We start from the raw sequence: 72,089 nt of genomic DNA, 5'->3' as shown, positions 1-72,089 counted from the left end.
CTGCAATTGAAATATCACCGGGCAGATGTGATTGGCAGGGAGTCAGATCTACTCCAGTACTTGTGCATCGAAGTTGGTGGACAAACATGTAAGTATACATAATGTTCCTGCTCTCTTATGTTTCCCATGTACCCATTGATGCTTTTTTGAACCATTAAGTAAGGCTCACAAGAATGTTTCTCTCTAAGTAGTCATATCCCCATGCAAAAGGGACAATTCCCATGCCTATAGTGCTGGCACAATATGTGCATCAGTGCCATTTGTGACACAGTGTGGCCCACACTATTGTCACTATTACCGTAGGTGACAGCGATGAGTCCCAGGGAAGCATGGAGTTGATGTTGGCATTGCCATTGCCCATCCAGACAACTCATGTGCTGACATGGCAGGTAGTGCAGATGTGCTCCAAAGCTGCTAGATTTGCAGCAGGCATTTGTCTTGTGCAGTTGAGATAGTGCTTCACAGAAGATATGTCATACATAAAGGCCCTTGCCCTGCTGGCATTTCACTTCTAACAACTTTAAAATATAGGCAGTGGCCGCGCTAGCACCTTGTAAAGAAGCCCCCATAGTGATGTGTCAATGATATTCCTTGGCATACCTCCCCTGAGTTGTCTGTCATCCATGAGGCCTGCCATGGCTTACACTACTTAGCTCACCTCTGAATGTAAAATGTTGTAATCTGCAGAGAGATGCATGGAACCTAAGTGTACAACAACACACACTTAGCAGCACTGCCAGGTACAGTACTAAAGTTACTTAGTGGACCAGTATGCTTGAATCGAGATGTATGTAGCTTACACTCATGTTTGCTTTTCATAGGGACTCCAGATATCATTACCTTACTGAGTATGGAATGTAAATTGTGTAGGTGCACTGCAGCTACTATTGTGTAATTAGGTAGTGATGCGGCTCAGCACATGATTCTGCTAAATGGCCAACAGGTGCATGGTGTAAGGCATTCACATGTATGTATGACTCAGCTAGCCTTAACAATGTGTATCATCTGGGCATGGCAACTGTGTCATCTGAACACTTACAACCTGAAGGGCTATGGCCAATAGCCTTGCATTATGTACTGTGCTGTTGTTGCTTATCAAATATGTGTAGTTGGTTAATTGATGTGCTTTACTTGATATGTCTTGTAGCGGGACTCCCCATATACACGGAACCTGAGATAGCCAACTTCTGGAACCCCAACTTTACCCAGAGAGTGCCTTCATCTGTGCTATTTGCATACTGCAAGGAATGAGTGTGATGTCAGATTATGAGGGAATTGTAGAGAAGGTGAGAAATATGCCATGAAAAGTTGTGGTGATGTGTTGCATGTCTATAAGCTTCTGACTAATGTCAAGGAGAACTTGTTGCCTATCTGGGAAGGTCAACATGAAAGCTGATTGAGCGGTGTAACCATGATCCCAGTGTCAGACAATGCTATTGTATGCGGGAGTGGATGAACATTACAAATTGATGTGGCTATTAATGCTACTGTATGCATGTCAATTGCACATGCCTTGATATTGGGAGCATGTATTCAGCGGTGGCATGGTCCACCGTTAAGTTGCTACAGGTCAAATATGAGAAGGTTCTTATTCATCTGTATGATGTGGGCAACTTCTCCTGCATACATTGTTACATGTTGTCAGAAATGGGATTTCTGGTTGGCTAGGGCAAGCGTCTAAGCCAGGCAGAAACCCCCACTCTAGTCAGGGCAAGAAAGTTACATGCTGAAGATAACCCCTGCTCACCCCCTTGGTAGCTTGGCACAAGCAGTCAGAATTATCCCAGAGGCAATGTGTAAAGCGTTTGCGCAACACACACACACAGCAGCGACACACTAGGCACACCACAAAGGGAACTCCACACAAGGTTATGTAAAAATAGCCTTTGTATTACTCATAAAACACAATAGAACGTAATCAGATATATACATTGTGCCACCTGGCAATAGATATGACTTTACAGAGGATTATATACATTACAGGGCCAATCGGGGCACTGTTATAAACACCAGAACTCACAGGTAGTGAAAATAAAACAACCAGTAACTACTGGCAAGAGGAGATAGCATAAACGCATTATGCACAAGTCATGAGGTATGAACATCATCGCACTTTCTAGTAAAGCATGTTGTGTAAAACATAATCCGCAGTAGTGCAGTACCTCAGGCCCATCTTAGGCCTACACCTCATCAGCACCAGTGCACCTTAATCATTGATAGGGTGCCCACATCACCCAAGGGCCGCATGCCCAATTCCACAAAGGGGCGGGGGTGCAACTCACCCTTGTCCCCCCCAAACAGGAGTGCCCCCACGTTGCAGCTGCCCCCGATCTGGTAGTGCAGCTGTGACACTGATCAGTCACCAATAGAGTGCCTTGCAAGCCCCACTCACCGGGGCTTCTCCTCTTCTCACGTTAGTCGTGGGAGACAGGCGGTAGGTGGCAGAAGGGAGCCCGTGAGGCTCCAGTCCTCCTTCTGGGTGTCCCGTGAGCCTGCAAGGCTCCTACCCAATCTCGCTGCCACGACCGCCTTGACAACACACGGGGCTCTCCTCATTACTACGGGCGCCCGGCCTCCAAACAGGCACAGACCTTGTCTGACTTCCGGCCGTCTGCTCTGCTTCGTGATTGGCTTCTCCTCACTAGTCAGCCTCGCCCGCAATCATGCAATGGGCGCCTGACTTCCTGTTCATGTTGGCGGCTGCTTTCGCCGCATTTGAAGCAAGAGCCCACTTCTTGGGCTCAGCAGATGAAAAATGGAAAACTGCTCACAACGCGCTTCGGGGGCAGACACCACACTTTTCCCCCTCGGTGCACCTCAGGCGGCTGGGGATGCAATGGTCTCACCACAAGTTTTCCCCCAGCCCCTGATAAAGGTGATCCAGTGCTTCTATAGTGCTTCTATTCAGCGAGGAGCTCTCCTCACGCTATGGCAACATGAGCCAACACCAGGGGCTCACGTACACAGGGACAGGACTCCTGCAGCGTTCCCAGCCCAGTTCCAAGGCAATCAAGGTTGAGCGCTCGACCCAAAATCACACAGGGCAGAGCTGGGCACAGGCAGGCCAGCACGCAGGGCCTCCCAGCAGAGGGCAGCCCCTAGAGTGCCCTCAGTCAGCAGCTGGGTCCCACGGCGGTTCCTCCTGGCGCCCAGCTGTCCTTCCTTCAGATCCAAGTAAGCACAAAATACATGGGGTCACAGCCCCAATATTTATACTGCCAATGTCTTTGTTCTCCCCCTGGCACATGGCTCTGTGCCGGGTCTAAACCAGTTCTGGGGGGCACTTGAAAACATATTTACAGTGCACAACAACCTCCTTTGTTAGTGTAGGCTCTGGCCCCAGACATACCACAGGGGAGCGGAGACAGAATTGTGTAAATCATGCACAGTCGTATTCAGGTCCAGGTGCTACTCCTCCCACTACTCCAAATGCAGATCAGGCCTATTCAGCCTAGCGCTGACTCACCCAGCCCCTCTGGAGCCACTGCACCTCCCCAGCCCCTGTCATCCAGAGCCAGATATGCAATACACAACAGGCAGCACAACAAAGGCGCATAGCACACTGAAATGCCCACTTCTAAAAGTGGCATTTCTAAAATAGTGATAATAAATCTGCGAACACCATTACACAGCATTTATTACCACTATTCCAAACATGCCAAACTTGATCACACTACTCCTCTCCTATCAGGAATTACCACTGAAACACATATCAGGGAATCCCCAATGCATTCCTATGAGAGGGCAGCCTCACAGTAGTTTGAAACCAAAATGGCTGTTTGTCACTACCAGGACATGCCACACAGTTGAGGCACATGCAGCACACCCTGCCCACAGGGCTAGCTAGGTCCTACCTTAGGGTTGACTGATATGTACTAAAAGGGGAGTCACAGACGTGGCACTCACTTTATGGGCCATGTCACAGTGGCAGTAAACTGCGCGCATCAGCCCTGCAATGGCAGAGGCCCGAGACAGGTTTGAAAGGCTACTTTGGTGGATGACGCATTCAGCGCTGCAAGCCCACGACTAGTATTTAATTTACTGGCCTTGGGAATATAGGATACCACTTTACAAGGGACTGATAGGTAAATTAAATACGCCAAACAGGTGTAGACCAATCTTTCCATGTTTACTATAGAGAACACATGCACTTTAACGCTGGACAGCAGTGATAAAGTGCCCAGAGTCCTAAAATCACCAACACCAGGTCAGAAAAAATGCCAAGAGGAAGGCAAAAAGTTCAGGGATGACCGTGCAAAAAGGGCAAAGTCTAAAACATGTCATACCTACCAAATTATCTTTTTGGGTAGTAATGTTCCCTGATACGGTTCCTTACCTTATCAATTACTGAACGTTGTGAGACAAGACATGTGCTGTCAAGACATGACACTTCTGAATGTGTGAAATACGCAAGGCCATTGCAGAATGCCCATGGTTCACTAATGCACAGTGAAGGTGAAAATGTGTACCATTCAATGGGTACCTGAAATGTATGTTTCCAAACATTCTTTGTACTGAAATGGTCAAATTTGATCTGCCAATGGTGTTTCTATTGCACAGTCTAACAAGTGGCTTTCCTTTGCAATTAGGGCTGATGACATCTGATATGCTCTGTATAGGTATTTCTATAGTCACTCAACGCTGCAAGTTGAATGTAGGGTGTAGTGGCTACCACCATAGGCTTAATGTTAATGATGAGATTTCATCATGTTGATACCTGTTTATAGTCCGCCTTTGAGTGACATATATCTTTTTTGTTTCAACAGACAACATGACCCCTGATGAGCAGCGCCAATTCAACAAACATAAGGTGTGCTACCACCACATTAAAATGGTAGCCAAAGCATACAGGGCTATGAAGTGGCGTTACCAGGCAGAAAAGGCCCTAGGGTAGAGTCAGTCTTGTAGATGGACCCACCAACCACCACCACTGGAAGCTCTGCACGCCATGAACAATCGACTTCAGGGGCCTCTCAAACAGCTGTCTCCAGTACCTCCACCAGCTAGCCTTCTCAAATACCAGCACCCACACCTCAGCCCATAGAAGGGCCTCCACGATTTGAGATTAACATGAGGAAGGACATGTTGGACATGAAACTTTGAGTGGTAGTCTTTGAAAACAAGGTGGTCCGGGCCTTGTTCCTGCTACAGGACATAAAGCAGGCAGTTGGGCAGGCCAAGAGATAACAGCCATAGGGACCCCTTCTGCCGTTTACCCTGCTTGACATGCAGACCTTTTTATGGGTTTTTATAGGTTAGTGTAGGGTAGAGTAGTTTTAATGATAGTGTAGTGATAGTGGTTTTAGGGGAGGGTTGGGTTTTTGTTGGGTAGGGCTACTTTGGGTTAGTTAGGGGGTGGGGGTTGATGTGTTTTATATGTGTATAAAAAAATTGAAATTTAAATATAACAAAACAAATATATGATTGTTTAGGTTTCATGTGTAGTTAGTTGCTGTTTAGGTGTAGGTCCTGTTGTCCTCTCTAAAAATGTGACTTGAGGGGGGTGGGGTTAATGTTTAATATGTCATACTTATTATGTAGGTTAAGCTAAGGCAGTTTAAATGGTAGATGGTGCTTCACAGAAAATATGTCATGTTAGTGTAGGTTAGGTTAGGACAGGTGATTAGCATAGGGTAGATAGTAATAGCTATTTAAACTTTTATATTTCCATTAAATCTAATAGTTTGCTACATACAGGTGTACGTCATGATTTACTGTGTGGAAATGAGCATGTGTGCTCAGGTATAATGTTCGACTCGCATTATTCTTTGCTTGCAGTGCCTGGCAACATGTGTGAGTGGGTTTCTTAGCTATGGACAGAGATCTGTCAGGCTGTCCATGACTTTACATGATCTTACGATCAGTCATTGTTTAGCAGTGTACGTTGCATTCATGAATGAATGACAGTGCTCATCTTGTGTTCACATACAAGATCAATGTGTGTGTTGCTAATGCAACATGCCTTGGAGGGATGTTGTGCCTCATGACTTTTGCACATTTAGTAGGTATTTGGACTCATACACTAATGACTTCCCCATAAGCTCTCACACTTGCAGCGTGTTCTTGTCAACCCAATATTGTATGCTTACTAGTAACCATGGATGGACCCAACACTGGTGCGGTGACTGATCTCACCATTCACATTGACTGCATGGCACCAGTTGGACTAAATACTTGCAACCCTGAGTATGCACCTACTAGTCATCACACAAATGGTGCTTCCAATACATGTTAAACTCTCACTGCCTATCATTGTCCCAGACTCCGCAAACAGAAGGTGTCACTTTGGATAGTAGATGTTGTAGTAGCCTCACTGAATAGCCAATGGTAAACCTTGCCCTAACTCATACAGACACACAACGCCACACAGATTGTACTTACTGATGCATTTATTTACAAGTACCAATTTTGTAGGAGATTACAGCTAACGTTGATTGGACAACAATCCCAAAGGATGTTTAGTGTCAGTGGATGTCCAGAGTTCATATGGGGAACATGTCATGGGACTTGTTGAGGTGAGGAGTGCTTCAGTCAGGAGGATGACTGCAGTGTCATTAGGGAGGATTGGCCACATTGTTAGTCCACAACAGGTCAAGGTGAACAATGAGAAATCAAAATGAGGACAGTGACAGCAGATGTTCCCTGGCATGTTGATCAGCACAGTGCTAAGGAGGAACTGCTTATGTGACACAGATGAATGCTACGTAGCACTTCTTTTTTGGTACCATCATATCTTCCTCCCGTGAGGGTGGTGTTGCAGCTGGGGCAGCTATGGGAGGCACACACACATCAGGGGCAGAAGATATGGATGTCATGCCTGTACCAGCATTCATCTGTGCCAATCATGAGGCATCACTGCAGTGGGGAGGATCTGATGGTTTTGTAACACAGCAGCAATGTTGCGGTGCTAGGCAGCCATGGCAGCCATATGGGAGTTCCTGTTTCCGCTACATGGTCTCCAAGATGGTTTGGATAGCCCCTAGCTCTCTGGCCACATCACTGGTGCCACCGGCAGGGCAGTTGTTGATGCCTCTTCCTCATGCCACTAGCGATGTCAGCCAGGGAGGCCATGGAGCGGAGAGTAGGTGCCTCTGTTGGCGGCAGTGTTATCCCTATTGGAACTGAGGTACCCATGGACCCCCTTTAGGGTGGCCGCCATAATTTCCAACCCCGTCCGCACCTGTTCATCCAACTCTCACTGGACTACTACGACAGTCTATTGGAAGCTGATAGTTAGGTCCTAGGAGTCCTGAGGCATGGATGTGGTGGGAGGTGGTGCCTGTTGGTTGTTAAGCGGGGTATGTTAAAACGTCGTGACACTGCTGACCCTCCCCATGTCCAGAGATGGTGTCCCAATGAATTCCAGGCACTCTTGGAGGGTGTCATGGTCAATGGTTGCTAGGTTGTCATCATCACCATCATCGGTGATGTCCAGGGCAGGGCGCTGGCCAGGAGGTAAGGGTTCATCCTCTGCAATGAGATGGGAGAATGCTATTGGTGATGTCTTCTATATGACTTCAAAGCTGTTGACAAAGTGCAGGACATGACACTCAGTCCATCATTGATGCGTAGTGCAGCTGTTACGCTAGGGTGTGGATGGCAGACCGCACTGTATTTAATTTCAGATGATAGGACCTCAGCTTTGTCATCAGTACCACTGTGTGCCTACTTTGAGTGGATGGGCCCTATCTGTGTAGTCCAAATCTAAACACTGATATTTATGCCATTTCTTCATGACCAGAGTTGGTAATCTGCAGGGTTTCGGACATCTCTTTGATCAGATCCATGCACTTGTATATGCCCATTGATCTGGCTGTTTAACATTTGGCTCTGGCAGACGATTTACTGCCACAAAGTGATGGGACCCTGATCATACAATGACTCTGCAGTGACTACACCACCTAATCATGCTTGGCCATCGCCAATGGGCTGACATGGGAGGCTGTTATAGAGTGACGTGTCAGGCATCACCCCAGATGGTAGTGTTGCTGGGAATGGTCATGTGTACCTACCAAAGGGCATGTTCACATTGTAATTGCACAACACAGCACAGCAAGTACTTTATCTACACAACCCTGCATGATTCCACATACACAAGACAGCACCGTATACACAAACATGTGTTTTCCCTTGCACTGGCACCGATGATGACAGTCAAGCACCAACACAGACAACTTGGTGCCATGGTGCAAGGGTGCCTGCATTGGTGCACAGCTGTTCTTTTTGCAGCAGCGCAGGGGTGTGCACAGTGATGGGACATGATCCAGTGATTATGACCCATCCATGCTTTCCATGCATTTGTGAAATGATGCATGTTGACACTGCCAATAGGCATGCATGGACACCCTGCGCCTTTCACTTTAACTATGGCCCATGTTCCACTGGTGTACATAGGCTGCATTCACTGCCACACCCTGTCATATTTGTGTATATGATAGGAGTTCAGGTGGTCCCTACCAAGGCAGCTGATACATGTGTGGTCTGAGCCTGCATGCCGGGACAGCTGCGTGCCTTGTAGTCTGCTCTAGGCGAGTATGGAAGTGACAATATACATACCCCTATGTGCAGGTACTAGCCATGGCCCACAGATCCCCAATCCCTCTGGTGTGTTGTTCAACCTGTGATATACCAAATGTGTGCTAGGAATTTGTGGCCTAGATTAATGTGCATGGGCCCAGGTGTGATAGAGGGGCATATTTCATAGGCATGTGCTTCAGCGCAGGTCAAGTAATCATCTTGCTGCCCCAAACTGTGTGAATAGGAAAGTGCAGGGTTGCGCTGTGTTTAGGACAGTACAAAGCATCCCTGCGCTTTCCTTTCTTCTAGTGCACATTCAGCTGGGTATAACCAACGCAGGTACGCTTGAACTATGGCGCAGTGTTGCCTGCTTTGGTTAGGTCTGCTGTATGTGCCCCAGCGCATGCAGTTAATACTAGAATGCACCGTATCTTGTAGAAATTGCACATTGCTGCTCTTTCATTTTGAGTTAGGTAAGCCCAGATATAAAGCTTGAAAAGCTGCCCTATACCAACATGTGATCAAATTGCCCATGAGTATTCCATTAATCTCATATCTAAGTTGCCAGGTGGCTACGGTTTGACATACAGATAGTGCGGTAGAGTGCTGAGACATAGCTACCTGGACTACACAACATTATGTATTTCCCCTCACTGTTGATACTTACCCTGTGGAAGACGTAGATGGTCATAGTCAGCACTGTCCTGTCAGCAGACTCCTGCTCCTCCAAGGGATTGACTCCTCCTGGGACACTGGACTACCAATGCTGCCGGTAGATTGGTTGCCAGTTTCTCCTTAGTTTTGCAATTGGCATCATGCCAGCACTACTTACAGTCTGTCACTGTCCTCTTGATTTCAGCTACACAGTTCACCTTTTTCACTATAGACTGCCATATGGTCTTCTTCATCCCCAATGACACTTTGGAGCTGATGAAGAGCCCGTGTTTGTGCTCGTCATCTCCGCGATCAAGATCTCATCTGACTGAACTATCATTTCCTCTTCCTATTCTCCTTAGTTGTTGTCCTGTTCTGTAATCATTCCTAACTGCTCCATTATGCATTCAGGGAAGTTTAACTTTTTTTTCTCCTTAGCTGCATTTTTGTGGGGGGGGGGGGAGGGGTTTGCGGCTCAGCGCAGAAAAGTGACATTAGGCCAGCTAGCGTGGATTTTCTTGCTGCTAATTGGCCACACATATTTTTTTGTACCGTAGCGTGCATTTTTTTATGGACTTGATGCTCATGTTAGCGGCCTTATTTCCCACCACTACACCGTCATAAGGCCATGCAGTGGCATTTTGTAAATATGATGCTAACATGGCTTTAGGATTTATCATACAGCAGCAGTACATTTTTTGGTGCTCCGCTGTGAAAAAAGTGGAGCGCCATTGCTTATGCATATACCCCTGTGCGTCTTAGCAAAGAACACACATTAGTATAACAGTAATTTCTAGTGTGTATCTCATTGTTGAACACATTTTATGGTCTGATGAAGAATGCATGCTACGTATGTGGGAGCCATTATGTGGGGTGAGATCCACCCCATGCCAAACATGTGAAAATGCAACTTTGTATGAAGTATTAGATATTGCAAGCGGCATTGAGGGCTCTCGGAAAACAGCTAAGGAATTGAGTAAAGGTGTGGAGAATGATGTGTGAGTGGTAAAAAAGTACTGAACGCCTAACAAAGTTGGGCCACAGAACTCGTTAGCTCAGGAGAGGTATGTTATAGATGTGCAGCCACGTCTCACCATGCATCTACCAAGTTTTGCCTGCTCAAGGGAATGATTTTGTAGTTTTAGCCCTCTCAAAAAAAGGAGTGTATGAAATGCAGTGCCATTGGACACTACCCCAGCGGATGGCAGGTTGCATGTAATGATAGCAAAATGAATTTGGTTCAGGCGGTGTCTGTGCAGAATATTGCCTCCAGCCTGGCTTGTTGAAGGCAATTGATCCAACACCAGTGAATAGGGAGTGAATAATAGCAATCAAGGGAATGAGGGGCTTTTGCAACAAATGTGTTAAAGATGTTGCCGCAATCACTGACCCTTTGAGCAGGCTACTGAAGAAAAAAGTAAAATATGTATGGGAAAGAAAACAGGAGAAAGTGTTCCTCAAAGTGAAGGGCTATCGTGTTTACCAATTTTGACTTTTTTGTGCCTGGTTAAACACCTGCTGTGACTGTTGTTGCAAATTAATATAGATTAGGGGCAGTGCTGTTCCAGAATTGAAGTGGAGAGAATTGTACAAAATCCTCAACCCTGAGACGACCCGTGAACGGGGATTTCTGTTTGAAATTGGTTCCATAAGTCAGTGCTAGTGAAAGTTTATTGAAGTGGGTATGTGGGACATCTTGGGATAAAGTTGAATAAAATACAATTGAGAAAACATTACTGGTGGCTGGGTATGGACAGGAATGCTGAGAGGTGTGTAAAAAGATATTTCATTTTTAGCCACAGTGGTAAGGATTTGAAGTTCTGAGTTTGCAGATGGTGGAGGATAGTTGTGCCAATAATGTATGGGAAAAGGTTGCAATTGATTTTGTGGAATGTTATCATGTACTTCTGATGGCACAGAGATTTGCAATAGTTCTGAGATACTACAATTCCAAATTGGTGGAAGTGCATTTTGTAAGGGAATCTGAAACCAAAAATGCCATAGTGGCAGTCACTGACTGGCTTCTTTTTTCATACACCATGACTGTGAGAGGCCCAATAGACCCCTACACCAGCCCTTTCCATTATATCCCATGGTTAAATTCTGGACCTCCGATCTACTACAGGAGATTATATGTATACAACCTAACACCGTGTCACTTGCTCACATTTGTACGATGCACACCAATGGGGTAGATCTGCAAAAGTCTTGCTGTGTCCACCATGGTTGAACAAATTGAACATTAAGCAGTTGAAGAAGAGTAAAGTTGGGGTGAAGTTGTGTGCTTGAGAGAATAGGGTTAGAGATATTTAAGCCAAGAACAAAGAAAAGTATGATCGTTGGAGATGGGTGAACAAGAGTTTTTGTTTTTAAAAAATGGGGAGAACCTCTGAAAATGAAGTTGGACCTTTGTATGTATTATGGGTGACAGGAAGATTTTTAATAGTCCTGGTTTACTACTGTCTGAATGATTGGAAGTACATTTCATGAGGGAGCCTGATTACAGACATGTAACTGTATTCTTATCTGATTTGTTTTCAAAGGCAAGGTTCCCTGCTGAATTAATGTCGGTTAATGGGTGCAGTTTATCTTGGGTGCAGTTTATCTTGAGTAATTATTACTGCAGGCTGGTATTAGGCATAAGGGATGCAGTTTATTTAATTCACAAGTGAATGGTATGGTGGCAAGGACAAACAAGTTAGTGAATGACTCCTTTATGGCAGTATTGGCTGTTGGGCATGATTAAGGTGATGAAGTAAGATCTATGTTGTGGGCTTATCGAAATGTGTCCTACCGTTTTAAAACATCACATCTTTAATGGCTTTAAGGGATAGGTCTGTAAAATATTTGCTGTGTTCAGTGTGGTTGGACATATTTAATGTGAAGCAAGTAAAGGAATTTAGAGTTTAGTTGAAGTTGCAGGCTGCAGAGAGTAGGACTGGAGAATGTGAAGCCAGGCACTAAGGAGGATATGATCACTGTAGAAAGGTAAAAGAGTTTTTTTTTTAAGTAGGGAAGATTTTTTAAAGAGCTTAGTTACCTTGTGGGAAGATGATGAAAGAAAAAAGTACATTTGGAGAGGTTGTGGTAGTTGATGAAGTGAGGGGAAATGCAACAGGGTTGAAGAATGGGTAGTAGTGGAATGCTGAAAAGTGGTGAAGGTCAAGAAGGTTGTTCTGAGAGGAAAACAAGTTGGGCCAAAGGCTGAGACAGCTAAGATAAATTATATAAAATGCTCAGTCAAACTGCCCAAGAAACTCGAAGACCATGGGTGCCGATCACGATCCTGTAAAAACCGGGTACGAACTGTCGGTCGGAGAGTTTTCTCCGTCCGACGCGTACCCGGTCGTCAAAAACTCCCAACATGGAATTACGATTCGCACGGAAACACCATTTCCGTACGAATCGTACAAAAGCCCGACCGACGAAAAAAAATTTACGAATTCGATCCGGGAACGCGCCGACCTGACGTCGGGACGCTCGCAGCCTGCCATTCACGAACCAGGAATTACGATTCGCACCGACGTCATCCCGCACGGTGAATATTATCCGGCAGCCAAAAACTGCCGGGAAATCAGGACGACGCGAACAAGGAGTACCAGTACGCGACGGACAGACAGGACGACGCGAACAAGGAGTACCAGTACGCGACGGACAGACAGGACGACGCGAACAAGGAGTACCAGTACGCGACGGACACACAGGACGACGCGAACAAGGAGTAACCGTACGCGACGGACAGACATGGACCCGAACCTACGTGTCATCCCGGCCCTCATAGCAGTCGACCTCCTCTACAGGTTACGACGCAGACGCCGCAGAAGGTCAGAACAACAAAGGGAGGGGGGAAAGGGGGGGGGTGGCAGGACCAGGGCAGGCCACAAACCCCCCACCAAAGTCACACAGCACACATGCCCTGGACATACCTGACTCCCAGGCCCTGGTCACTACGAGGGGGTGGGGAAGTGTCCAGCCAAGCCAGCGACCGCCACAACGGAAGTCCTTCACGACGCGAACCGGCAACACAACCAGACAGGTACGTCCCGTACCCACGCCTTAAGAGCGTGGGTACGAGTCGTACCACGCCCACACCTACGTCACCCCAACAATGGCGGGACGGCTCGTACCCACGTGGCAAAGGCCTGGGTACGGCCCGCACAAGCATCACAAAGCGTGGGGACGGACATGTACGGACCGTACCCCCACCCCGTATGCATGGAGCGTACCCCCACCCCAACAGTGTAAGTACAACCCGTACCTTCACTTCGTATTCATGGAGCGTACCCCCATGCCAACAGTGTAAGTACGACACGTACCCCCACCCGCGTATGCAAGGAGCGTACCACCAACCCCAACAGTGTAATTACGACCCGTACCCTCACCTCGAATGCATGGAGCGTACCCCCACCCCAACAGTGTAAGTACGACCGTACCCTCACCTCGAATGCATGGAGCGTACCCCCACCCCAACAGTGTAAGTACGACCCGTACCCTCACCACGAATGCATGGAGCGTACCCCCACCCCAACAGTGTAAGTACGACCCGTACCCTCACCTCGTATTCATGGAGCGTACCCCCACCCCAACAGTGTAAGTACGACCCATACCCTCACCTCGAATGCATGGAGCGTACCCCCACCCCAACAGTGTAAGTACGACCCGTACCCTCACCTCGAATGCATGGAGCGTACCCCCACCCCAACAGTGTAAGTACGACCCGTACCCTCACCACGAATGCATGGAGCGTACCCCCACCCCAACAGTGTAAGTACGACCCGTACCCTCACCCGCGTACGTATGGAGCGTACCCCCCACCCCAACAGTGTAAGTACGACCCGTACCCTCACCTCGAATGCATGGAGCGTACCCCCTATGCAAACATTGTACGTACGACACGTACCCCCACCCGCGTGCGTATGGAGCGTACCCCCACCCCAACAGTGTAAGTACGACCCGTACCCTCACCACGAATGCATGGAGCGTACCCCCACCCCAACAGTGTAAGTACGACTCGTACCCTCACCTCTATTCATGGAGCGTACCCCACCCCAACAGTGTAAGTACGACCCGTACCCTCACCTCGTATTCATGGAGCGTACCCCCCATGCCAACAGTGTAAGTAGGACACGTACCCCCACCCGCGTATGCAAGGAGCGTACCACCAACCCCAACAGTGTAAGTACGACCCGTACCCTCACCTCGAATGCATGGAGCCTACCCACATCCGTGTATGTCATGAGCGTACATATTGTGAAATAGGAGGGGTGTGTGCAGAGTCCTCCCAGCAGTGCCCTGAGACAGGAGGGGTGTGTGCAGAGTCCTCCCAGCAGAGCCCAGAGACAGGAGGGGTGGGTGCAGAGTCCTCCCAGCAGTGCCCAGAGACAGGAGGGGTGTGTGCCTAACACTCCCAGCAGTGCCCTGAGACAGGAGGGGTGTGTGCAGAGTCCTCCCAGCAGTGCCCTGAGACAGGAGGGGTGGGTGCAGAGTCCTCCCAGCAGTGCCCTGAGACAGGAGGGGTGGGGGCCTATCACTCCCAGCAGTGCCCTGAGACAGGAGGGGTGGGGGCCTATCACTCCTAGCAGTGCCCTGAGACAGGAGGGGTGGGTGCAGAGTCCTCCCAGCAGTGCCCTGAGACAGGAGGGGTGGGTGCCATCAGAAGTACATGATAACATTCCACAAAATCAATTGCAACCTTTTCCCATACATTATTGGCACAACTATCCTCCACCATCTGCAAACTCAGAACTTCAAATCCTTACCACTGTGGCTAAAAATGAAATATCTTTTTACACACCTCTCAGCATTCCTGTCCATACCCAGCCACCAGTAATGTTTTCTCAATTGTATTTTATTCAACTTTATCCCAAGATGTCCCACATACCCACTTCAATAAACTATCACTAGCACTGACTTATGGAACCAATTTCAAACAGAAATCCCCGTTCACGGGTCGTCTCAGGGTTGAGGATTTTGTACAATTCTCTCCACTTCAATTCTGGAACAGCACTGCCCCTAATCTATATTAATTTGCAACAACAGTCACAGCAGGTGTTTAACCAGGCACAAAAAAGTCAAAATTGGTAAACACGATAGCCCTTCACTTTGAGGAACACTTTCTCCTGTTTTCTTTCCCATACATATTTTACTTTTTTCTTCAGTAGCCTGCTCAAAGGGTCAGTGATTGCGGCAACATCTTTAACACATTTGTTGCAAAAGCCCCTCATTCCCTTGATTGCTATTATTCACTCCCTATTCACTGGTGTTGGATCAATTGCCTTCAACAAGCCAGGCTGGAGGCAATATTCTGCACAGACACCGCCTGAACCAAATTCATTTTGCTATCATTACATGCAACCTGCCATCCGCTGGGGGAGTGTCCAATGGCACTGCATTTCATACACTCCTTTTTTTGAGAGGGCTAAAACTACAAAATCATTCCCTTGAGCAGGCAAAACTTGGTAGATGCATGGTGAGACGTGGCTGCACATCCCCTCCTGTCTCAGGGCACTGCTAGGAGTGATAGGCCCCCACCCCTCCTGTCTCAGGGCACTGCTGGGAGTGATAGGCCCCCACCCCTCCTGTCTCAGGGCACTGCTGGGAGGACTCTGCACCCACCCCTCCTGTCTCAGGGCACTGCTGGGAGGACTCTGCACACACCCCTCCTGTCTCAGGGCACTGCTAGGAGTGATAGGCCCCCACCCCTCCTGTCTCAGGGCACTGCTGGGAGGACTCTGCACCCACCCCTCCTGTCTCAGGGCACTGCTGGGAGGACTCTGCACACACCCCTCCTGTCTCAGGGCACTGCTAGGAGTCATAGGCCCCCACCCCTCCTGTCTCAGGGCACTGCTGGGAGGACTCTGCACACACCCCTCCTGTCCCTGGGCACTGCTGGGAGACATCAGGCATTCTTCCCCCTGGGACCCCCCCTACAGTACATAGCATGTGTGTCACACCTGGACACAATGGCAGAAGTCACAGTCACTAAAAAGGGACACAGTCTGTGCCAGTGGACACTGCACTCACCTGATAACCTGGTCGCCCGTACAGCATGGGGTACCGTGGGAGCATCACATCCACTAAAGCCATGTTCTCCTCCAGGGTGAATGGCTGTGACCTCTCCACAGCCCTTGACATGGTTCCAGGGAATCAGTAGCAGCAGCTGGGTCGTGGAATACAGAGATGTGCAGGCAAGTGCTCCCTCATGGGACCTGGCTGCCTTATATCTGCCTTGCTGGCCCATCTCATGCACAGGAGTACAGAGTGATTGGTCACTCACATTTGCATCCTATGTTTCCTCCAATCCCTTCAAACCTAGCAGTCTGTGGGTTCTCAATCTGTCCTGCATGATGTCAGCCCCACAAACACATTGCAACAAAGTAGATTTATTCCAACTGAATTCTGCCGTGCAGCTTCCTGAACAAATTCAAAATTTGAACTTGGTCTCCATGACAACCAGCATGCATGTAGGCCTTAATACTTGTCCCTCATGTGTCCCCTATGTAATTTGGAGCTTCACACACAGGTACGGTGCGTTCCGGGGCCCTAGGGCACCCCAAATGCATTGCAACGGCCCGTACACGCGTGCCTACGTTCACTATCACTCTGGGTGTCCACGCGTATGCGTACTCGTAGTGGTACGGGCCGTACGCGCGCCTGTATGCTCCCTATCACTACGTGTACGCATACGCGAGGACACCCAGAGTGATATGGAGCGTACAGGCGTGTGTACGGTCCGTACCACTACGAGTACGCATACGCGAGAACACCCATAGTGAAGGTGAGCGTACGCACGCGTGTACGGTCCGTATAACTATGGGTGTTCTCGCGTATGCGTACTCATAGTGAAAGTGAGCGTACGCACGCGTGTACGGTCCGTACCACTACGAGTACGCATACGCAAGAACACCCATAGTGGTAGGGCCGTACACGCGCCTGTACGCTCCCTATCAGTATGGGTGTCCTCGCGTATGCGTACTCATAGTGGTACGGACCATACACGCGTGCGTACGCTCACTTTCACTATGAGTACGCATACGCGAGAACACCCATAGTTATACGGACCGTACACACGTGCGTACGCTCACCTTCACTATGGGTGTTCTCGCGTATGCGTACTCATAGTGAAAGTGAGCGTACGCACGCGTGTACGGTCCGTACCACTATGGGTGTTCTCGCGTATGCGTACTCATAGTGATACGGACTGTACACGTGTGCGTACGCTCACTATCACTATGGGTACACATACGGCAGCACTCCCATAGTGATAATGGAACGTACACAGGCCCTCTTAGCAGCAGTACGGCGGCTTTCACACATCACTGTGGTGACAGGCAGCACACAGGAAGGAATAGGGCTGACATACTTGTCCATGGATGGACATCAAGGCATTGTCTGGGCAGTACTACATGTGTGGGGCACAGGTGTGACAGGCTGTGATGTGGAACATTACTCCTGAGTGGAGAAGGCACCAGATGTATGATGAGATGTGTACAGATGTAATGTGTGATGGTGCAATGTGTGCCAGGCATACCCTTGACTCCTTTGACATGTGTGCATGTCGTACTGCACACTGGGGATGAGCGTCACTGGCATGGCACGGACACCAACACACGCAAATGTCCCCTGATGGCCGGAACAGGGGTTACCACACCTGACTTGTCACTACCCATGGTGCACAATGTGACTATGTCATGTATGTGTGGGGGGTTCCCATTAGGTTGATGTTGGAGCACCCTCAAAAGCTGCAGCTGTTGCAGCAACCAACATGTGTATGTGTGTAGATTGACATGGCACACTGTTCCGCACACCATGCCACATGTGGTATCGGATGTGAGGTGCGTATGTATGCATGGGACACGGATTAGCGTGACAAGGACATGTCTACCTCCTCTCTATGAATGTGTGGTGAGTCATTACATGTGCACCTTCATGGCAAGGTGTGTGGGCTGTCCTAGTGTAATGTCATGTGACCTGTGTCTCTAGTGTTCCGCTACCAGTCTCTGCAATCGGCATCCTACTTCTGCTGATGTGTGGGTGTATGTCACTCCTGTGTTGCGTCTGGCTGTTCTCTTGCACTGGGACACAGCTAATCCCATGGCATGGCATGTGGAGGTTCTCAATCTCCGTGTGTAGCTGGGTCTTGGTAGGAGTGTCACCTGCCAGCCATACGTGTCCAGGGCATGTAGCACATACCTGACTCCGTATGTAGCATATGTGTATTGACAGATTAACATGTGCTCAGTACATATAAATTGTTGTTGTAGTGCACTCACTCTTCCTTGTCACTTCCACATTCCTGCAGAGCGCCGCCTCTTCCACGAGCAATTCCGGACTTGGCTGCCATGCGGGAGAATGATCGTATCCGGTTCTACCGCTTCCCCCGACGGTTGATTCTGGAGTTGACGGCGAGACTGGCACCACACCTGGAACCGCTGCACAGGTATCCTACGGCACTGACACCCAAGCTGAAGGTAATGGCAGCCCTACATTTTCTAGCCACGGGTACCTTTCAAAATACCATAGCTCATGTTGGTGGCATGTCCCAGAGCATGTTCTGCCATGTGCTTCATGATTTCTTAGGTTCCATGTTGATTCACCTGGATGACTTCATCAAGTTCCCAACCCCTGAAATGTTGACTGGTGTCAAGCGTGAGTTCTATGCCCTGGGAGGGATGCCCCATGTCATTGGGTCCATAGATGGTACACATGTAGCTTTGGTACCACCACACGCACGGAGAGGTAGCGTACCGCAATCGCAAGCACTACCACTCCATCAATGCCCTTGTGGTGTGTCTGTCCAACATGGTGATTTCACATGTCTAAGCTTGTTTTCCAGGATCAGCACACGATGCCTACATCATGAGGCGTAGCAGGATGCCTGAAATGATGATGCAGCTGCGCAACGAACGAGCATGTGTTGTTGGTGGGTACAGTCTGTCTGTCCTGTATTTTGCATAGCCTACCAGCACGACCGCTTCACCAGTTCTAACGATGTCCATGTGCTTCCCATGTAGGGGACGCTGGCTATCCCAACATGCCATGGCTGCTCACACCTCTCCGCAACCCCATGACACCGGCCCAGCTCCGCTACAACACCGCCCATGGCCGGACAAGGCGAGTGATAGAGAGGACGTTTGGCCTGCTGAAGAGCCGATTTCGGTGCCTCCACAAGACCGGCGGCGCGCTCCCATATGCCCCTGCGAAGGTCTGCAAAATCTTCATGGTCTGCTGCATGCTGCACAACATGGCAGTTGAGAAAGCTGTGCCACTCATCCTGGATCAAGATTATCAGGACCATCCACCCGTGGAGGACGAAGGGCTTGGCAATGGGGCTAGTGATGTGGAGGATGTGGAGCCGCAGGAGGACATCCGGACTCAGCTCATACGCGACTTCTTTGCTTAGTGGTGAGTACCAGTGTCTGAGTGTGCACACATCGCTCCACGTGTGGCATGTGTTGTGATGTGTGTCTCCACCTGCATGTATGGCACGTGAGTCAGAGGTGTGTGTGGGTGTGTCACTGGAGTGATGGTGGCAGTGATGGTTGTATTTCCCCAGTCATAATTGTGACCTAGCATGTTGTCATCCATACATGTGTCGAGTTCATGCACATGCAAGTGGCTGTGTTTTTTGTGGCTGACTTCTTGTGTGTCTCTCTTGCCCAGGTACTTGCGCATGGCGTCTGCTGGTTGCATTGTTGTGGCACTGCTATTCCTCATGGACACGTCATGGTGTGCTGACTCAGCGTTACACGCATGGACAAGCTTGGAAGTCTCCTTAGGGTAAGGGATGCATCAGGGGTGTGTTGGGTGTGGCAGGTGTTCACGATGTATGCACACTGCCCCTGTCGATGTTTGGTTCCTCTGCAGACATGTAGCATCACCATGGGACACGACATGCAGCTGTGTACACCTGAATAGATGGTCTGACTGGTTGACAGTCATCAGTGATGGGATAGTGGATTGTGATGATGGCATCAATGTGTGTAACACTGCCCTCGGACACATACGGTTTGCATTGGCTTGACATGGTGTGGGACTTCTACATCAGCGGATCAATGGTGTATGGCAGTCTCTCCGTGAGCAGCTGTGGGTGTTTAGCTGTTAGCCGACAATTGTGTGCCAGTTCCATGGCTAACACGCATTTGTGCTGCAGAAGGGGGGTGCCAGTGTTGGACCCACATGTTACTCCACAAGAAGTGTTCATGTGTAATTAAAGTTGACTCTGCAATCCCGAAAACATGACTAATAAAGGTGTCCGTATGCCTCCAAGGTGCCTCTTCTCAGTCAATGCTGGTGTGTTGCCACGGTGCATACGGCATGTCTGGCATGGTTCTCAGTGATAGTGGCTATGTGTCTATGTGTAGAGTAGCAAGATGCAAGCTGTTTGTCTGGGATTAGACTCTGTATTGTGCATGATGTCCATGACTGTGTGGGTATTGTGACATGTGCCATCCCCATGCATCCAACGTTGGCCAGGCCCCCATTCTCTGCATCCACCGGACTCAAGCTTGCAGGACATGGTTCTGCCACCTGTCTACACATACCTGGGTGCCCCCCCGGACACTGGACAGGATCCCTGACCTCTGCGCATGACTGTTGCTGTACTCAATGTGTCTGTCAGCACGGTTGTGCGGCCACCCCCTCAGCTGGTTGGGCCCATCACGGGTGTGTATGGTGCTCCATGTCTGTCTTGCCTAATACACTGTGACCCGTGTGTCCTGTGCCAGACTCAGGCCCCAGGGTGTGGATGGTTGAAGTCAAAAGAGAACTCAGGCATGTTTAGACTTTACAAGACACATGTAAGGTAATAATGCAACCAGCAGGCATCTTCTCTTCATGGTGTGATATTTTATTTTAGTGGGGGGGGGGTATAACGTGAGGGGCTTTCCGGGAGTTTGGAATCCAAAGTTCAGTAGGGGAGTTGGTGTCCTTGCCATTGGAAATCCTCAGAGTCCATGCCACAGTCTTTGTCATCATTGGTCAGAGAGTGACCAGCAGGGCCATGTGGCAGATAATGTCTCTTGATGCTGTGATGCTGTTGCTCCAGTGGGCCAGGTGCCAGGCCAGGTGTCCTGGGAGATGGTGATGTAGCGCCGACCCTCACGGTCCTTTCCGTGGACGACCCGGCCGCCTGCGGGGACCCTCAGAAGCAGGCCGTGACGACGTCTGGGATGCTCCGTCGGATGTCTCCTCCTCCTCCTGATCCCTCCCTGTGGGTGGTGATGTTCTCCGCCTTCTGGCACAGGGAGGGTTGCCCATGTTGTCGGCCATCCGACGGAGTGTATTGTGAATCCCCTGGAACACCGTCACTTGCTCAGCCTGTCTGTTCTCCATCCTCCGTTGGTGTTGCAGTAGACAGGCATGTTGCTGGGCCTGCTGGGTCTTTATCTCATCGAGGGTCCCCTTGATCTCATTGAGGGTGGACACAACCTGGGCCATGCCCATGGTGTCCTGCCGGTATGTGTCCAGGATGTTACGGACATGGGAATATACCGGTTCCCCAGCCAACTGGTCAGGCTCGCGCCTCCGCCGTCCTCCACTCCCACCACCCCTGCCCACTTGCACCTGGCCTGCCCTTGTGGGCACATCGGGTCTCCGGGACCCCTGAGGGGTGGCATTGGCGTTGTCGCCTGCCTCCTCCTGGGTGCCCGGGACACCGTGTCCCTCCTGGCCAGCCTGGCTGCATTGTGGTGTTGGGGCAGGGATCCTGGGTGTCTCCTGGGATGTGGCAGGAGTGGGGGTGGTGGTTGGCCCAGTTGTACCTGACGCAGGTGCTGCAGGTCGTTGGACACCAGAGGGGCCAGGTTGGTCTGGTTCGGGTTCGTCCATAGAGTGGTGAGAGGCGTCGCTGCCGGTGGCTCCGTCATCCTGCAGACCCGGGTCCTGTGAGTCTTCCCCCCAGTGTTGGGGGGTGATCCACGACGTTGACCTGTGTGTGAGAGAGACAATGTTAATTTTGGTCCATGCAACATCCATGTTTCATCAGTTTCAAAGTTGGCACATTTCCTCTTGGAATTAGGATCTGTCTTGCATTCCACTCACAGTGCACTTGTGCATGGGTGTGTCCCTTGGGCACCACTTTGGCCCCTTTAACTATGTGTGGCACAGTCTTACTTGCTGCGTCAAGTGTGACTGCAGTCAGCAGTGGAGTGGGCAGGTGTGGCGAGCCATGCATTGGCGCCTTCCGTGTAGCACTGTACATGTGCACATGGAGTGGATCCACACACTTATATGATGCAGGTAGCTGTCGTTGTGCTCGTGAACAGGTTGTGACATGGCCCTGTGTTTTGCCATGGAGAAGTGGGGGGGTTCTGGCACTGGCCACCCTTGGCTACATGCACGCAGTCTACCTGCTGACGAGCAGACATTCCCACACACCACACGGCTGATTTGCTCTCCCTGTGTCTCCCTCCCTCTCTGTCCCCCTCTCCCTCCCTCCGTGTGTCAGCCTCCTCCCTCAGTCCGTCTCCCTGTGTCTCCCTCCCTCTCTGTCCCCCTCTCCCTCCCTCTGTGTGTCAGCCTCCTCCCTCTGTCCGTCTCCCTGTGTCTCCCTCCCTCTCTGTCCCTCTCTCCCTCCCTCTGTGTGTCAGCCTCCTCCCTCTGTCCGTCTCCCTGTGTCTCCCTCCCTCTCTGTCCCCCTCTCCCTCCCTCTCTGTCCCCTCTCCCTCCCTCTGTGTGTCACCCTCTGTCACCTCAGCCCAGCTTCCTGGGCACACACTGTTAGCAGATCTTTGAGTGGCCCTTGGCTTGTTGATGTGAGTTTGTTTCTGATCTCCAGGCACCCATTGGGTGTAGTGTGTGTCTCTGCGCTGCTGCTGTGGTGGTGTGTGCTGCCACTCTTTCACAATGTTGGCTGTTCATTAGCTGCTGTCATGTGCAAAACAGTGCCTTCACCCCCATGTGTTGATGCAAGGCGTCCGCCATTTGCTGGCGAGTCTTTCCTGTGTGGGGACACACTGTTTGTCTGGCTGTGACCTAGGCCATATGGGCAGAGGGCATTGTTGTCTGCTTCTGAGTTGCACTATGTGATATTTTGGGGCCCACCCTCCCGCCATCCGGGTTACCGTGTCATGTGTTGGTGTCTTCTGTGGCTTGTGACTTGACATTGTCCAGCTGGGTGCATGGGGAATGGTGGCGGCAGTGGCATGTGCGTGTTAATGGAGTGTGGTTGAGTCATGCGATAGCTTGGGGTGGTTGCGTGCCTGTTAGTGATTTTGGTTGTGGATGACGTTCCCCCCATGTGAGGTGCGTTGTTTGTGTACTCACCCGGGTCTCGGAGTCCTCCTAATCCTTCAACTGCCTCCACTGGCTGTATGGCCATCACCATCTCCTCCCAGGGCTGGTAGTGTACGGGTCTGCGGGAGGGCCCTCCTCCAGTGGCGTTGGCCTGGTTGTGTTCCTCCAGCATCTTGGCTCGGACCCTCCTCCGCAGATCGTACCACCTGGCTTGGCATTCCTGCCTGGTCCTTCTGGTGTCCCCAACAGCATTCACAGCATCGATGATGGTCTGCCACATGGCTGTTTTTGCTGCCATGCTGGTCTGTCTGACCAATGTTCCAAAGAGCTGTGGCTCGACTCTGAGGATTTCATCGACAAGGACCTCCAACTCTCGGTTACTGAACTTTGGATTCTTGGTAGTGGGCATGGTGAGGGGTGTGGGTGTGGATGGTGGGGGGAATGTGTGGATGGTTGTGGGTGTGTGGGTGTGGTTGTGCAGGTGTGTGTTTGTGAATGTGATGAGGGGGTGTTTGTGAAGGTGGTTGTGTGAAGGTGTGCAAGTGTAAGGTGTGGTGAAGCTTGTAGTATGGTGCTGTAGGTTGTCTGTGGTGTCTGGCAGCAGTGAGTCTGTTGCAAAGGCTCATGGTTTGTGTGTGTGGGCCCTTTTTATTGGTCCATTGGTGGGTGTGGCTGTGTTTGAAGTTTGGGTGGGTGTGTTATAAGGAGTGGTGGTGTATTGGGCCTCTGTTTGTTTTTGGCAGTTGCAGGTCAGTGAATGTGTTATTTTAGTGGTTGTTGGACATGTTTAGTGGCTTTGTGCCATTCGAATGGTGTATTCTTGTGTTGTTTTGGTTTGTCCTGGTTGTGTACGTGCGTTTTTAGCGTGTGTACGGTGTGTACATGGGCCATTTGGTTGTACGGTGCTGTCCTTGTGTGTGGCTTGGTACGACTCGTACATGCGGTTGTGATGTTGGGGCATGGGGTGCGCTCCGTACTTAGGAGGTTGTGGTGGGGGTGCGACTCTGACGTACACGGGTGTACATACACGGCGGTACGACACGTACAGGGGTGGGGGTAGGACTCGAACGTACAGGGGTGTGGGTACACGGGGGTACGACACGTACAGGGGTGGGGGTAGGACTCGAACGTACACGGGTGTACATACACGGTGGTACGACACGTACAGGGGTGGGGGTAGGACTCGAACATACAGGGGTGTGGGTACACAGGGGTATGACACGTACAGGGGTGGGGGTAGGACTCGAACGTACAGGGGTGTGGGTACACGGTGGTACGACACGTACAGGGGTGGGGGTAGGACTCGAACGTACAGGGCTGTGGGTACACGGTGGTACGACACGTACAGGGGTGGGGTAGAACTCGAACGTACAGGGGTGTGGGTACACGATGGTACGACACGTACAGGGGTGGGGGTAGGACTCGAACGTACAGGGGTGTGGGTACACGGTGGTACGACACGTACAGGGGTGGGGGTACGGCTCGAACGTACAGGGGTGTGGGTACACGGGGGTATGACACGTACAGGGGTGGGGGTAGGACTCGAACGTACAGGGGTGTGGGTACACGGTGGTACGACACGTACAGGGGTGGGGGTAGGACTCGAACGTACAGGGGTGTGGGTACACGGTGGTACGACACGTACAGGGGTGGGGGTACGGCTCGAACGTACAGGGGTGTGGGTACACGGGGGTATGACACGTACAGGGGTGGGGGTAGGACGCGAACGTACAGGGGTGTGGGTACACGGTGGTACGACACGTACAGGGGTGGGGGTAGGACTCAAACGTACAGGGGTGTGGGTACACGGTGGTACAACACGTACAGGGGTGGGGGTAGAACTCGAACGTACAGGGGTGTGGGTACACGGTGGTACGACACGTACAGGGGTGGGGGTAGTACTCGAACGTACAGGGGTGTGGGTACACGGTGGTACGACACGTACAGGGGTGGGGGTACGGCTCGAACGTACAGGGGTGTGGGTACACGGGGGTATGACACGTACAGGGGTGGGGGTAGGACTCGAACGCACAGGGGTGTGGGTACACGGTGGTACGACACGTACAGGGGTGGGGGTAGGACTCGAACGTACAGGGGTGTGGGTACACGGTGGTACGACACGTACAGGGGTGGGGGTAGAACTCGAACGTACAGGGGTGTGGGTACACGGTGGTACGACACGTACAGGGGTGGGGGTAGGACTCGAACGTACAGGGGTGTGGGTACACGGTGGTACGACACGTACAGGGGTGGGGGTACGGTTCGAACGTACAGGGGTGTGGGTACACGGGGGTACGACACGTACAGGGGTGGGGGTAGGATTCGAACATACAGGGGTGTGGGTACACGGTGGTACGACACGTACAGGGGTGGGGGTAGGACTCGAACGTACAGGGGTGTGGGTACACGGTGGTACGACACGTACAGGGGTGGGGGTACGGCTCGAACGTACAGGGGTGTGGGTACACGGGGGTATGACACGTACAGGGGTGGGGGTAGGACTCGAACGTACAGGGGTGTGGGTACACTGTGGTACGACACGTACAGGGGTGGGGGTAGGACTCGAACGTACAGGGGTGTGGGTACACGGTGGTACGACACGTACAGGGGTGGGGGTAGAACTCGAACGTACAGGGGTGTGGGTACACGGTGGTACGACACGTACAAGGGTGGGGGTAGAACTCGAACGTACAGGGGTGTGGGTACACGGTGGTATGACATGTACAGGGGTGGGGGTAGAACTCGAACATACAGGGGTGTGGGTACACGGTGGTACGACACGTACAGGGGTGGGGGTAGGACTCGAACGTACAGGGGTGTGGGTACACGGTGGTACGACACGTACAGGGGTGGGGGTACGGCTCGAACATACAGGGGTGTGGGTACACAGGGGTATGACACGTACAGGGGTGGGGGTAGGACTCGAACGTACAGGGGTGTGGGTACACGGTGGTACGACACGTACAGGGGTGGGGGTAGGACTCGAACGTACAGGGGTGTGGGTACACGGTGGTACGACACGTACAGGGGTGGGGGTAGAACTCGAATGTACAGGGGTGTGGGTACACGGTGGTACGACACGTACAGGGGTGGGGGTAGGACTCGAACGTACAGGGGTGTGGGTACACGGGTGGGGGTTCGACACGTACACGGGTGTACATACGGGGGGGTGTACATTCACAGGGAGTACGACTCGAACGTATGGGTGCAGGGGGGAGTGTTGGGCGCGTATGCGGGCACATGTCTCCATGGTTGCAATGGGAGTTCGGTGCGGACGGTGTTTTTTCCATACGGTTGTGAGATCGGACGCACGGGTAGGATCGTGATTCCTCGGTCGGACTTCACTTTTCACGTTTGTACGGTAAATCGTCCGAGGACGTGTCGGACACATTTTCCGACCCGAGGACGTGTGGGGAATGATTCCCAATGCGGTTCGTATGGACTTTTTACCATGCGAATCGTGATTGCCAGTTTGTACGGCACTTGTACGATTCGTACGGTAAAAAGACCGGATACGAGTCGTACGGGGACATTTTTTACCGGAGCGTAATTGGCACCCATGTACTGTGATTTGTTAACAACATCTCTGGTGGTTCTTACAGGTTCTATTGATGCTGCTGTTGTAGTTTCATTTTCTTTTCTATTTCTAGTTTTCTTCTTTTTGGAAATTTAGGATGCAGAAAAAGGGAAAGATGTGTCATGTCCCATCTTTCCTATAATTTATGAGCTGATTATTATTGTGTCATTTCGAATGTATGGATATTCCATTGGAGTACTCCGCACAGTTGAACAGTTAGGAGTTGGCAGTTTAGAGATAGGAGATGGATCTATCCTGCTCGTGTGGTCTGAATAAGCACTTAACTCATTGAAAGCTTCACTCGTTTGTGACATAAACATATTTCAATCACATTGCGAAAAGGTAGATCACATTGATTCTTTGTCCACATAGAATTTTGCCTTCACCCTCCTATTTTCTGAACCCGTTTTTGTTGGCCGTTAAGACTCTGTGCACGTTACCACTGCTAACCAGTGCTAAAGTGCTTGCGCTCTGTCCTGTAAACATGGTAGAATTGGCATACACCCAATTGGCATATTTATTTATTTGGTAAGTCCCTAAAAAAAGAGGTTGTATATATACCCAGGGCCTGTAGATTAACCCGTTCGTTGTGCCCGTCGGCCAACGGCCGCCGCGAGCACTACCTCGGTAGTGCTGCGCACGTCCGTTGGCTGACGCGGCCCCGCCAACTCAATGGAACGCCCCGCACTGCGGCGGAATTACCGCCGCGGTAAACGTGTTAAATGCTTCTAGTGGACCTGCAACACTGATTGTGCCACCCACTTAAGTAGCCCTTTAAACATCTCTCATTGCAGCCTGTGTGTGCAGTTTTAGATTGCCATTTCGACTTGGCAAAATGAACCTTTTGCCAGGATTTCTTGCTTTTCTCTCCAGAGCACCTGGGCGAAACTTTCAAAATACCAGGGCATAATGTGAAAACTCTTTAAAATATGACTCTACACACTTTAGAATACCAAAATGCAATGTGAACAAAGTTCAACACTCATTTGCCAAGTAAAGAGGAATATTTATTGCAGCAAGTTCCCATATATCAAATGGCAATAGTACACAAGAATAAATGTACAGAAAAAGTTACTGTAGGTACACAAAAATGAGTAATTAGAAGTTGAAATAATTCACCGGTTGTCTGTTTAGCATCACCCTTGCCAACACAACTGGGGAACCCACTGACAGTCTCAGGCAGAAGGTCGGTCTTAACCGGGCACAAAAGCCCTGGGAAGCGCGACCTCGCCCAGGAGAGTTCATGTCAAAGCGCCAAGAGGTCTCCGTCTTCATACTCTTCAATAACATGGATTTCTAGAAGCTCCCCCACCCTTCACCTGCACTGTAGGTGCTGGCTACACTTTCTGTGTCGAGGTCACTCAATGGAGATGGCCAGGCTCTGATGAGAGCTGAGGCAGAATTTTTCACATTCCCCTCCTTGGACACTGTATGCAAGCGTCTGTTCTAACAGCTTATCTCTCTCGCTCGGTGAAGTGAAAATCATAAACAATCTGTGTGTGCAAAAATAACCTGGGCCTGCCAGCATTCTCAGCTGAAAGGCAGGGTCAGACAGACACAAGAGGAAACCATGCTCACAAAATGTAGTTAGAGTAAAATGGAGTCAATGGTCAATACACAATCTCATACACTGTATAACTGCCTGTAGCATTACACTTTACCCGTTGACTATTGACTAATAATTAGCTTAACTCATAGGTTTATAAGTTATAGCTCTAGGGCAAAACAAGGATATAAAGTTAGGCACACATTGCATGCACAATAAATAGTTATCAAAATACAAATTATAATTAAAATGGCACTTGAAATATAGTGCAGTTACCCAAAATCAGGCAACCATCCAAATAACCAATCCCACCACCCCTTTTCCACATCCTGCTTCACTCCCTTGACTAATTCATGCAATGCATTAGGATGCAAATGGATAGATGTGGAATGGTCAGACAAATTGAAACACAACAATCCTTCAAAATCTGCACAGCTATGGTTATGGTTTAACAGCAGATAGTCAATAGCAGCCCTATTTTGTAAAGCGACGTTTCTTGTTCCCTGAACATCCTATAGCAATTCAGCTAAAGCAATAGAAGTTTCATTTATATTTTTCACCATTAAACATGAAATGTTGTTTATTATCCTGGTGTTACACACAGTTAACCCAGGAACGTCTACTATGGATGTAGATAGACTTTCCAGTGGACTATGCTGTTTGGGGAGGAATTGGAGGACAAGGTGAACAAACTTTTCAAGGAAAATAAGCCCTCCTCTTCTTTGAAGCTGTCCTCAGCTGATAAAGGGTCTTCTAAGCCTAAATCCCCCTTTCGTCAGCCCTCTGGGAGGCAGTTTTCTAGGGGTCATGTGAGGTTTTCTTCTGTCCGGGGTTGGGACAGGAAGGCAAAGTCTCCCCAGTCTTCCCCCTCTCATGTGGGGAAGGCCTCTTCTTCTTCTATTGGCCGTTGGTTGAAGCAGGTCATTGAGTTGGCTTACTCCCTTTCTGATTCCCCTCCTCCAGCTGGTGTGCAGGGGTTTTCTATTTGTGGGATGGCTGTCTCCTGGGCTGAGGCTAAGGGGCTTTCCCTGTCTGAGATCTGTAGGGCTGCTACATGGGCATCCTTTAATACTTTTGTGCGCAATTATCTGATCCAGAATTTGCTGGGTAGTGATGCTAATTTTGGGTTGGGAGTCCTGCTGGCTGTGAGCTCCTGACTTCTTGCTTCTGTGTTCCAATAAATCCCTAGGTGTTGTCGCCTTCCTTGTGTTCTGGTGGTATGTTGTTGATGAATGCCGGTTAGTTGCTTGGTTATTCTCACTTGTATGAATTGGACGAGGTCAGGAGGGACCTGGGGGTAAGGCCCTATTTCTTACCAGTAATCTTCATTACTCCTGGTCCTGTTGATCTTGTCTCATTTATTACTCTCCTCCCTCCCTCCCGGACATGCCGGCCTTTATCTATGGGTTGGTAGTTCAGAGGGAATGCTGGGTAAATACGATTATGCACTCCCATTGGGCATGAGTAGGGTATGGTTCCAGCATTCCTTCATTCTGTTTTTTTGCTGTGATATAGGATTATTTCACTTGTATATGAATGGGGTGAGGACAACGGAACCAAGAGTAACGAATATTACCAGTAAGTAATAGGTCATTCCCATACATCTCCCCTTTAAAGTCACATTGAGAATGTTTGTTAGGAGAAGTGTTAGTAAGCCTTATTTCCCCAGGAGTTTCCTATATGAAATGCTGCATTGTCTCTTCAAAACAGTGTCATTCCTGAAACTGCAACCCATCCTTACAATGTGCTTTGCACAATAAACTGAGTTATATACTTGATTTGGAGAAATCAATGTAAGCAAAGGGAATACAATGATGTTTCAGTGCAAATAATATAATCACTGGGGACTGTGCCAGGAGCTGTAAGGTAGCCAGGGCCGGACTGGGAACTGGAACTGCTTGCCTGGCCCCCCTTGGGGGAGGAGGGTGGTGCGACGGAGCTGTTTGCTAGGGCCGGTTTTGGACGATTTTGTTACAGGGGGCTGATATTGCCGTCTCCCGGTAACAAAAACGGTCCCCCAGGGGCCCAAAACGGGCCCCCACCCTGGCAAACAACCAGGAAAATGCCCGGTGACTGCTATGGCCAGTCCGGCCCTGAAAGCAGCCACTCTACTGCTGAACTATGCACTGACCCCAAAATAACAATGGAAAAAGAAGGTTACATTCTACTCATACAATGCAGAGTTTTGAATTTAATTTCAGTGTATTTGTAGATTAATTAAATTATGTTCAGTTACATGAAATGAACCCAAAACTTTTCTCCTAATGAAACATAATAAACAGATTATTCTACTACCAACTAGCTAACTTGATTCATAGACCTTTCTTTCACATAATCCAAAAATGTGTCTGATCATTAACACCAGTTAGATTTTACATGTATAAAGTGTATTTCTAAATTTGAAGAGTCTAGTTCAGTTAATAACAGGTATATACATCTAATCAACCTAGCCACACTTGGAAACTGGAGCCCATTATGCATTGCTGGACTCCTTGTGCTACTGATCTGAACCCAAGCTTTCCAAATATGAGTCCCAAGAGCACTGTGTGATTATTTAGTAATGCGGGACAAATGCACAGTAGGTGCACTACTGGTTCTGTTTTTGCTTCACACTGTCAGCAACGTCGGCATTTGAATTTAGTCTGGTTCACCAAGCCAGACCTTATGCCGGCTCTCAAGATTAGTGATAAAAGAAAGTTCATGTGTCGTATGGATTTCCTGTCTCAAATGTCTGATCAATGATGACTGTTGAATTGAGGAGAGATGTGAAGCATGTAAATTGTGCTTTTCTAAGATTATTAGAGATGCAGAGATCCTCCTCAAAGGAACGCTCATACATTTTATCCTTCATCAGAGTCTTAAATTGATCTGGGAAGTCTGTTTTTGATAGATATGGACAATCCCTGCACGAGCGATGATCCTATCAAGGCTTTTGGACAGAAAAAACAGGTGGCTTTCTATATTGAATGCAGCTCTGCCAAGGGAATTGGCATGAGAGTACATTGTTGGGCCCTTTGTAATATAAAACGGTGTTTAATAAACTGGGGGGCATATTTACCAATATTTCATGCAACGCAGGACAGCAAGCAAAGTTGCTGCATTGTGTTGTGTGAAGCAGAGAGAGTGTGCACTGTTTCTACTAAGATATGATGCACTTCTGCTCCCTTTCACTGCTGGCACACGGTGTGCTTTCTAGCGCCATGCTGCAAGTGTGCCTGCATTATGGTCAGGATTGTTTTTGCACAGTAAGCAATATTTCTCCTCTTTATGGCATACTCTGAAGGTGTACCGATTTGACACAATTAGTTGTTTACAAACTTTTGTTAATCTGGAATTGTATCAAATCTATGAGTGAATGCATGGGAACACCCATGCTCCACCTATGGAACGCCTAACAGCTCAAAATGTAACCTAACACAGCAGAAGCCTCTGCATTGCGTTACATTTCTTTACAAAGCCATGCAAGGCAGCTTCCTTAGCGGCGGGAAGCTTGTTTTGGGTATCTGTTTGCGCTCTGTAAAAACCTAATAACAGGCAGCGCAAATCGTTCATTAGTGGCTTTATGAATCGGAATTAAGGAATTGCGCTGCCTTGCGCCACCTTGCGTGACTCAAGGACAACGCAACTCCTTGATAAATCTGCCCCATAGGGTTCAGGACATTAACCATTGAGTTAGGCAAAGCTCTAATCTTAATTGGATACCCAAACATGGAGTAGAGAAACAAAAAATATCAAACTTTTAATCAGATCAAATGTTTTTCAGACTTCTTACACATCTGATCGTCAAAACAAAGAGTTCCATAAGAGATTGCTAGGAAATCTTAGCTTTTATTACCAACAAGATCGAGTCACATTTAGACTCTTTGAATACAATTTTATTAGAAAGTATTGAAAAATGGTGATTTGTTTTTTTAGATCTGATGGTTTTTAGCCCCTGTTTGTGGTTTCTTGCCATACTCCCAAATAATTATTGGTGGGAACAGTATCTATATTAGCACCTCCCACCATCCAATTAAAAAAATCTTGGATTGAATCATTTTGGTTCTGTTTATGTTAAATTGTAGGTCGTTTGATTGATTATGTTCATCTACTTTCTTAGGACCTTTCTTGGCCTATTGGGTTTGTGTCAAGGATCACAGTGCATTATGTAGTGCATTGTGTGTTCTGTTTTTGAATCCATCTCAGGAGCAGGTTCCTAGAAAGAGAGCTTGTAAGTGTGTGGCAGATTTAACTCCATTGTAACGGAGTGATTTATTTGTAAGGTTGCGCCAAATACATAAATGTGCATCGAAAAAATAAATTGAAGGTGAAAGGAAAAAGTAGAGAAGTTAGACTCGAACACACAAAAGCAGATACAAAGCATAGGGGGTACATCTGAGCTGTTCCCTTTTGCAATGACAAAATGTACAAAGATGATGAAAAGCATTGAACTCCTTTGGCTGTCCTGCAAAGCAAACACAAGAATGTCGCTCACCACCCATTTTAATTGTAACTGTGGGCTGCAAATTAGGCAGATGCTAGTTCTTAATTTGAGCAGGTGGTTTCCGGTGCTCTGCACCAGCGCTTAATTGTCACCACCCACACTTATGACTGTCTGCCACATGGTGGTGGTGTTTGTCTAATTTAGATATGAGCACCACAACAGTTGTTTATTAATTCAATGCACATTAAAATGACTAAAACTTACCACCCAAGCCATTCTTATAGCTTTAGGGGCCCGGAATATCCTGAACTGTCACACTTCTAAAGTGTGATGATTAGTAGTTGTGTTGGTACTGTCATTGGCAGCGCTGGCAGGGGCCATGGGTACCTCAAGAGGCAGTGGCCCTCTGATGAGCGCCCGGACGACCCTCTGACAAGTGCCCAGCACTTTTTTTTTTTTACAAATTTAGCACCCGGCTGATCCTGAAAGAAAACACGGTGCAAGACCTGCTTAGCTTTTCATAAGAAAGAGTTACAAATACAGAGTTACTTGACGCCGGAGATCCATGAGTTTCAATTTAATATAAAAGTATGACACAAAGGCAAATTTTAGGCGAAGGGCCTATGGGAAGGGACACCGTGGTTGCTTTTTGTGTGTATGAGGGAGTGAGAAGGCACCAATGCATGTGCTGATGATAATTACCGGCTGCTGATAATGTGCTACAAGACGGAGGAGAGGGAACCAGAATAGATGACAACAGTGGAACTCCTTTTTTTAACTCAACTTCCTCATCAATGGAAGATGTAAATGGAGTTGTAAAGGTATTACCTCACCAATGGAAACTGTAATGGCATTATGTGCCATCAACAACATGCCATGGACTGATCTACCTCCTGATGAATAACACATTCCAGCAATGGCAAACAATTGCTAACAAGCCAATGGCTAGAGAGGGCTGATCTAAAGTCACTTTCTGAATGTTCCAGGTTGTATTGTGTGTTCTATAGTGTGAGTTGTGGGCTGTGTGCAAGTTTGGCAAAAGATCATCCTAGCAGTTCAATCTGTCTGGAGCCAGACCTGTTAAGGAGTGGGTGCTCTTCGGTTCACTTTCTTAAGGCTTTAAGTTGCTGTCACCGTCAAACAGAAAGGTACAGCAAGTAAGTGAATCTTGGGAAGAACTTTACCTCATTCCCTTCAATCCTGCTCTTCAAAAGCATGAAACATTACAAAACAGAGGTCCAGGGATGCTTTTGAGATAATGGAAACTAAAAACAACAGCAATCCTTATTTTACCACCAACAAGCTATTTTCAAATTATTTCCGATTAAAGCGTCACTTAGAGAGGGTTCTGTTATTTTTCGACCATTTGCTTTCCATCTAAAGTATTCAACTACAGTGCCTTCAAACAAATCCATTTAAGGTATTTACCTAGATCTGTAGGTACCTGGCTGTGCCGAACAGTTTTAGCATCTGTGCCATTGGACCAGATACCATTCTGTGAAACTTTAACCAGCTTCTCACTCAGAGCAATTACCCACAATGCTCCACTGAAATACCTTGAATGTACATAAAGACCTTCAGGGAAAAGCTTTCGGGAGACTGCCATCCATTCAGATATTTAATATTCTTTGTAATTCAAGGATCAGAATTACATCTTTAGTAGGGGCAGCACCAGTCAGACACAGACATTCTGCTACCACTCACTTCTGGAATGGAAAACAACTTCTCTCCAAAAATAAAATGGCCCAACTGATGATATTAAAATCATGTGCAGGCTTTCTGCACATAGTGCCCCATTTGTAAACCAGAGTTCTAAATCTGCACCCTTACATCAACTCCTGCACATTGGTGTGCATTTATCACTTTTACCTCAATACAAACCATCCTAGGGGAACGATGCAGAGAACGATGCAAATCTACTCCAGTTTCAGGGTTCCTTGGAAAGTCCCCTGAGTTCAAATGTTTTTGAAGTCGTAGACATTTCCTCAAAGTGGAATTGTACACTATGTCTAATTCAGCATTGTGAAAAGAGAGTGCCTTCATACAACTGCATGTTTTCTTTCTTTTCATATAATTTTCTCCAGGTGGAAAATATTTTTCCCCTGGAGAAACTACTTCCCCAAAACCACAAGGAAGTCTGGCGGTGCTCTATTCCTCTTTCCACTATTGTCTGGTATCTTTAAGGGCAACTCCAAGGATAATTATTTTTTTAACTAAACTCATTCTCCAAAGTCCCCGCCTTAGTCCAATCACAGGCGCAATTTAGTGCTGGTGGCAGAGTGACTACCTGGTTAGCAGATGCACACTGAGGGTTGTTGAGAGCCCTGCTCCTAGATGTCCTTATATCTCCTGCAGCTACCCCACTTCCTCTAACGCGTTCACTGTACTGACCAGTTCATTACTGAAAGCCTCCCTCCCCATATCTCTGGCTTGTATAGCCTTCATTCCCCCCCTCTTTTTTTTTAGTTTTATAAAGCGCGAATTAGACCCGAGACATCGGGTATCAGAACGCTTTACATAGCACCAGTTTCGTTACAGAAGGACACATTCATTTTTGTTAGGTACGCAGAGATTAAGTGATTTGCCCAGAATCACAGGATGTTCAGTGTCGTTGCAGAGACTAAAAACCGGTTCCCCAGCTTCGAAGTCGACCGCTCTAGCTGTAAGGCTACATCCTCTCCCCAACCACTGTTCTCTAACCTCATACTGTTACACCCAGTTACCCTCTGTAGACTGCTCGCTTGAACAGTATTCTGGCACTTTGCATTATGTAAATCAGAAAGTTACAAATGGTGTTCACCGTGAGTCACGAAAGGAAGCAGCGTACTCGGTTGCTGTTACACGAATCCCCGTGGGCGTTACGGACCCTGGATAGAGCCAAACTCGGCCCTTTCTTCTTTTTAAAGCCACGTCACACTATCAGAACACGTAAAGTGTGTGGATCGTTCGAGTCGATAGTTCCATTTTTGATTGTCTTTGGGAATTTATTACCTTCCTACGCCAGCCGGGACGGAAGTATAACGATGAAAGTGATCGACTATTTCACTGCATTTGCCATGGAGCCCTGAAGAAGTTGTGGGTTCACACCCTGACGAAACACGTGTTGGCTGGGCAATTGATCCTCATTAAACCATAAGAACACACTACACTTGGAGTGTTCTGCTGTTATTTAAATTTTTGACGTATGAATAGTAAAGTGTTTTCTGATTGTTGTGAATTAAGATTGTGCAGTACTGTTTCTGCAAGTTACAATGGAACGTGTGCATAGGCATTTGTAATATAAATTTGTAGGCCTTGTGTCTGTTTGAGGGGTTCAGGATTATCCCTTCGCTTATAGCACCGGAAGTTACTGAATATCGCATACACCCAGAAGCGCACATGAGTAGGCGCCATCGTATACTGCACAGAGCTAAACCCTTTTCCTTTGTGTCTTGGTATATCTCAGGGTGTGTGTCTCTCAGCCTCACTGTCTGTGCCTCCCAGTCCCTGTGCCTCCCAGTCTCATGCACTAAACATGCCTGTCTCAGCCTCATGTCCCAGCATTTGTGCCTTCACAGAACCAGTCTCTTTTTTTCTCAATATCAATGCCAGTACTATATCTATACAGCATCTTTGCCCCGGTCCAGGTGTCTGTGCCTCCAGGTTCCATTGCTGGGGCTTCCAGGTCTGAGCTTATTCCAGCAAAATGTTTGTATCTCCCAATTCCTGAGCCCCAAATGTCACAATCTCTGTGTCCCCCTGTTCCCTGATAACTAAGGTCTTTAGATGATTAAACCTGACCTAGGGAGAAGTAGTATCCAATTGATGAAGAGAAATGTTGAGCCCACATGGTCTAGTATTTCTTGAGTGATCACGTCAATTGCCAGGTTGATCTCAAGTTGGCATTCAAGGTAGAAGATCAGGTGCAGGAAAAATGCTGTTGTCATTATTAATGAGAACAAGACTATTGCTGTTCATGAGAGAGACTCGTAAAGTTGCCTCCCTTTGGAAAAGGAAAAGAGACTTACCTCAGAGAGAGGTGCCACCACACAATACCTCAGACGTTATCCCCTCATTTGCAGATCTTGTGTGAGCAGCAGTGCATGATGCAACCAGCCACTCTCCTTGTTGGCATCTTGATCTTTCTTCTTGAGGAGTGAAGTGTCAAGGGCCAGTAGTGCTGAAGACTTGGAATCTGGGACAGGCAAGGGAGGAAACAAGAAGAGGACATATGGGAAACTATGGGAAGTGATGCACTTTGAGTAAGTGAGCTTTTTGATATGGGGGAGCAGCTGCACATTGGGTGACCAGTATTATGTGAGGCATTTGAGTGAATCAGGTTGTAACTCCTACCGTAACCTAATTCGGCCAAACAGGAGTCCAGAAGAGCTTTTGGCCTTAGGTTGCTCAGCCCTCTGCTTTGATGCCAGATTGAGAACACCAAGGAGATAGATGCTGCTTAAAAAATTCAAAGTCATATAACTTTCCAGTCACATTGACGTTGGTTCTGGCAATATCAATAGGGGATGAGTTGATGGGATTGGGCAAAGATGGTAAAGGCAAGCGTCTACCCAATTGAGCAGGGGTAAAGCCTTCTGAAGCTAGAAAGAAGTTGAAGGGACAGAAGCAAGTTGATGGATAGAACACTTGAATTACTCTCAGCCGCTGGCAATTGCTCAGGCCGCACTCCAGTTCTTCATTTTGCACCCACCATGCAACCTCAGTTTGGGTTCAGCCATATGCAAAGCAGTCTTGACCCTTCTTGAATAGAAACAGTCAATCCCAAACTGCAAGGCCAGGTCTTCTCTGAACAGGAACACAAGCAATCCAAGACTGGTTTTGCCATCACTGGGGCTCTTCAGTTGGGTGTAGCTTGGTTCCAGTGGCACAGTGAGCATGGGACCCCAGTCTGGTCATACCTGAAACACTTAGGATGTTGACTGCAACAGCAACAAGGTGTGGGATGAAACGCTTGAATTAATCTCAGCCACTGCCAATTTCATGTGACCATAGTCCAGTCCATTATGCCTGGCAGTTTGGGCTAGATTTTTTCCTTAGGAACGGGGTTAAAACTGATTTGCATACAGTTGGGTCAAAACTGAGGTGGCATGGTGGGTGAAAAACGATGGACTGGGATGCAACCCAAACTATTGCAGTGGCTAAGAATAATTGAAGCATTCCATCCATCACATTGATTTTGATGCCTTAAGGGTGACGGGTATGCCCACTGTGTCACTGAAACCAAACTATGCCTGTCTGATGAGCCCTAATAAGGGGAAAACCAGTCTTGCGTGCTTGTGATCTGGTTCAGGGAGGACCTGGCCTGGCAGTTTGGGCTGGACTGTTTTCATTAGAGCGGGGTCAAGACTGGTTTGCATATGGGTGGTGTGGCACAAACTGAGCTGGCATGGTGGGCGACAAAAGATGGCTTGGGATGGGGCCTGAGCGATTGCCAATAACTGAGATTAATGTAAGCATTACTTCTATCACTTTGTTTTAATGCTTTTTGCCAATTGAGAGCAGAGCAGCATGTTAATAGTTAACTTGCACAGTTAAATACAGTTCTATGTTGCAATCGCTTTCATGTAATTTGATATTTTTTGAGAATGGTTAGTAGTTTTTTCAGATACAAGGCATTTTCCTGTGGAAACATCCTAAATAATCAGCATTGTGAGAATACTTTCAGAGCATATCATACCATTTATATTTAAAAGTAAGATAATTTGGACAAAAAATAGAATGAATATGTTCCTCAGATCCTCTTTGCTCACAGCTCAGAACCCCATGAATACGCAGTGTGTGGAAACAGTACCATCTAGCAGTACCATCTAGCTGCTTATCAGAGAATACTGTCAAAACTACATATAAGAAGGCCGAAGATGTATGCCCTGTGCTTCTATGTTCCACTGCCATATCCCTTAAACATCATACTCAGTAAATTCTTTTATGTTTAACATATGTACAGAGCAGTGTCACACTCCTATTTTCTTAAGAAGGTCCTTAAATTGAATTTCTTCTTCATTTATGATCTATTAAATTTCAGTGTATTCGTGTCATTTGTATTACTTGCTATGCCCCTGTTCCCACAACACCTTCCTTGCCCAAATACTTTGTCAAAGACCAGGTTTTAATATATAAAGCAACGGATTCCATGAATGAGAGATCTTGTGATCTAGCTATCTCATAAACAGTTATGTTCACATTCCATGTATAGGTAGAAATGTTACAACATCAGGTAAAGTCTATTAGTCCACTTAGTCACCAGTGGGAATGCTTCTATACATTTTCGAGGCATGTGCGAATTTACCAAGTGGGGGATCCTCTTTCCTGCCATGAAATATCTTGTAATCCCCAGAAAGGATAGCAATCTGATTTCTCACACCAAGGTTTGCAGTGCTTTCTGCAGTCCTCACTGATGCAAGGCTGATCTGCTTTCTAAAGGGATCTTTTCTACCTTAAAACACAATTGAATCAGGACCAGCATCCCAATGCAGGTTCCTTGTTCTGTTTGAGGAATCCATCCAATCACATGGTTGAGGTGGGAAGTGTTTCTTCTTTTCTAAGGCTGAAGTGCTGATTTCAAAAGAAAATGTCACCACAGAGAAGTGAGTTTCTACTTTGATCATGTCAGCTCAAGTATTATACACTTGTTATGTAATGGGACTCACTCCAGTACATGTACTGGGCAGCAGACCTCACTGGGCCCACATTATTTTGAAAGAGGGTATTACATGGCGATAGGACACATGCAAGTTAGAATAACCTTTATTCGGCTGTAAGGCCACAAAAGGTACACAGTACAGAATTTTATAAGCTTATATATACAGTCCAAATTTGCTATAAAATATATACAAGAAAGATCAAAACAATAATGTATCATTGTCGTATGTCTCTCCTAATCCTAACAGGAAAAAATAAAACTAATAACAGCATGAAAGACAAGTTCAGATGATAAATATTGCAAAAGTTTAAGACTATGTTTAGTGAATCTACAATCATAAGAGCAAAAAATAGCGTGCAAAGATTTTATTCTAGGAGCTGAATAAAAACTACACAAAAACATGAAATGCAAACAAGATTGCTTGTTGGTACCATTGCAAGGGCAGCAGAGTAAGGACGGAACCAGCTGCCCTGTTGCGGGTGGGCAACTACAAAATGAACAAGGTTCAAACTAGAAAGGGTTAAGTAAAAACAGTGCACTGAATTAGGCATCCAATCTCAATAAGATTTGGGTCGAGCTGGAGTGACAATCACCATGTGATTGGTCACCATTTCCATCTCCTGAATTGTGTTCGACTGACTTAAATTACTGCTTAGTAAAAAAAGAGAGCGGATCAGGGCCATCGAGTTGCTATCAATCTCAGTAGGGGAATACAAAAACTGTGTCACTCTCAGGTGTATAAAGGATTTTCTAATATAAGCCATCCAAGGGATGTTGTCACCATGATCTAAAGTAATACAGTCAGTAAGGACGATGTGGAAGAAATTTGTAAAGGGAGAACTCCAAACCTTTACCCCAAGTAGAAAAGGAGCCAATTTAAATGCATCCTCAATGTATGACAAATTGATCTCTGTTTGGATAGTACATTTGGAAGTACTCTTTGGGACTGCCAATCATCTAGAAAGAAATTTGATTTCCACCGTTTGTAAACTGTTCCACCCCTGTCATACCAAAAAAAGATATTCAGCTTCATTATCGCAATAACATTTCATACCTATCATATCAATGATCACCAACATAACACTTCACAATCATATCAAACATTAAATGAACCTCTGTATAACCTTTCATTTGTGAATAAAGATGATTGTGCCCAAAGCTGGTGTCATGTTCCTCTTACTCTGGGTGGGTTTCATAATTAATAAAAGCAGGGCTGGAAAATCTTCCCCGCTGTGCCCTTCATAGAATTGGAACTTTCTGACATAATGGCAGGTACATGTTGCATTTTATGTCAGAACCGAGGCAAGGATTATGCACTTTTGAAGCTTACTGACAACCAATGATGCTACCCCTAACACTGGTTTAAAGCAGAACTTTTAAAAAATAGCATTGGCAGCATTTAGGATATCTTTTAGGCAACCACCGGAAAAAAACCTGAAAGCCATCCTCCCTCATATGGAGTGAGCTTTAACTCTGGAAATATCTATCCCTGCTTCACTCATGATCAAGTGTACCCTTTTTGCAACAGTAAGAGATGAAAGTGGACAGAACAGCTTCTGGATGGAGATTAGTAGTTGGTGAGTACCTGGGTGGTGGTGAGTTCATGGGGGTCTTACCTCTTTTGTCATCCACTCATAAGTCTTGAGACATCTCACTACACATAGTTTTGAGATATCTGGGTACAGCCATGACCATTCTAGTATTGGATTTGTCTTCCTATAGATTGTAAAGGTCGCACTTTCTTGTTTATACATCCTGGCCTTGATGACTAGAGCTCGAACATCTGATACTCATTTGCAAGAAATTAGGCATAGCAACATGGGCAACTTGGAGCAAATTTCTTTCCTAACGAGAAACTGTTTATCCTATCAAATCAATATTTAATCCCACAATCAGGAATATTTTGGTTCAGGTGGAATGGAAAGAAAGGCAACTTTCATCAATTTATATACCAGGGAATGCTCTTCAATAGGTAACACATTGATTGGCATACAATCGGCTGTGATTACTGATCTGCAAGCATTGATTTTTCTATAGGTGAGCCCTTTTCCTGCTAATTTTGAAAGGAGGTTCAAAATGTTGACAACATCAGTCACCATGTGATTCAAATTCTATCCCATGTACTAATTGAACCATCTACTCCGAGCAAAACTGTATTGTTTATTTGGTGATTCTGACTGAACTTTCCTGATGCAATCTGCAGCCTGGCACTAAAATCCTGGGACTTCACATAGTTTTTGGTAATCTTACACATCATTAGGCAAAGCGACCCCTGAAGAACTTATTGATGTGAGTTGGACAAACTGTCCATTAAGATGGACAATGGGAAAGAGGGATCCAAGAATCCCAAGAAAGTTCCAGAAGAACTGGAAACCATATCTGCTATCTCCAATACAAAGTCACTAGAAACACCTCTGCTCACTGTATCATTACCTGGGCTCACAACCTTTTGACCATTAATAATGGTTGAAGGTATAGGCGTGGCTGTTCTCCCAGTCCTGAATGAAGGCGTCCAAGACTTCCACACCAAGTTGTGATTTCAGCTGAACCTTCTGGGTGATCATGATTTTACTGAGATGTGAACAGATCTATCTCATAAAATCCCCACCTGTTCATTAAGAAATTGAACACTTCCAGGTGCAGCTGCCAAGAACTGAAATCCATCAGGGAGTTGGAATTCCAGTCTGTCTCTTTATTCTGTTTCCCTGGTAGATATTCCACAGAAGAAACTTATATTTGCTTGCCCAGGCAGAAATGCCAATCAATCCTTGGCCAGTTCTGCCAGTGCTTTGAACATCACCCTTCCTCGTTGGTTGATGTATCAGACTGCTGATACATTATCTGTTTTCAGTAACACTAAGCATGGTACTTTGCCCTTCGTCATACATTTTACTGTGAAGCACCCTGCCAAAAGCTCTAGACATTTGACATGTAGACTTGATTCAGACCACTGAAATCTTGTGGTAAAAGCCCCACAATAAGCTACCATTCCAGACTACATGCATCTGATTCTATAGCATTCCATAACCAGATCTAGGGATTGCCAAAAATGGCTATTCCAAACCTTAATGAGGTCCAACCATCATTAAATCTCTACTCTGGCCTCTATAGACAGCTTTATTCTTTCTGAATAGGAGAGATCTTTCTTGAGATGAGACACTTTGAGTCTTTGGCAAGCTAGGTAAAGAGTGGGATTGTAAAAAGTGCTTACATTGATGATATATTTTATCTCTCGAAAGAGCCGTCATCAACTCTTTCCAGATATTTGTCTTCTTCGGAGGGAATTTTAGATTTTTTAGAATCAAATCCACCACTAATCTGAGGAACATAATCCCCTGAGTCTGAACAATTTCTGACTTGTCTATGTTGATGATAACACCTAATCACTCTAGAAGCCTTATCGTCCAACAGACAAATGGGGCAATGCCTCATCTAGAGGATGTTATCTAGTTCTACAATCAAATGAATTCCCTGGAGCATAATGATTCTGTGTCTAATTAAGGGTCTGAGGAAAGGCTAAAAGGAACACTATGAAGTTGTAGTGTTCCTCCTCCCAGATGTATTGAACAAATCTCCAATAAAATGCAAAGAATGGCAACGTCAGTTAATCGTTGTTCAGATCTAGTCTCACTATCCAATGATTTGGGAGCGAAATGTCCTTGTGAACATGTATACCACTCCATATTTAAATGGTGGTACACAAACCATTTGTTGAATTCCCAAAGGTTGATGATCAATGAATTTCAACTCACATGTTATAACCGTGCTAATGGTACACAAATACTTCTTAAACTGGAAAGCCCCAAAGACATTGGAAGTGCAGAAATCTTCAGTTGCCTCAGAGTCGTTGATCAGTGGATAACATGGAGCCATCTCAAATTGAATGCTTCCAAAACTAAAATACTCACATGTGGCAATTGGAAAATAATGACCCTCTCGGCACCTGTAATGACGATCTGGGAACGCCTACTTAAGTTTCTAAGGCAGTAAGAAACATTGGAATTACCATGGACTCAAACATATCAATGAATGCCCAAGTGGACAAATTAGCAAGATCAAGTTTTATTTTGATGAAAACTCTGCTACGCATCTTCCCCCACCTTGGATTTCCACATGAGGTCCATACTACTAGATCTCCTAAACTGTCTAAACCAATTACAATGGCTTCTACCACGGATCATCCTTATCAACTATGAAAAGACTACAACGGTTTCAGAGCTCTTCTGCCAGGCTTCTCCTACATGTAAAGCCACAAGCCCATATCTCCCCTGCCTTGAGGGCACTACATTAGTTATCGGTTGCCAGAAGATCCACCTTGAAGCTGCTTTGTATCACCCACAAAGCAATACATGGAACAGGACCACTTTTCATGAGGAATAAAATCACCCAATACATTTCACATAGGAACCTCCACTGACGATTGGCACCTCTGCTCAAATTTCCACCATACAAGAAAAAAAAAAAGGTGATACATCTCTCTCTGTTCAAGCACCCAAACTATGGAATTCATTACCCCAAATACAAAATCCACAGATAATTGTCTTACCTTCAGAAGACTACTCGAGAGTTGACTCTTTCCTACATAAATACCATACTCAAAACACTAATGTACAGCATATCCCTGTGTTTGTAAACATTTATAATTTGATTATATGTATGTATCTAGACATGTGTATTGTACAAATATGTATAAAAACAATGTTTTTAAAAATATATAGATACTCTTTAGGTCTTCTATTACTCATGGTTAAATGTATATATATATTGTATTCTACGCCTAACATATTTATAGGTCACTGCAGCATAGTTTTCATATAAGTGATTGGAAGTATGCTTTCTCTGTTTTATTCATCTATACCAATATGTACATAGTATCATAACTATATTATCTACAAGTACTTCACTATTGAAATATCAAGGAAAAGATCAAATTAAAAGAAATTGTTATAAAAAATAAAAAATGAATTTACTTCAAGTACAGCAACACTTGAAAGTTTGAGTTTGCACAATACAACTTTAAATCTCTCTATATTATCTTCTTTATACATGTATACCCTTTCTATGTAGTTATGTATCTATATATTTGTTGCTTTACTCCTACTGTAGAAGGGAAAACACCTTTGACTCTCTCCAATGCCCTACTCTGTCTCACCCTATACCTCTCTCAATATATCCTCTACATCCACCTCCTGACTCATCCCAAACCTCATTTCTACTACTATAATCTCCAGAATAACCCCTTATGGACTCTTCCCTCCTCTATCCCTCCTTGGTTCACCCCAAAACTTATTTTACTGCTATGATCTTCCTAAAAACCCTTGCTAAAGTCTTCCTCCATGTATCCCTCCTTTGACTCATCTCAAACCTCATATTACTACTATTATTCCCCTAATCACTCTCTAGAGACTCTTCCCTCCTCCATCTCTACTTTCAGGGGAAGTGAGTACTATATAAATACAATTACAATGACTGGACGATTGATCTTATCTTTTTTCTTGATAAGGAAGAGATTGCCAATGAATCAATTTGGGTAGAACCTTGTAAGAGCCACTGCTCTTTTGCAGATAAGGTGGTTGGGACATGTGCTGTCTAATAGATGCTTAGTTTTTACTGGGAACCCATCTATCACTAGAGCACAGGCCAATAAAGTTGAGTTCCGTCTGTGACCATTGTCTGCAGGCTGTAACTAGCATTCGCTGATTGAAAGAATTGTAGATTATGTCAGGTATCAAAAAAGAATCAGCATGACAGTTATTGTAACAAGAGTTACAGACAATGGAACTAAACCACCACAATGCATTGCCAAATGACAACCTCCTAGTAATACTCAAGAGAAAAGTACTTAACTGGTTATTAAACTTAGATCAGTGAAGAAAGAGGAAATGCTGTTTTCTTGAGGACTGTTATATTGGTGTTACTTGATCATGATAGGATGTTTTGTGTTAACCCTTCTAAAGGTCTCAAAGGACTCATGGGACATGAATTCCTCTCCAGTAATGTTATTGTTTTATTATGGTGGCAGCTGAACAATAAATAAATAAAGAATAATGCATAATCCTTGCCCCCAGTCTTGACACAGAATTCCATGCTGCTTGGACATGGCTCTCTGAAAGCCTGTCAACACAGCATTTTTATAGAGATCAGAGAGCATCTTTTATGTGGAGAAGGGGAGAAGACACAATGAGTGGTGGGGTGGGAAGTGTGTGGCCATGTTCTTTTTACATTTGGGACAGTGAAGAGAGACCATGTTATGGTTGATTTCCCTACTACTCATCTGCCCCTCACAGCAGATGAAAGCAGTTGATAGCACGGGCAGTTGATTTTGAGAGACATTCAAAACAAAATTGTAGATTGGTGCGAGTGAATACCAGGGATGTTTTTTCACCTAGGATTATACTCTTGAATATCAAGTACAAGAATATTGTGACACACCGATATCATAGACAAAATACCAAGAGCCAAAATATTGAAAGGTAAGTGCACATAGAGAGTAGAGATTTACTAATCTAATCTGGAGTTAGGTATAGAAAATCTACACATACTTACTTTCCGATATTTTATTTTAGCCCTCAATATTTTCTCTACAATAATATTGTCCCTACAAAATTCTGCATTACGGGTCCATTCCTTCACCTAGGAATTCTGAGTTATATAAACAACTCGAGCCTCACTCTCATTGTCTATTTGATGTCATTCAGAACCTCTCTGTGAAAAACATCTCCATTATTCACTATTACCCACCTATAATACTATGTGAACAAAACAGCCAATCTTTTGAGGATAACTGAGAGCTCTGTTACAAAGGCTTTTGAAAAACATAAAACTGTTAAACACTTTTTTGGGGAAATTAATTGACAAATATAATATTTATAAAGTGCTGAGTCACAACGTGTCCTCTTGGTTATCATCAGTGACAATTCTGTCTAAAACATTATTGATTAAAAAAAAGTCCACTGAAGTAGTCTGTGTGTGGTGGGTTCATCAACATTGTGGTGCAGACCTGTCTACTGACACGGTGCTGTTGTATGTTAAACATAGTTTGCTCTATTTGGACTGTCTTCTGGTGAAGAACGTACATAAGACAGTGGGAGACAGCTTGGTATAGAAACCCCTACACAGAGTGGGTTTCCAGCTTCTGTGTGGAAGGTGAGTAAAGCTGTTGTCAATTGGGAGTTTCAAACCTCTTGATATCAGCTGTAGCCTTGAGGACTTTACTTTTTGGAGGAGTGAGGTAGGGTAGATTGGCTCTTGGGCAGTGCTCAGCACAAATCCCCATCCCTCTCCAAGGTGTGTACCTTCTGAAGCCCCTGGTGGCTAATGAGAGTAATGGACTTAAATGTCAGCCTCCTCATCAGACTCCACCTTCTCCAAATCCCCTCCTCTCACATGGTGATATTTTTTTCAAAATTGGCAGATTTGCACCTGGCAAATATATATACTTACCACGGACAGAACAACAAAAGCAATGCAAAAAGAAACCAACAAGAGTTATTCCCCTAGAGTATGCATATGCTTCTTACAGCTCCCCTGGACATTGTGCTATGGATCAGCTTGTATTGTGGCATACAAAATTGAAATTTTGTGTCACACACTTATATTTTTCTCTGCATTCATTCATTTGGAACATTTCCAGCCCTACAAATGTGAACAATGTCAGGAGAGAGTATTGCCCCATGTCCTGCCCCCAAAAACAGAATGACTGCCTCATTAACTTAGAGGGGCATATTGCCATTTCTTTGTTGTTGATTTTGCACACAGTGCCTTTGCTAACAGAGACCAGCTGTATAAAATATTCTTGACCCTCAAAAGGGACAGTTCAGCCCAAACTGTTTCAGAGGGGAGAGTCATAGATCAGAGTAGATTATTGTTGGCTGAGCTTGATGTGGGGTTCAGAGCTAAAAAGGCATGGGGTCGCTGAGGGCCAGCAGTGAGGTGATTTAGCTGAGCGGGTAGGGGTCCTCCGAGAAATGGGATATGAAGACTGATGGGTGAGTATTAGGAGCTACATGAATACAACACATCAGAATTGTTTTTTGTTGTAGGTCAGTATTAAGATGGATAAGAGGAGCTGCAGGAGTTATCAGTGTTGCAATAAACGAAAAGAGATGCTTTGAGGTAGTACTGCAGTACATGGACTCTCTGTGAAGAGCATGAGTCCTGATAGAGCAAGGGGTCCCAGTGTCTGGTGGGAGACTCCAACATGTGGTACTCTTTTAGAAGGTGGAACGCAGGTGGGTCGAGGGAGGTGATGTCAAGGGTCTTACAAGATGATTATACAAAACAGAACCATTTTTTGACCCACATCCTCCCTCAGACCCAAATGGCCAACAAAGTATTGGATAATTTGCTGATACACAAAGTGGGTGTGGAAATAGGGAAGCAAAACGAGGGAAAAGGGAAGACTTCAAATGCTGGGAAGATGGAAGCAAAGAATACATAACTAATAGTGAATACATCAGTTAGGAATAGAATACAAATAAAATAGGGCGGACATCCTTGCGTGTGGAGCTGCTCCCTGGTTGCCGGTCCATCGCCAAGAGTCAAAGGGCGACACGGAAGGAGAATCCAGTACCGCCGCTCCGGGACTACAATTCCCGGCGGTCCCTGCGGCGGCGCGGAGCTTGGACGCCACACTTGCGCCAGGAGGCGCGTATAACTCACGTCGCGCCCGGCGGAGCGGGGGGAACTTGCCATACCTGTACCGTTGTGCACGCCGCCACCGCCACGAGTCAAAGGGCAAACATCCTTGCGTGTAGAGCTGCTCCCTGGTTGCCGGTCCATCGCCAAGAGTCAAAGGGCGACACGGAAGGAGAATCCAGTACCGCCGCTCCGGGACTACAATTCCCGGCGGTCCCTGCGGCGGCGCGGAGCTTGGACGCCACACTTGCGCCAGGAGGCGCGTATAACTAACGTCGCGCCCGGCGGAGCGGGGGGAACTTGCCATACCTGTACCGTTGTGCACGCCGCCCCCGCCACGAGTCAGAGGGCGGACATCCTTGCGTGTGGAGCTGCTCCCTGGTTGCCGGTCCATCGCCAAGAGTCAAAGGGCGACACGGAAGGAGAATCCAGTACCGCCGCTCCGGGACTACAATTCCCGGCGGTCCCTGCGGCGGCGCGGAGCTTGGACGCCACACTTGCGCCAGGAGGCGCGTATAACTCATGTCGCGCCCCGCTTCGCGGGACGCGCGCGGGCGGCGCCGGGCTGAGCCCGGGCAGAGGGCGGGCCGTCTGTGGTCGTCAGGGGCCGGAAGAGGCCGGGCTGGGCCATATCCCCTTCCCCCTGAGACTGTGAGTCACTACGGTGTTTTATGTTATTGATTCGTAGTTGATTAGTATTAGACACAGGCATATGGATAAGCTAACTACCCACTGATGTACAAGACCCTCCATTTACGTACTAGAGACTACCAACTGCTTGGATTGCTATTCTCATCTACTGTTTACTAGTGGCAGAATTATCTCTATATTGTATTTATTTGCTCTACGTGATAAAATAAGGAAATGATGAAACGGGGAAGGAAAACAAATGCCAAAACCCCTGCAACACGGTCACATACTAAGTCTTTAGCTACAGGTCCCCAGCCACTACCAACGTTGACTGCTATTGATAAGATGTTGCAGCAGACCATTGGGGTTGTGGCTAATGCTATCGAGAATACCGAGAGACGGCTTTCCATTACACCATCACTGTACATTCCAAGTCAGGAAAGAGACACTTCGGTCACTATGACTGAAGCGCTGGAGGCTAGTTCTTTCATGACATCATCTTATATAGATCTACCTTCCAGCCAGGTGCCAACAGAAAATTCTAAAGATCTCCGAGATAGATCTATTATACTGGCTTCTCCCCCTGTTGTAAAGAAAAGGGTGGATACATGCAAGCCGTGTCCGAGGAATAAAAATAAAAATAAAAATAATATTGCCCCAACTAAATTAAACAAAAACATCCATACCAATCGTGACCTGGTGACTCCATCTGAAAATCTACGTGACTCAGCGCCAGGAATACCGTGTTGGGTTGCTAATATGGTCACGGACCTACAAACTTCCTTGGAACGCACAATTCTCACCCAGCTTAAGCCACTGGTATCAAAACTTGATAAATTGATTTCCATGTTGAACGCCAGAGGTGGGGGGAAAACTGAGGCAGCTAATCCCCAAAGATCGTTGGCCCCTCTTGTTATGGAAGCCCAACAACATAAAGCTTCCTATACTTTAGTACCTGGCACTACTAGTCAACCGGTACAGATTGTAAATACGGGAGTGACTTTGGACATCCAAAAACTTACATCCTCTCCACCCCAAGACACTTTTAGTGTTGGTTCTCAGCAAAGAAATAGCCAACCTACAAAAACTCTGGCAAGTAAACCTGATAAAGTCCCGATTAAATCAAAGCAAGGCCAGCTGAGTAACAATACTAGCATCCCCATGAAAGTTAACATGATACCAGAAACTAATGCCCAGCACTTACCCACAATAAACTTACCTCCCGAAGCGCAAACCTTTGTCGTTGCACTGGTGGGTGTTCCACCTTTAAGTGAGGGCCAAAGAGAAAACGAGGGTGAGCTAAAAAATAAGTGCATTCAGTGGCTCACAGTAAACAGGCCCCTACCAAGAGACATTTCAGGAGAAATTTTGCTAGCTAGAAGAGTGGGCTGGATTGGGAGGAACCCAAAGACTGTAGCAGGAGATGTAATAATCCTAAATTTCAGGGATGCCACTGCTGTACAATACATATGTAGTAGTGGCACTTATAGACAAAACACCCAAATATCTGCTCTACATCTCTCCTATTTCTATCCTACCCCTAGCTGGGAACCACACTGTTCTAGAGCCAGGCTCTTCAATAGGGGGCATCACCTCCCACCCTGCAATTCGGAAAATAGAGGAATACATAGAGAAGGCTGGCCTATCCGTACTCCTCTCTACCCGCTCCAGCCACATTGGAATAGATTCAGTGTACTGGAAGAGGTGGATTGACTTAGCTTAGGCGGAAAATTAGATCAGCAACCCACCAGTAAAACCTCTAGCCGGACAAGGGTCACAGAGGAAGAAGTACCGCTAGTAGATTGTACAAACAGCTCACAAACTGATCAGACGAGCGTTAGCAGGGAAACTAATATAAATAGTTTGGACACTGAGAGTTCTGATGATCTGATACAAGGTTGTATAAAATTGGTCTCTTGGAATATAGCTGGCCTAAAAAACAAGTTGGGTACCCCAGATTGGACTGCATTTATGACTAAATTCGATATTTGTCTAATGCAGGAGACTTGGGCATTGGAGGATAGCAGTAGCCCGACTTTTGCTACCTACAATATCCTCGCAACATCACTAGGTAAAGGCCGCCCCTCTGGGGGATTATCGATATGGGTAGCCACACATTTGGGAACCCAGGCTGTACAAATACCAACAAAATCGCTGGATTTCCAATGTGTTTTATTACAACTGCCAAATAACCCCCCAGTAGCACTAATTAATGTTTATTCGAGGCCAATCAGAAACGGTAAAGAATCAACCACACTGAGTGAGCTGACATCATTTATCTCAGGGCTAGATCCTTGTATTTCTATAGTCCTTGGTGGGGACTTCAACTGCCAGTTTGAACCATTGGGTGGGGTGGATCAGGGTGAGCAGGATGAGGTAGATGCGCTATGGCACATTCCAGACCCTGATATTTCCCCAGTCAGAGCTTGGACACCTTTGGTATTACAAGTAAAATCCTTCTGCCTTACAACGTCTTTGCGGGCGTGTAATTGGAGAATGGATTCTGACCGCCCAGCAATAGGAACGTTTAACCGGACAGACAGGGTCTCCATCATTGACTATATAATGATAGAAGCTAAAAACTGGAGTAAGCTAAAGAACTTCAAAGTTGAAAAAAGGCAGGATAGTGACCACAATGCTCTGATTTTAACTTTGAAGCCAGGGTCCTTCGGGCTAAAAAACCCTGAGACTACATTAAATGTGGCAATTCCTCCCCTTGTATTATCTAACAATCGCAGAAGGGTGAAATGGCCTCGTCTGGCAACGTCACCTTCACAACTCGCGAAAATTTATCAAACTGCGATACCCTTGATAACCCGGATGGCTGCTGAAATAGGTCTATGCAGGCAGTGGAAACACACAAACAGTTAGTGATGGAATTGGGGGATGTTTTCTATCCAATAGCTAGAGCAAAGAGGTATGTGCCCAAAGCTTTTCCTTGGTTTAACACTAGGTGTAGGGAGCAAAAAAAGAACCTTCTCGCAGCAATTAAATCAAAAAATAAACCCAACATTCGAGATGCTAGACAAGCGTATAAGAAGGAACTGTCTAGGAGTAGGTTGGAATGGGAAGAAGAGAGGTGGGAAGCGCTGAGGGATGCCTTGGTGACAAAGGACGCTAAACTCTTTTGGGAGCTAGTGAATTCTTCTGTAGGAGGCAGTGGGGAATCTTTTCTGCCAAATATTGCTCCCTCAGTATGGGAAACGCACTTTGCCACATTGTATTCTTCCCCCTCGGTCACCTTGGAGCCACTGAATAGGGCTCTGATAATGCAATCAAATGACCAACTCTGTGTCCCATCGGAATTAGATCCTACACACGAGCATTGTCTACAGGAGCTGTCAGATCGTGGAAATCACTCTGGCCACCTAAGAATTAGGAAGCAGATGACTTCTGAAAGTATTGAGGATATCTCAATCAAAGAAGTAGAATCCGCTATTGCTAGGCAGCCCTCTAATAAAGCCCCAGGGCTTGACAAAGTGCCAGGCGATCTCTTTCGTTCACAACCTAAAATCTGGGGACCTTATCTAGTTGTATTATTCAATGCAGTTTTGGCAGGAGCTAATTTACCAGATACCTGGGCAGGGGCTGAAATTGTTCCTATTTATAAAAAAGGTTGCCCTTTAGTTCCCTCGAACTACAGGCCTATAAGTCTCTTGGATACTACACAGAAACTTATGGGCCGGATCATACTAGATAGAATACTTGGGTGGACTGAGGAGAACAAGATATTAAGTACCTACCAGGCAGGGTTTAGAGCAGGGATCTCGACCTTGGACCAGCTCTTTAGATTACAGGTCTTGTTTTGGAAGACCGTAATTCTGGGAGGGGGTAGCCTCTACCTGGTCTTCGTAGACTTACGGGCTGCTTTTGACCTCGTGCCTAGAGAAAGTCTATGGAAGGTCCTGAAAGATCTAAACCTCCCGCCTTACCTACTAGAAGTTTTGAAGCATTTCCACAAAGAGAACTATGCCCAGGTACGCTGTGGGAAAAATGGAGAGCTTTCAGAACGTTTTCCAGTTACCAGAGGAGTACGCCAGGGCTGTGCCCTGGCCCCCACTCTTTTTAGCCTCTACATTAATGGTCTGGTGGGTGAGTTAGATAAGGTTAAGAATAGCGATGTTCCTCGGTTGGCATCTGGACAGGTGCCTGCATTGATGTTCGCAGACGACACTCTACTGTTGTCTCGAACCTCTACAGGCATCCAGAGGGTATTGGATGGCTTTGTAATATTCTGCGCTTCGCGGGGGCTTGAGATCAATCTAGAAAAGACAAAGTTCATGATCTTTGGCCCCCCGAAGCGCACTCGTCCCTGCCCAGTCCTAAATGGCATCCCATTAGAAAGGGTTGGTACCTTTGTCTACCTGGGTGTTACCCTGACTGAAGATTTTGGCTGGGGCCCACAGGTGGTTAAATCTGCCCTGAGGCTCACACAGATAGCGGGGGGTATAAATAAATTTCAGAGGAAAACGCTATTTAAACCAGTCTCCCCTGGTCTTGAAATATATAAAGCCCAAGCTAGACCTGCTGCAATGTACGGTGCAGAACTCTGGGGCTATACCCGTGTATTGGCCCTTTCCAAGGTCGAACATACATTTATTAGAAATTTGATAGGGCTCCCCCAGAGCACCCCGCTGATACCCTTGAGACTAGATTTAGATCTAGAGCCTATCTCTGAACTCCTGGCGAGTAGACCCCTCCTGTACTGGAGAAGGTTGTGGACAGCACCAGAGCTCGGCGATTACAGAGCTGAGTTTCTAGCAATTTGGGATCAGCTGAAGAGTAGAAACATACCTTGGCTATCCCATATAAAGGCCACATTATATCAGATTGGTCTCCCTCAATTATGGGAGAGTCCAGAGGAAGGCTGTATGGCGGTAAAAAGAACGGAGTTGTTAGCTCTAGTTAGACAGCACAATCTGGACCAACTATACCGCCTGTCATCCATGGGTAGGCTGACTACGGAATTCCTGCAAGTAAAATTGACCCCTAGCAGGGAGGAGTTCCTAGACTTGATCCAGCCGCCCAGAGCAAAGAAATTATATATCCAATTAAGGTATGGTTGTCTCCCGATTGGGGAACTGACTTGCAAGTGGACGGGAAGAGGTGCGGGGGTTTGCCCCGTCTGTAATAAAATCAAAGAAGACCTTGCTCATGTTTTATTTTTCTGCACCGCTTATAATGAAATACGCAGAGCCTGGGATTAAAGCATTGTGCACAAGCCTGCAGGATTTTACGCTATGACACTTCCCCCCCAATTGTGTTCTCTGTTTCCCGTTTTTTATATGGTATGTGGAGAAGAAGGTCTGCCTTGATAAACTAATCAACTATTTACTTTTAATACAAATGGAATCTAATTGTTCATTGCTGCTACTTTGATAACTGTTGTTTAATAACTTTTTATCTAAAATACTGAAATATTTATGTATTTTATGTATATGTATATATTTTATCTGTGCTTTTATGGTCACCGACCGAAATAAAGCTATCAAAGTGAAAGTGAAATAAAATAATGATAAACTCATTCTTCAATGAACAAATTGGCACTGTGGTCTGAGGAGAAGCTCAGGAAACTTCAAAGCTGATTCACAATTCTGCAGAAAAGCAAGCAAAGAAAAATCAAGCCCACTAACAAACAGAACCGAGAGAACGGTAAAATCAAGAAATGTGTACAAGGCTGGGAGGCCGGTTTCGAACTTTATTCAAGCAAGGGAACAGACAATTTTCACTATAATTTAGTTGCTTTGACTGTGAACATCAGCTTTAAACCACTAATGACCATTCACCTACTTAAATGTGTGACTACAGAGGATGCCCCCTCCTCCTGGACAAGTTGACATAATAACCCATAGCCAGCATAAGTGGAATGGAAGAGTGTGATTGTACTCACCTCCACAAGCTTGCTTTGTCCATTTGCAGCGTCTTCACCTTTTTAGGTCTCGCCTGACCCAGCGCATGCGCTGGTCGGGCAAGACTTTTTGAGAGGGCTCCAAAAAGTGCTACCAGGCCAGCCTAGAGCTACAGTGCAAGTGCGCGGGCGCGCGCACCGCGCTTGACGCGATTACTTTCACTTCGCCGATTTGATGTTTGATCGCGATCACTTTCGCGGCCACACGGCCGCTTGTTTTAAGCAAGGGTCAAGAATGTGCAAACTACTGCCTGACCTTTGTTTCTGTTTTTTGTTCTTTGCGCATGCTTAATGCCTTTTTTAACAGTTTAATTTATCATTCTAACATGGCTCAGGTATGCCATGATGCATGCATGCACATGCTTCATTATTCGCGTGGTCAAAACACATTCCTGCACATGTACCACATTGCATACGTGTGCATCAGTGACCATCATTGAGTATGTTTTCTTTAATAGCAGACCCATTGCAGACCACTGACCATGTGTCAGTATGCTTTTTGATGCATACACTTGTTGATTATTTGTTTCCTGCTCGTGTCTTTGGCTTCTGCGCACGTCGTTGCTTGGTTTTTTTGTAGGCACCGGGAGAGCCGACTCCGAGACTCGAACCTGGTTCCCCCATTCCAAAGTCAGAGGCTCTGGATCTTATGCCACATCCTGTCGCCAAAACAATCAGTATTTTGGGGGGTTTCACCATTGTTTTTTTCCCCTTCCGGCTTGACAGGCTGAGTCACAGACCAATTCGCACCTCCTTTGCCACAAACAAAAGGCTGCAGCTCAGTCACAAGCTGAATGATGAACGCCGTTGCACAAGATGCTTCCAGTGGTCTTCGAGTACTGAAACTCGCTGCTATGTGTATAACCAGAGCACAGTAGGTAGTTCAGTGGGTTGAGCTCCTGCTGCAGCGAAGTGTGTGTAACCTGCAGGAGCGAAAGTTAATGTTGAGGTGGTGCCCACGCAGCCTTTCACTCTCCAAGGTGAGTGCCCCAGATTTGTGTAATGTCTGTGATTTAGATGCCAGTGTGCCATCCCGTTGCAGCATGGTGAGCATCCTACTTACTCGGTCAATACTGCAACATTACATGATATCTGCCAGGCCTAGCTAAACCTTGCATGGTACATTCATTCTTTGTCTTCCTGTCTTGGACTTAACACGTTTGTTACTCAGGCTGCCCTTTTCCCAACGCCCCATCTACATTTCCATTAGTGGCTACAGGTGAAGGAGAGGGTGCTTTTTAAAGTGCCTTTGGAGCTGCTTTAAGGCCTGGCATCGTAAGGGCCCTGACATTTTAGATGAATATTCTTCTACTGCCATTTTGTACTCCATTTAGGATGTCATCAGAGTTGCGTATCATAAATAAACGTGTGGTGCTTGGGTGCCACCCACAGCAGTGTGTTTTGTATATGATATAACATCATACAGATACTTAGACCTCTAAAGCATATAGCAAGGGTGCCAGGGGCCCTACTGCAAGCAAGGAAATGGGCCTCACTTCCATTGATTGGCTAGTAAAAGACCTAATTGAGATTCATTGGGCCTTCCACTTGCTGGAGTGTGGGTTCCACCGTAGTGAGTAAATCTGCAACTGTTGTCCAAAGTGTTCCGTCTTTTCCACTGGAAAGTGTGCTCTGAGCCAAGACTTGGCAGAGAACTGCACATGGAGCAAAGCAGCAGCTGAATGGAGAACTGCAGCCAGTGCCGTGCAGTGCAGTACAGTGCAGTGGCCTGTGCACTCCTCTAGGTAACTCTTACAATCAATGTATGTGCAGTCAATATCTCCCCCCGATGCCAGGCTGGCAATCTGTATGCAGTCAATAGCACCCGTGTGCCACCCTGACAGTATATATGTGCAGTCAGTATCTCCCTGATGGGATAATGTATATTTAGTCAATATTACCATGGTGTTGTCCTGGCAATCCACGTGCAGCCAGCCGTACCCAGCTCACCGCCCCAGACAATATATGTGCTATGAAGTGCACATTGTTACCGTTCTGGTAATATATGTGTAGTCTATTGCACCTGCTGCCCTCATGTCAATACAGCTACAGTCAATTGCACCCTGTTGCCATTCTGTCTATATATTTGCAGTTGATTGCACCACGCAGCTATCATTACAATATATGTGCAGGCAATTGTACCAGGCTGCTATCCTGACACTATATGTGCAGGCTATTGTACTAGTCTGCTATCCTGACTATATATGTGCAGGCAAATGCACCCCGGTGCCATGCTGATAATGCACGTGCAGTCGATTCCATCCCGGTGCTTCCTATGGTGCAATGCAGCACTGTACGAGAAGTGAGGCTGCGCTATAAAGCCGCAAGACTGGCAGCAAGTGCAACAACAAGCATTGGCATAGCCAATAGGTCTCGCCTTTGGGACCTTATAAGTGTTTAGCCATCCAACACTTGATGTTGTTGCACCAAGGATATTGTGCTGGATAACTAAACACTTTTTATGTCCCAAAGGCGAGACCTATTGGCTATGCCAATGCCTGTTTACCATGGGAACACCACTTTCATGTTTACGTTCACCTTAGAGGTGTATCAAAATCGAAAATCATGATGAATACACTCTCTGTTTTACTTTCCCATATGTTTCATTAATTCAGACCTTCATGACCCTGAGAGGTTTGATAATATACAAAACCTAGGACTTTGAACCCTGTATGTATGAGTATATGCATAAGTCAAGTAGAGATCATGTTTAGCCCTGAAGAAGGCCATTTGACCCATAGATTCAACATGTAGGCTAAAAAGTGTTGACAGTTTAAAGGATGCTAGAGTCATAATACTCATTGGGCATCCTAATCTAACCTTGGGTTCACCAAATAAAATAATCTTTTGGTTTATCCAAGAGGTCATTTTAATTTCTGGATCCATTTGCCTATACAATGTTATTTATCAGCAATTCCCTCCAGCAGGTGGTTGAGGCTGTCCAGGTAGTATCACCTTACCGGGACAGGTTACCTATGATGAAGCATGTCACAAAAGAGTGGGTGAGGTTTCCTTATCCTGAACTAATAGACCCACTGGGTCTTGCTAGTCCTTGTTTGATGCTGGTCATTACACTTATTGTGAGATAAAAGCTAGAAAACCCACCAACTCGCAATGTTGCTGAGGAAAAAGTGATCTTCCTAGTAGCCTTTCATACTGACCCTGCCCAACATAATCTGAAAGTGCAAGCATCACAGGAAGTGGAAATCATGCAAAATTTGGTAAAGTATAGTTTCTCCCATGCAGGATCATAAAGTAAAATGGCTGCTGGCCAATAAGCTACACCATTGTGCCACTCTGTTCAATTCCTTTACATTTCCAACATGGCAATTGTGCGTTCAGAATATTGTCTTTCTTAGAATAAATCCTGTGTGTGAAACTCACCGCCAGGCAATGCCCAATCTCCACACCTCCCCTGCCCCAACCCTTGAAGAATTTTCAGATCACTGACACAATATCGAAACCAAAAATATTGTGACACAGAAATATTGTGTCCATAATATTAATCACACAAATATTGTTTTATATATATATATAATGGTAAGTACAAAAATATTTTTTTACAATTATCATTATACACTAATATTGAAATAATATCTGCAATAATATTGTTTTTAATATATATATATATATAAATATATATGTATATATATATATAGATAGATAGATAGATAGATAGATAGATAGATAGATAGATAGATAGATAGATAGATAGATAGATAGATAGATAGATAGATAGATAGATAGATAGAAAGATAGATAGATATCCAGTCAAATGAACAACATTAACGTGCGCTCTCAGTCAAAAGGGGACCACACAGTAATCCAGGATATAACGGGTGTTTAATGTGTTCATTTGACTGGATCGGATTACCGGCGTGCTCCGTCGGGGTGTGCGCCACCTTTCTCGGGTCCCGAGCTGTCGGAAGGAGCATTTTGTGGAACTTTATAAATATATATATAATTAAAAATAGTAAATATTAAATATTTAAAATATGAAATTAATATAATGTAAATTTAATATGTTGAAGTAATATTTAAACATATATATAAATACAAACTTATTTAAATAAACACACTCACATATATATGAATGTTTGTATATTTATATACACATCTATAATATACACTATTGAGTATTGGTGGAGTGATTGAATAAGTACATGGTACTGGCTGGGTGATTGGAGGAGTGCACGGGGAGTGACAGGAGGATTGCTGCACTGTATCGGTACTACCTGGGTAATTGAAGGTCTGAATGTGCAGTGTCTAGGCAGTTAGAGGTTTGCATGCGTAGTGGACAGCTGATTGCAGCAGTGCATGGTTAGTGCCTGGGTCATTGCATGAATACATGGGTACTGACTGGATGATTATAGTCATGCAAGGAGAGTACATGGTGAATTTATAAGTGCTTGGGTATTGGCGGACTGATTGGAGAAGTACATGGTACTGGCTGGGTGATTGGAGGAGTGCATGGGTAGTGACAGGGTGATGGCTGGACTGCATGGGTAGTACCGGGGTAATTTAAGGAGTGAATGAGCAGTGTCTAATTGCTTAGAGAACTGCATGGGTAGTGCACAGGTGATTGTAGTAGTGCATGGTTAGTGCCTGGGTCATTGCATGAGTATATGGGTACCGACTGAATGATTAGAGTACTGCAAACAAACATAACATCATTTTACAATTACATAACATATTCACTTTGCCTTTTTTGCTGTTTTCAGATTCTATTGAATTTCACCATACACAGTGATTTCAATCTTGATCATCTTTTTACAGCGGGCAAAAAAAATAAAAATACAATCGATAATATTGCTAAAAAAACCCAAGTCATTCTTCACAATATTTACAACAAATTCAACTATCTGTTTACATTTTCTAAAATAGACACTCTCATTTATATTGCAAATACTACAAAGAACAACTAACAACTATATGAACTGCTTCTTTCAAAAACAATTTTCTAAATACAATATCAAAGAATAAAAATGATAATTGAAACAGTAAATCTTCACATCTTCCCTATAGGCTGAATGATGTTTGCAAAATCATTTGCATTGAAAATATCCAAAATACACTTCTCATTCATATCCATATCTTTCCACTAGGTTGAATGATATTTCTGAAATCGTTTGTATTTAAAATTTCCAAAATATACTCGTTAATTCATGTTGTCACCTTCCCAATAGACCTAATTATGTTTTCAGAACTTTTGCATCAAAAATATTAGATATGAATTTGGTAATTCATAAGGCAACCGACTTTTGAATTCCAAATGGGCATCATTCCAATGGGTCCATCGTTTATTGCACTTTAAATACACAGTATAGTGTCCAGATGTTGTAGAAGGTCCATCGTGGAAAATAATTGCCACTGCTTTGAAAGTTCTTTCTGATATTGACAGTTGGCTTGCCACAAAAAAAATTATTTTAGTTTCCAGTTTTCTTCCATCTGCTCTACAACATTAAAATTATATATTGTCCAAATCGTTCTATAAATAATGGTGAAAACATTTCAGATTTGCAGTGACTACATTCCATATTTTGAAAGACACTGTTTTGCAATCTGATATTGTCAAATATATGAATCTTTCAGTGTGAATTTCAGTGGTAGTAGAAAATGAACAGCTATCACATTTATGGTCCCATCTATAACGTAGTCCAAACAGATTTTCAATTTGTAATCCTTCATCTTCCAATACTGCAAGCATAAACATTAGAAATTCCTGAGAATCTTGCTGTACATTCTGTGTAAATTGTGAACAACCAGAACATATATCTAAAAGATGCCGAATGCCAGAAGCACTTTGGATTTTAGTTTTATCAGTTGTCAACTTTTCATAAATAGAATGTAATAAAGAACAAAATATTTCTTCTCGATTTTCCATAATTTGTTGTTTAAGCCTTTCTGGAAAAAATATGGCGTTCACAACTACATTAGCATAGCAGTTGATACCTAAACTATTTTCTTACCGATATCTTACAATATCTTCAACAGTGTTCTTTTTCTTTTTGTTTGCAACCTCAACTCTCTGTGGATTTTTTTCTTGTTTCCAACCTCACTACAGAGTGTCTCATATGTCTATTTTTGACATACTACACGCTTTTCATATACAGGATATTCACTTAAGTTGGGAGCATACAGTCTTCTTAACCAATTATACTCTCTTACAAAATTTGCATCGCCACTAATCTTTCTCTCATCAAAATCGATCAAATACAATCCACCTAAAGTTCTGACTCTGGACAATGCAACATATGCCATTCCATCTTTAAACACGGTACTTTCAATGTTTACCAAAGCACCGTCTACACTTAAACATTGAGATTTGTGAATGGTCACCGCATATGCTAAAGAAAGAGGAAACTGTTTTCTATGAGCATACAAATCTTTAACAAGCAAAAAACAAACAGAACAACGTCCAATCTGTTTTACTTCTTCAATCTGATCAAATTTAATCTTTAGAAATTCAATTCCATCTCTATTTTGATAATAAACAAAATCAACAACTTTTCCCATTGCTCCATTTACTTAACCTTTTTCCACATCCAAATTACACCCTAAAATTACCGACTGTTTTCACATACATATAAATTCTTTTCGAAACCAGCAGTTTTAGATATAGATTTTTCAAAAGAATTGCGATTCTCCTAATACCATGACAAGAGAATCTGTATTTCATTAAAGACACGGAGGCTGACATTATGCATTATTCTTTTAATGCAGTCCAAGCAGCCGCATACATCACAAATAATGAAGTTTCCAGAATAGAACAATAGCAACACATTAATCCAATTTTGTTTTTCATTTTTCTGTCAAAATAATAGTAATTCCTTTGTGTTCTATTTTATCAATGGCTTCCATTTTTATTATTTGTTGTTTTCCCAGCTTTAGTAGTTCTTCATTGAATGTAGAACACTCTCTTATTGTTGGCATTAAGCAGATTATAGTTTATTTTCTCCAATTTTTTTGTATAATATTTCCGGAGCAACATTTTCACTTGGAAACAAGTTTGTAAGTAGCTGACTTTGCAAAGCTTCTTTTCCACGTTCTGTCAAAACACCAATTCTTATATTTTGAAGGATGCTTCCATTATCTTCATTACTTGCCTGTTGCATATTTTTAATAAGTTCTTTGTATTCAAAATATGACCAAATGTTGACATTTCCAATACTTCCCAAAGATTTCCTGGTGTCTTCATGCAGAAGTGTTTTAAAAACTGGTTCCCCTTTTACAGGAGTAAGTTGCAGTAGATCGAAGAAAACAATCATATGTTTTTCTGCAAATAACACATCATAATCTGTTTGTAAAATTTGCTGCATTTGCAAATGTACAAAGGCAAGCATTAAGTTTGAGACCATGCTCACCTCATCAATTATCTGAAGTTTCATTTTCTTTAGTACTCTTGAAACTTCCAAACAAGCTTCTCCAGAAAGCTTGTGATATTCCAACTTATTTTCATGTTCAACAGGTAGCATTAGTAAACAATGTAATGTAATCCCTTTAATGTTGTGTGCTGCTAGCCCAGTTGGAGTGGTTACAACACAAGATAAATGTGATTCAGTGGTTTTCTGTAAATAACTGGTCAAAACTTTAATTAAGAAACTTTTTCCTGTACCAGCTTGACCACTGATATACATTCGAATAGGTTGAAATGATGTGAAGTTGCATTCTTTATTTTCATGATGTAAACCATGGTTGATCTGTTCTGTAACTTGCTGATATATTTCTTTCTGTTCAATATTTAGTTTCTCTTCCAAATTTCCCAACTCCATAATATCCTGTTGAGCTTGATGCATTGCCGTTTCTACTTCACTCATAACAGTTGCTGCTTCATTTTCAAGAATTGGTACTCCCAGTAGATCTTGACTCAGTGGAGGAGAATTTTGACTGTCTTGGGAACTGTCCCTAGCAATCTTAGCTGCAATAGTAGCTTCTTGTTGAAAAGCTTCATTCATCATTTGTAGATAATGTTGAAAAACTGTGCATTCAATGGTATCTTTACATGCGTTAAAAGAATTGTCATACGACTGAAAATCTCCAAGTAATACCATTTCAGTACGCCAAGGCTTGAAGAGTTGCAGAAGAGCTAAATAGTAAAATTCTCTTTTACTGGTGTATCGCAACTCATTTTCCTGTGATTAATCAGATTTCCTTTACTATGTTTCACCAAACATCCTTCTGAACCAATCAGTGCATATTTTTCTTCATTTATGTTCTCTGTAATATTTCTCTTAAAACTGTAATATTGCAGTACTTCATAGAGACATGTATTCTCAAGATGGGGACTTCTATTTGGATAGTATGTATCCAACATGTTTGTTTTAACAATATCTGTGCTTTCCAGATCACTTAATGCTAAATATTCGATTTCTTGTACAGATTTAAATACTCAATTTCATGTTGCATCAAGACCTAGACTAACCCAAATGATTCCTCTTGGCTTTGAATATACACTTGCAGAGGACAACTGATCAGAACATTCGTAGGATCCAATCTCTTGATGGGACAGCATCTTCAAACTAAAGCTGTATAATTTCTTACTTAGTTTCTTCTCATGGGAAATTTCTTCCCACATTTCTTTCAACTTCACCTACTCAGACTTTGTTATATATGACGTTACATACCGAGCAACAGCAATGGAATTATATGCAACATACTGGACATCCACATTTGCATTCCACATCAACAAAATCACTGGATTATAATCATTAATATACTTTGATTGTTCACTTCTTTTTAAATTGTAAGTATTTTTTGGAGATTTTCTAGTGATAGTGTCAGGATTCACTATCTGCTCGCGGGAACGTCAGAGACATGAAGCAATATCGATTACTTCCCCAAACCACCTATTGCACCCAACCAAGTCAAAGTGCCAATGCTAATCCGGGGAAGAAGGGTAACATAACAAGGAATAGGGTAAGATCCCTCGTCGATACTCTCTATGGCACTGGACCCGTCAAGACTAGGAACACGACTACGGGAAATAAATAAATACAAATAATGAATTAGTATACAAGACTCTTCAATGTATGTCACCCTTTAAGTCTCCTTGTGAACAGTCTTCTTACCTTGCACTAATGAGGCTAAACTCAATATTTCTCTTCTTCTTGAATATCTGTGTGAGACTTCTATCAGATTCTAGAATAAACAGGCAATGCTAAGAAATACACTTCTTGTGCATAAAGAAAAGGAAAACAAGTAAAACTTCTGTATTAAACTTAAGGCCCACCTTATATTGTGTCTTGCTTGGTGATTTGAAGTCTAATGCCATAAAAATAAAACGTAACCTTATTCTCAGGTATCTTCTCTATTTGTGTCATAGATTTCACAAACAATAAAGGGACGGATCCCCACAGTGCCAGGAGCAAAATGAGGTAAGTGATATCACATTGTAGTAAAGGAAAAAAGGGCAGCGCGAGAGTTCATTAAATTGTTTCTTTCTTCTTTCAACATTGTTATTGTTTTCATTTCCTGAATTTCTATTAATTTGTCTTTTTTTCATTTCATTCTTTTTCATTGTACAGGTATTCTTTCTATTTTCATCATTTCCAAAATCTTTTCCTCTCCTTGAAATTCTTTTAATAAATTAGTTTGTTCTCTTACCACAAGACTTTTTCTTTTTTGCCACATGTTGTAGTTCATCTAATTTTTGCTTTTTTTCTCCTTTAAATAGTACTGCTTTCTTTGATGTTTCTTCCTTTCTCCTTTTATTGTCATGGTCATTCTTTGTTAATAATAATGCAGAATATCTGTTAAAAAAGAATTGTACAAATAATTTAAGATGATTAACATAATTACACACATATATATATATATATATATATATATTCACTGAAAAAACCATAGGTTTCACACACATTATAGTTAGCTGGACATTTCCAAATCCAAAAATTCAATTTTATTTATTTTCGAAAAAACGCCGATTACGCTTACCGTACGCGTACGGTAAAAATTAATTATAAAAAAAAAACAATCCACACTTTCCCACCCCGTGTGCAAAAGGTGCCCGCAGGGCACCTTTTGTGCATAGCATATTAAATAAAACACAACATTTAATAGATTACCTTTCACAACGAAGCGCATAATATGTCCTCCGTGAGCGTACGGTGCGCGAAGCGCATCGTGCGTACATGGCCCATCCAGCGTAACGTGGGCACGCGGTGCGCGTAGCGCACCGCGTGCCCACCGTGCGTGCACGGCACTAACTGCGTAAAGTGGGCGCGCGGTGCGCGAAGCGCACCGCGTGCTCACTGTGCGCGCACGGTGTGCGAAGCGCACCGTGCGCGCACTGAACGAACTGTGTTAAGTGGGCGCGCACGCCACGAACGGCGTAAAGTAACTTAGCATTTAAAAAAACGTACAAATTCACTGAAAAAACCATAGGTTTCACACACGTTATAGTTAGGAATTAGCATTTAAAAAACCTTGCAAATTCACTGAAAAAACCATAGGTTTCACACATGTTATAGTTAGCTGGACATTTTACTCATAAAAAACCAATGAAATTCCCCCGTTATAGTTAGTGCAGGCAACTATAACTCACGCGACCGCAATCCTCTGCTGATGCTAATACTGTATTTAGACACTTATTTGCCCATGTCTTCTTCCATTAAATTTTAGCTATACATATATTACAAATATTTTTTTTTCATAAAGACACATATGTCATCAGCAGAGGATTGCGGTCGCGTGAGTTATAGTTGCCTGCACTAACTATAACGGGGGAATTTCATTGGTTTTTTTATGAGTAAAATGTCCAGCTAACTATAACATGTGTGAAACCTATGGTTTTTCAGTGAATTTGCAAGGTTTTTTAAATGCTAATTCCTAACTATAACGTGTGTGAAACCTATGGTTTTTTCAGTGAATTTGTACGTTTTTTAAAATGCTAAGTTACTTTACGCCGTTCGTGGCGTGCGCGCCCACTTAACACAGTTCGTTCAGTGCGCGCACGGTGCGCTTCGCACACCGTGCGCGCACAGTGAGCACGCGGTGCGCTTCGCGCACCGCGCGCCCACTTTACGCAGTTAGTGCCGTGCACGCACGGTGGGCACGCGGTGCGCTACGCGCACCGCGTGCCCACGTTACGCTGGATGGGCCATGTACGCACGATGCGCTTCGCGCACCGTCCGCTCACGGAGGACATATTATGCGCTTCGTTGTGAAAGGTAATCTATTAAATGTTGTGTTATATTTAATATGCTATGCACAAAAGGTGCCCTGCGGGCACCTTTTGCACACGGGGGTGGGAAAGTGTGGATTGGTTTTTTTTTATAATTAATTTTTACCGTACGCGTACGGTAAGCGTAATCGGCGTTTTTTCGAAAATAAATAAAATTGAATTTTTGGATTTGGGGGTTCTTTTAAGGCACCTTGACCAAGGCTAGGTGGTTGGGAGCTGTCTAATCTGTCCTTTTACAGGTTTTCACCCTTTGTTTTTCCTCCCCCCCTCAGAGTGCGAGAGAGAAAATGGCGGCCGCCGCTTCCTGGTTTCGACCGATTCGAATGTTTACTAAGATCGAACAGCCAATCAAAATCGCGCTCGCGCACGGCACCGTACGCGTACGGTAAGCTTACCGTAAGCGCACGGTAAGCGCACCGTAAGCTGCCACAGATATATATATTGATTTAAATGCTTTTTTCTCAGGAACTACTGAACAGATTTACACCAGACCTACAAAAGGCACTTCCTTGACCTGTAGACTACCTCTCTGCCAAATTTCATGTAACTCTGTTCAGCCGTTCGGGCTGTAGCTGTGTCTAAAGGTCCTATGGAAAAATGCATGGGAAAAACGCGTTTTGGGACCCCCCTTTTTTCTCAGCCCCCGCTTGACGAATCCCCCCGAGACTTTCAGGGTAGGAGCGGAGCGGACCGCCCCATTAGTTTTGAAAATTTCGCGAGGATTCATCGACCGGCGCCAAAGTTATTCCAAATAGAATGTTGCGGTTTTCCTATGGAAACAGGGTCCTAACTATAACTACCTACTGGCGACCGCCAGTAGGTAATATATATATATAAATATATATATATATATATATACTTATCTATTACTAAATAAACACTTTCTATTTTATAAGCTACAAAGAAAAGCATTTATGGTTTTCTGAATATGGTAACAATTACACCTGAGCTGCACAATAAATAAAATGAGCTACTGAAAAAAAATGACAACAGTAATATGTGAATGATTATAGCATTCCATATGTAGTGCATGTATTATTGTAAAACTGAATGGCAAGTACTTTGATGCCTTTATAACTATATGAGAGGGATACAAAAGTTTGCAAGAGAAGTCATAGAAAGAAACAACAGTAGTACATATTTGCAGAAGCAGGCAAATGACATAAAGTAAGGAGGAACAGGTGGGCACCGTGAGAGAAGAGAGGTGGAGAAAAATACTGTGTAAATGATTGCATCAGTTTTGAAGTAATGCCTGACTGATTACAGTACTGCATATGTAGCGTCTGCATCATTATAAGACTGCACAGTGAGTATTTTGGTGTTAAGCGCAGGACAGTTGGGCCCAGCCCAATAAAAAGAAGCACACAATTACATAAGCCAACTGTAAGTCACTAGGTAAGTGCAGGACAAGATGAAAAGTGACTGGCTAATTTCATAAATGCAAACATACACATCCAGTGCATGCATAACTGTATAAGTAGCAGTTGAGGGGATTCATCAGTCATTGAGTACTGTCTAGGTGAATACCTGAATGCACCAAAAACGCATGTGTGATTTGAAGACTGCAAGGGTAGTGTGTAGGTAATGAGATGCTTACACAGCAACAGCCTGCATCATTGCATAACTGTAGAGAATACTACTCAAGTAGACCCGTGAGTGATTCTTGGGCTGTAAGGGTAATATCTGGGGGATTACTCAAGTAGATAGCAGGTGAGTGGGTAATTTCATAAGTGCACAGATAGTGCCTAAGTGATTGCATCAGTGCTGAACTAATTCCTGTCTGATTAAAGCACTGCATATGTAGCCCCTGCATCATTCCAAGACTGCATGGTGAGTATTTGCGAGTTTTTATAAGTGCATGACAGTGGGCCTAGTCTACTACAAAGCAGCACACTATTACAAAAGTCAACTGTAAGTCACTGGGTAAGTACAGGACAAGATAAAAAGTAACTGGCTAATTTCATGAGTATAAACATACACTTCCACTGCATGTATAACTGTATAAATAGCACTTTATATGAGCTTCTATGAAAACAACACTTTTATACTGCATCTTCACCTTTCTATCTAAAATTATGCGGCATCATTCAACTATACTTTTGTACAGAATTAAAAAAAGAAGCCTAATTAATAACACCTTACATGATCATCTTTCGAAGCAGATGTTTGTGCTCCATCTTCACAAATCTATCTAAAATCATGCGGTATCATTCAACTATACCTTTCTACAGACTAGAATAAAGAAGCCTAATTAATAACACCTTATATGTGCATCTTCAAAGCACACATTTGTGCAGCATCTTCACCATTCTAACTAAAATTATACGGCATCATTCAACTATACCTTTGTAAAAACTACAAAAAAGAAGTCTGATTATTAATACCTTATATGTACATCCTTCAAAGCACAGTTTTGTGCTGCATCTACACCATTCTATTAGTACTCACACTCTGGACCCGACCACAAAAAAAGCAACAACAGCTCTTTCTTATACATCATGCACCATATAATGTATAAGACATATGAAAATACATATACAACTACAAATATACATGAGACAGAACCCTATGCACTCCTTAATATTTGTCTGAATCCACCTCCAAATTAAAGGACCAGCTAAAATTATGTGGTATAGTACAAATATACATATCCACACATTAAAACAAACTACCATAATCAGTAATCCATATTCAAATATACACATAATACTATACAACATTTATTTCAACCAACAGTTAACTGCATTTGAACAAACTATAAAAAACATCTGTACATTTAATAATATATTTCAAACATTAAAATTCATGAATATTTTTTTTCCTTTAAAAGTAGAGGTAACATAATACACCATACAAATTTATAACTTACCTTCCATATTGATTTGTAGAATATAAAATATCAGAAACTCAGAATGGATTTTCTTATGCACACAATCAATGTACAGCACTTCTCTCAGCAAGGCAAAACCACTAATGGCAACGTATCCCTCTTTTTTTCCACACAAACACATGTCAGTAACAAATCACATTGCTTCCTAGATTATTTCAAATTCTAAAACACATTTCAATTGGTTAGACATGTCAACCCTTACCAACTGACTTCTAAAACTAACCAAACTGCCTCTGTTTTTTTAGAAGTCGTGACTCCACCGTGCAGCAAAGAGATGGGATCGCAAATCTATACGGGAGTTCAAACATATACCACACAGAAATTTACCACTACCTTTTAATAATACACCACTTTTAAAGATAACACTGACTTTGCAAATGTCACTCTAATAACATATTACTTTTATTTTAATTACAAAATCACACTTTAATGCCACCATTAACTTTTAACCCTACCCCCATTCTGCTGGTTCCCAGTTTCCATGGAAACAGATCATGGAACACTCAACTGCACTGACAGGTCACAAGTTCACCGTTTTTTCAAGTACACCACACAATGTTGCAAATGCAAACAGCAGGTGTGGTTGACATTTCCAAAATATCAGCTTATCTTTTCAACTGTACCTTCCCAACATTTTTTACAAACCAATAAGAAGTATACTGTTATCAAAAACGTTAAATACACCCTACTTTGAATGTACAATGTTCTTAAACAGCCAATCATTTCTCTTCTTTTTTTAAAACTGCATCTTGTCCACCATTTTAGATACCTCTCATTCTACCAAGTGGCTACCTCAACTACAGACATCTTTCCATTACTTCCAGACATCACCTCAAGATGCTTACAGTGTGGATTGTTGAGCACAGCTATGGGGGATATTCTCAAGAATGTTTGATAACCATCGCAAAATTAGCTTAACACAACTCTTCACATCGCAGTCTATCACGGGAAAATAACTCCGTGTTGACGTGGTATTCTCAAGCCCGCGGCACTATGCGATAGTCCCACGATAAGGCGTAAAATGACCGCGCTAAAATCAACGTGACTCCCCAAATATGCGAAACACCAAAGCGAAAAAAGTTGCGATGCCCCAAATTGTGATACAAAAATCAGCAACAACCAGTGACAGGCCTGCAATTCCCACGTGTCATGCGGGAAAATGCACTATAAAAGCCCCCAAAAAAACATATCAAAACCAAATCAAACTGCGTAGCACCATGGATGCACCCGGACCGAGTGCAGAGGACAAGCCGAACCCCACAAGCCCCACGGAGGAACAGCCTGGAACCCCGTGTTTGGGGAAGGGCAAGAAGAAGAGGAAGAGGAAGGCGGGGTTCAGTCCACAGGAAGACCGGATCATCGTCACGGAGGCGATAGAACACTCCCAACAACTGTTCGTCACCTCCACTGCGTCATTGGCAACACAAATGGAAAAATAGCTGTCCATCGTCACCAACGTGAATGCAGTCGGAGGGTCGAGGAGATCAATGGAGGAGGTCAAGAGGCACTGGCATGAAGTGCACAGCCAAACCAAGGAGAAACTCGCTGCCAACAGGAAGGCAGCAAAGGCGACTGGAGGTGGGAGTCCTGCGCCACAGGAGGAGCTGGATGAGCTGGAGGAAATAGTGGCCACAGTCATCAGTGTGGAGACGGTGGCAGGAGTTGGGGGTCTGGATACAGCTCGATATGACCTGACCCAACAGCAACATGGTGAGTAACGACCAGGGACTGGGGGGACGGAGGGAGATGGGCACAATGGCACACATGCACAACCATGTGCAGCACACTGCACACCCACAATGAGTGTGGAACATGTCCCTGATACCCTTGGCACACTGCAGCACACATAGAAACACCAAGTAGGGCCCGTCCAGAATGTGTACAAATGGGCCCCCCTCCATATCACCAATGCCACAACCTATCCATACACATGTGCTGAATGCAGAAAGGCAGCAGCTCTATAAGCCACATGGACAATGCAAGTGACACTGCATGACAGATAGCATGGCTGCAGTCACAATACATGACCTGGTGCACAAGACGACTGTGAGGTGGCTGAGTGTGGACCACATCCATAAAGGAGCAGGTCACACTCTGACACATCCACGTGCACCTACAACCCATGACGTTAAAAAAACATCTGCAGACAAACAATGCACAAGAGTACAAAATCTGTCCAAGAGCACAAATGACCCAAGTCGCAAACATCCCAGCACCCGAAAAGCACACAAGTCAAAGCCACACCGACTCAAAGGGATAAGGGACTGCCAAATCAGAGCAGCAGGGGTGACTCGCCAACAATGTAGCACACACACAAAGCAATCACAGTACATCAACATGGACGACAATGTCGTACAAAGTGCAACCCTTAGACCACAGGACAGAGGACACAACTGGTGCCGCTCAGGCGAAGAAACTGGCCAATCACATCTGGAATTGCATGACACTGTGAGATGATAATGTGCGAGGACAACCACACATCCGTCATGTAGTCGAAATGTCCACTGTCTCCCATCAAATAGCCAGCTTAAAAAAAACAGCCAAAATGTACATTGTCATGCAGCCTGAATGTAAACATCTCCAATGCGTGAACATACATGGAACGCACTGTTAACCTGCATCTCCCCGTTACATTGCAGAGGGACAATCAACACCTCCTGCAGTGCAGACCACACATCTCTACAGTGATGATGAAGAGGACACCCTGCACAATTTCCCAGACACCCTCCAACGGCTCGTGGACAGCCTCTGCACCACACCCCCAGGAGCAGGGCAGCCCAGCTGCATCGAGGTGACCCCACACCCTGTACAGACCACACAGCAGGAAGCACACACCACCACGGCTAGCTCACAGGACCCCCATGACCAACACATGAAATTCCAACGCCGTGTGTTAGAGTGCAAGGAGAAGATGGCTGATCAGCTGTGGGTGGGGTTCGACCTCATGGCAGCCAAACTCGATGCCATACATGGGTGTCTGAGTCCCATCAAGGACCACTTACAGTCCCTAACGGACACCCACTGTCCGCACCATGCTCACCAACAATCCTTGGCTGACATCGCTGAAGCCATTACTCAGATACAAGAACTATCTAGTCAGACAGGCTCCAGCGATGACAGCACAGAGTCGAAACAGATGCGGAGGACAATGGAGACCATGGAGCCGATGCAGGCTGGAAGTATGGCTGTCATGGCTGAACACCAGCGAGATGTAGCTGGGATCTTCCATGCCTTTCAGATCCTCATCTTG

The sequence above is a fragment of the Triturus cristatus genome, chromosome 12 (genome assembly GCF_964204655.1).
Source record: "Triturus cristatus chromosome 12, aTriCri1.1, whole genome shotgun sequence".
Classification (NCBI taxonomy): Eukaryota; Metazoa; Chordata; class Amphibia; order Caudata; family Salamandridae; genus Triturus; species Triturus cristatus.
The sequence above is the reverse complement of the archived record's forward strand: the minus strand, read 5'-3'. Positions refer to the sequence as shown.